Source organism: Lactuca virosa, chromosome 2 (assembly GCF_052849685.1).
Source record: "Lactuca virosa cultivar CGN04683 chromosome 2, Lactuca_virosa_CGN04683_v6, whole genome shotgun sequence".
NCBI lineage: Eukaryota > Viridiplantae > Streptophyta > Magnoliopsida > Asterales > Asteraceae > Lactuca > Lactuca virosa.
The window spans coordinates 130,838,671-130,910,759 of record NC_136427.1 but is presented as its reverse complement, the minus strand read 5'-3'; the positions used below and the strand labels follow the sequence as shown (position 1 = coordinate 130,910,759).

General features: G+C 38.5%; 1 protein-coding gene across 1 annotated transcript; it reads left to right on the top strand.

The window, feature by feature from the left end:
• Nucleotides 1-35,807: 35,807 nt before the first annotated feature.
• LOC145159492 (putative pectate lyase 8) lies at nucleotides 35,808-41,684 on the top strand. Its single transcript, XM_079078493.1, has 7 exons — nucleotides 35,808-36,083; nucleotides 36,287-36,340; nucleotides 37,015-37,086; nucleotides 39,068-39,710; nucleotides 40,319-40,422; nucleotides 40,521-40,659; nucleotides 40,920-41,684. Exons 1-7 carry the CDS (start codon nucleotides 35,974-35,976, stop codon nucleotides 41,139-41,141), a joined length of 1,344 nt encoding a protein of 447 aa, XP_078934619.1. The 5' UTR covers nucleotides 35,808-35,973; the 3' UTR covers nucleotides 41,142-41,684.
• The last annotated feature ends 30,405 nt before the right edge of the window (nucleotides 41,685-72,089 follow it).

The following is a 72,089-nucleotide window of genomic DNA, read 5'->3' as shown; positions in this document are numbered from 1 at the left end:
CATGAGGCTAAGAACACTGAAGCTAAGACCTTTTTCTCACTATCTCAAAAGTTCATGACCAAATGAGCACCAAATCAAACTTTGGAGTTCCTCAAACTCTAAGAGAACTCAAGAATGGGACCAAATCATCCAAAAAATGGGCCCAACCATCAAACAAGAAACACAAAGGTCAAGATATAAACTTTATACCTCCAATAACTCAAAAATGTGAATAAGATCTTGGATCCTAGCTTGCTCCTTGCTTCCTTGCACCAAAATGAACCACCTTCTTCTTCAAGTTTCACCAAATGAAGCAAGCAACCTCAATCTATAGCTACCAAGCTCATTTCCATGGAAGAGAGGTTAGAATTTCGAGATGAAGGAATGGAGGTTGAAGAAGATGACCTAAAATGTGGGTTAAGATGCTTAAATATAGATGAAACCCTAAAATACATGGGCTTGGTCCTGAACAGGCGCCACACCGTAGCCATCCATTGCCACGTTGTGGTGACCCTCAAAAACACGTGTTCAAAAATATCATATCACGTCGTAGGAATCTAAGTCACACGTCGTGATTGGGGGTCTAATCCAAAAATCCTTATTTGATTTCTTAAGTCTTGGCCCAACTTCTTTGGAAAACGAGATGTTACAATTCTCCCCCACTTAAATTAGATTTCGTCCTCGAAATCCGTTCTTGGAATCTCCTCTCAAACACCCTCTAAACCCCTTGTGGGTTCTTCAAACCTGACTCCGTGAATACTAATACCACCACAATCAATAAATAAAATAAATGCCAACTCAACTCTCGGTCTTTGGGACTCCGACCGTCCCATGACGGTCGTTGGATAACTGCCAAGCTAAGGGTGTAGGATCCAACACCTCACCAAAAACGAGAAAAGGACAACAAGCTCTGATGTGGCCTTCCTGACCGCAATGGAAACAAACCCGCACACTTCGCCTGAAATCTCTACCAAAATGGCCCTCCTCCTCACACCTGTGACATAAAAAAGATCTGAACCTCCCCTCAACGGCTCCCGAACTCCAGCCGGTGGACTTGAACCGTTTCGCTGCAGGGTGGGATTGGACCGGAGCCTGACGCTGCTTCCTTGTCTGGGTCTCTATCTCAATCTCTCGCCTCCTCGCGACATCTTGAAGCTCAGCGAGAGAACCATAATGATGGGTGGACACGAACTGCCGAATATCTGTCTTGAGCATGCTCAAGTACCGAGTCATCTAAGTTTTCTCTGAAGCAGCAAACTCAGGACTAAACAAATCCCTCTCAATGAACATCTTGGAGATCTCCGTCACCGACTCGGTCGTCTGTATCAGATCCAGGTACTCCTGGGCCAGCCTCTCCCTTTCTACCAAGGGAACATATCTCGTATAGAACATCTCTGAGAACTGCTCCCAAGTCACCGCAACCCTCTGCTCAGGAGTGTAAGAGCTAGTCACCAGTCTCCAGCAATCCTTTGCCCCCGACCTAAGAAGGTTTAGGGCACACTTGACCTTCTGGTCATCCGAACAAGAACATGTAAAGAAACAACCCTCCACATCAGACAACCATCTCATCGCTACAATCGGGTCCTTGACCCCATCAAACTCTAGAGGCTTCGTATTGTCAAAGTCCTGGTATTGGAAAGCTCTCTCCTCGAACCCCAACGACAGTAATAGGCACGGTAGCTGCAACAACAACAACCTCAGAAAGTGCAACATAACGATCATCGAATAGCTCGACCATGACAGTCTTGACCAGCCCAAAAAACTCCGGAGTAGCCTCCCTGATCGCCTCCTCACTCAGACCTGATCTCCTAGTGCCTCAAGCACCTTATCCTAAACCTCCAAAAGCCGCCATACTTAATATATACCAAGGAAATATCAAACATTACAACACAATGCTCCACACACCAGACCATACTCCTATTAGTTCCTTAGTAAACTCAAAATTCCTCCTAAATCTCATACAGATCCTGTACTTTCAGTAGTACGGGCCCATACTACCTTCCATACCTATCCGTAGTCGATTCATAATTCATCCCAAGGTCCTAAGTTACTACACTAGACCACTCCTAGGTGTTCTAACACCCACTTCTCCTACGAGCTACAACTAACTTCCTAGGCACTCTTCCTAGGATTATCCTTGCTCCCACACCACCGGTTGCTTTTGTGCATGCCTGTTGTACACAATACGAGATCAGATAGACTGTCGAATAATCGACTCTGCCCTAAGTCCACAACCAAACAAGGAACATGAAATAAGGCTAAATTGATCATTCTAAGGCTTTTCCATCCCGACCATATACAACTAATCAACATACACACAACAATCACAAATCAAGTAATATATATCAGGCAAGCAAATCCCTATATCATAAGGCATCACAGAAATCAGGCATTTCTATCCAACAGTTCCGAAAAGGACCTTAGCTTATCCACTAGCATGCTTTCCTAACAGTTCACATATCAACAACATCAAAACTCAGTACATATAACAAGTATATGTATTTTGGGAACCACTCTCATGTTTGGGCTGTAGCTGACTGTACATATCGCATCTTCCTGTAAAACCAAAGTTAAGTCAAGGTCCACGTTCCTGATCCCAAGCCAACAATCAAATAAGAACATGACAAGAGACTGAGTCCATGTCCCTAACCCAACCCTTTTATTATAAATTCTTTTTCAAAATGTTTTGTGAAAATTCTCGGATCCTAGTTTGAGACTGGATTCACACAAGTTTTCCTCCAATTCGCTCAAACCAGGGCTCTGATACCAACTTGTACCATCCCATTTTCACGACCAATTTTTTTCATTTATTTAAAGTAAAACTTCCTAATTATAAAACCATTTTAAGAAAACCATCTATTCCCAATTACAATTATTAAAAATTAGAGTATTATAGTGAACACAAAATCCTCAATGATGTTGATGAGTGTGTACAGTCCCGCCTTTGCCTTCCTATAGGCACCGATGATACCTGAAACAATAAACAACTGGGTAAGCATAAAGATTAGTGATTTTCCCCCAAAATACCCCATATGATAACCATACAAGCATGAATAATGGCCCACAACCTCCCAGTTAGAATGCATAGGCTCAATCAGTCCTTGGATTGGAATGCCAACCTTCAACGGGTCCAATTAGCCATCGGGCTAGAATACCCAGGGTTTATTGGCCTACCGCCTCAACCCAACCTCTCTTCCCGAGCCTCCGTGCCTACGACTTACAGCCGACCCGCACTGGGTATCTTGGCCTACAACACAAAGCACGACCGCCTCAACCCACTACAATCATATATGTCGACATATAAACAATCAGGATCAAGCAGGCACATAATGCAGGCAAACAACAACCATACAACTCGCTACTGCCTACTAGTCCTCTCACAGCACACAGTCCCGCTACCAGCTAACCTCCATGAAATGCGTAACCATAAGTACCCATAGGTGAGATAGCCACCCGAACAAATGATCATACTCTAAAGCCACAACCAAACAAGGAACATGCAAGAAAGCCTAGATCAAGAGTTCTCAGGCTATCCTACATGACTACATACAGTCCCTACAACACTCTATTAGATGATAACCAACAAGTACATGTAGACATACAGATCTACAGATCCCTATCACATAGCATGATACAGATCTAACATATAACTACATCATAGCAGTATACTAAGTACCAATAATCCCAGGAATACATGACCATATATACTCATAGGTGAGATAGACACCCGGACAGATGATCCTACTCTAGAGCCACAACCAAACAAGGAACATGCAAGAGAGCCGAGATCAAGAGTCCTCAGTCTATCCTCCATGACCATATACAATCCCTACGACGTCCCTCTACTAAAATATAACCAAAACTAGTGGGTCGACATTGGTGCCTTCGCCCCATGGTACAATGAGGCAAAACTCACCTGAATCGAAGAACTCTAAACACTGTGATATGATCCCTTTCTCAACACTGCTTGTTCCCGCGAATCCACTAACACCAGAACCATATAGAATCTTAATCAATAGCCTAAAATCCTCAAGTTTGACCCAAATTCAAACTTGGTCAAAAAGTCAATGGTCAATGCCACGTCGTGGTCCTCCTTGGGCACGCCGTAGCAAATTCCAAAACAAGGCAGTCGTGATTTTTGACTTCACCATGCCGTGGCTACCCTCGTGACGTCGTGGCCACTGGAAAATCACCAATTTATTAATAAGATCTTAATCCTTTCAGATCAAAGCTCATACTTCCAAATCTACCTCTCCATACTGACTTAATAGATAAAGTTTCCAAATTTATCCATTAGGACCTCACCATAGGACAATATCTTAAACCCTAAGTCCATTAAGTCCTAAATGTGACTAAAACTCAAACATGAGGCTAAGAACACTCAAGCTAAGAACTTTTTCTCACTAGCTCAGAAGTTCATGACCAAATGAGCACCACATCAAGCTCTGGAGTTCCTCAAACTCAAAGAGCACTCAAGAATTGGACCAAATCATCCAAAAATGGGCCCAAACATCAAACAAGAAACACAAAGGTCAAGATATGAACTTTATACCTCCAATAACTCAAAAATGTGACGAAGATTGTCACACCCCCAAACCGGAACGGCGGAAACGTTCGGGGGTGGAGGACGTCATGTGTAGTATCACAACAGTTGTATCATAGCAATCATAGTAAACACAACCATTACATTGAATACTCATATGAAAAAGGTTTACATTTGTTTAAGTCTTGTTTGAATACATCAAAAGTGTAAGTAAAATATAAGGACATGACTTTAATTGCTCCGACTTCCCAAAACTCCAGGAGGTACTTGACTACTGATTTCCTGAGAATACAAGCAGTTTTAAAAGAGTATCAGCATAAAGCTGGTGAGTTCATAAGCGATGTTGGTGTATTGAAAACCCGTTGATGACTCTGTAAAATGTTTGCATGATTCCAAGAAAATCCAATATTTTCTTTAGTAAATGTGAGATAATATTAGTAAAAATGTTTGTATGATTGGATTACTACTAGATGTATTGTATGATAAGTTTTGTATGAAAAATCTCTGTATGAAATGTTTTGTTTGAAAACCCTGGTTACTACCAGCATGTATAATAGTTTTATTCCTCATAACAAAACCATGTATTTGTCCATACTTATGCTAAATAATCATTGTTCATGTATAGTATATTACTACATAAGTGAATCGTTGTTACCTATTTGCGAGTTTTATGACCATACATTAACTTGATATGGCACGAATCGGGCACCAGTATCCTTTATGACTTTGTCACCCGTAGACATGTCGGTCCTACTATAGCTAGCAGCAAGGTGCGGGATAGTCAGTCCCGTATAGATCTATACAAAAAATCACGCTCTCCTCCGAGGAGACTCTAGATCATAAGGGGTAAACTTCCACTAGTACATGTAATTGTACCAAAAGACATATCTCTCAAGCTAGATTTACGATATTACAAGTAATAATACGAGAAAACCTTTTATTAAATATTATTCATAAAAGATGTGTGTATGTATTTGTATAACCATGTATTGAATTCCCAAACTATATCTACTATAGTTTGTGTGTTTGTATATGTATAACCTTGTATGAATTCCCAAACTATACCTATTATAGTTTGTGTGTTTGTATATGTATTTCCTTGTATGAATTCCCAAACTATACCTATTATAGTTTGTGTGTTTCTTTATGTATAACCTTGTATGAATTCCCAAACTATACCTATTATAGTTTTTGTGTTTGTATATGTATAACTTTGTATTGATCTAAAAACTGTGCGGTTAACTTGTAAGTTGCAAATGTCCCTTATGCTCAGCATAATACAGAAGGGATAAAATATCTAAATATTTTGTAAAACTGTAGAAACCATGTGTTTGTATTGATTGCATCCGTTTTAAGTTTATTGAAATCCTTTTGTATAAATTTCATAAAAATCATTTATGCTTGGCTTGTATTCCACCACTGAAAGCATTAAAAACTCGGAACAATGTAGGGGTATGAACTCACCTCGAGTGAGTGGTTAGTATGAAAGATCGATATGAGATGCCGAATGTCAAGTGAAGCCTCGATCACAATTGGATCCTATTTAACATGTAATAACACATATAGGAGTCAAATTAGGGTATTTCACTACTAGACATGATAGGAAACCACTCTAGGGACTTGGAAACACTTGAACTAAGTGTCAAAACCATATGTGATTGAGTGTGGGAGGTGTACGGCCACCCTAAGGGTGTGTACGGCCATGGGTGTGCGGCCCATGAGTGTACGGCCGTACACTCATGAAAAAGTGTGCATGTTGAGGTGTTTTAAGTCCCTAAGAAGCATCAAGGAAGTGTTCTAGGTCCCATGCTTAGTTGTAGTGCAAGTTTAAGGCCAATAAAGATCATCAAAGTGGGTTTACGGCCCTATGAGGTCTGTGCGGCCGTACAAGGGGTGTGCGGCCGTACACCCTTCATGTTCATGCTAAGTTTGTCGACATTAAGGTGAATCAAGGCTAGAATCAAAGGTTTAGCATGTCCAACTAGCTGATAGGGGCCAAACTCTCACTTTGGAGAGCCTTTAAGGTGTGTACGGCCAACCTTATGAAGGTGTGCGGTCGTACTCCTTCAAAGGATGAAGAACATGATGAAACTTGAAGATTCAAGGCTTAAATCAAGAGTTCTTTCAAGTATAACAAGCTAAAGGATGGAATACTTACGTTTTTGAAGCCTTAGAGGGTTCACGGCTGAAGAGAGATAATGGAGTGGTGTGCAGCCAATGGGAGAAAGGAATGAAGGAAGGGAGGTCTACTCATATATATAGGGGTGGGTGACCCACCACCTTGAGTGTGCGGCCATGAGGGGGTGTACGGCCGTACACCCATGTGTACGGCCGTACACTCCTCCTAAAGGAGCGTATGGCCCGAAATGCTACTTTACGACTTTGATAACTCACTGCTGATCTCAACCTTGGTTGTACTCAAGCTTAGAACACTTAAACGAGCCCTTAAATAGTGCTAAAAGATAACGAAAACAAGTTTAACATTGATTGAATTGAATAGTTGAACAAGATAGAAGTTTCGGGTTGTCACATCATCCCCCCGTTAGAGGGAATTTCGTCCCGAAATTCAAGAATAGAAATACAAATGATGGGATTGGAAAAAGATGAGGGTACTTCTGTTTCATTGAATCCTCATGCTCCCAAGTGAATTCAGGTCCCCGCCTGGCATTCCAGCGAACCTTCATTATCGGGATACAGCTTTGTTTCGTTCGTTTGACTTCCCGGTCCATGATTTCAACTAGTTCCTCTACGAAGTGTAAACTCTCGTCTAGTTCGATCTCATCGAGGGGAATCACAAGTGTCTCATCGGACAGACACTTCTTTAGGTTCGACACGTGGAAGACGGGATGTACGTTGCTAAGTTCTCGGGGTAACCGGAGTTTGTATGCTACAGGACCGATCCTAGCGAGGATCTCGAATGGTCCAATGTATCTTGGATTTAGTTTTCCACGCTTTCCGAAGCGTATCATGCCTTTCCAGGGTGAGACCTTCAAAAGGACACGGTCACCAACCTGGAATTCCAAGGGTTTTCGTCTCTTATCGGCGTAGCTCTTTTGTCTATCTCTTGATGCTTTTAGTCGTTCGCAGATTTGTACGATCTTTTCAGTCGTCTCTCGGATGATTTCAGGACCTGTGAGAGTGCTGTCGGGGACTTGACCCTTGACTAGCTGCGTGTCACCCACCTCAACCCAGCACAGAGGGGATCTGCACTTACGGCCATAGAGGGCTTTAAACGGCGCAGCCTTGATGCTGGTATGGTAGCTGTTGTTGTAAGAAAATTCGACCAAGGGTAGATGAGTGTCCCACGACATGCCGAAATCAATGACATAGGCTCTCAACATATCTTCCAATGTCTGGATTGTTCTCTCACTCTGTCCATCTGTCTGTGGATGATAAGTCGTGCTCATATCCAGCTTAGTTCCAAGAGCCTTCTGTAGTGATTGCCAGAACCTCGAGGTAAACCTGCTATCTCGATCGGAGATAATGGATACAGGTACCCAATGAAGGCGAACTATTTCTCGAAAGTATATTCGTGTGAGTCTCTCCATTTTGAAGTTTTCTTTGATTGGTAGGAAGTGGGCGGATTTAGTCAGTCGATCGACAATTACCCAGATGGCGTCGTGCCCACTCGGAGATCCGGGTAACTTAGTGATAAAATTCATTGTAATCCTTTCCCACTTCCACTAAAGTATTTCTGGCTGCTGAAGTAAACCTGAAGTCTTTTGATATTCTACCTTCACCTTGGCGCAACTCAAGCACTCGCCCACGAAGCTAGCAATTTCTGCTTTCATGTTTGGCCACCAATAGAGTTGTTTGAGATCCAGATACATTTTATCTGAACCTGGGTGAACGGAGTATCTAGTCTTGTGAGCTTCGTTCATGACAACCTCCCTGTACCCGCCGTACTTTGGGGTCCAGATCCGGTTCATGAAATAGTAAACTCTGTCTCCCTTGACCTCTAAGTTCTTTTCCATTCCCCGCAAGGCTTCATCCGTCATGTTCTCGGGTTTTAAGGCTTCCAGCTGAGCCTCTCTGATTTGTGTGGATAATTGGGAATGGATGGTCATTGTAAATGCCTTCACCCTACGATCTGAATACTCTTTTCGGCTGAGGGCATCTACTACCACATTGGCCTTGTCGGGATGGTAGCGTATTTCGCACTCGTAATCACTGAGTAGCTTTACCCATCACCGCTGCCTCATGTTTAATTCTTTCTGATCGAAGATATGTTGTAGGCTTTTATGGTCGGTGAATACAGTGCACTTGGTTCCGTAGAGATAATGTCTCCAGATCTTTAATGCGAAGACCACTGCTCCCAACTCTAGATCGTGAGTTGTGTAATTGACTTCGTGTGTTTTCAGCTGCCTCGAGGCATAGGCGATAACCTTTCCTCGCTGCATGAGCACACATCCTAGGCCCTGATTGGATGCATCAAAGTAGACAACAAAGTCTTCCGTCCCTTCAGGCAGGGACAAGATAGGTGTGCTACATAGGGCCTGCTTCAATGTTTGAAACGCAGTGTCTTGCTTTTCTCCCCAACTAAAGGTTACACCTTTCTGTGTCAGGGTGGTTAAGGGCTTAGCGATTTTGGAGAAGTTTTGGATAAACCTGCGATAATAGCCAGCGAGACCCAAGAATTGGCGGATTTTTGTGGGTGTCTTTGGTGCTGACCAATTCTCAATCGATTTGATTTTGGAAGGGTCCACGTGTATGCCTTCCTCGCTAACCACGTGACCAAGGAAAGTTACTTTCCTGATCCAGAACTCACACTTTGAGAACTTTGCTTATACTTTCTCCGCCCTTAATGTTTCTAGCACTAGTCTCAAGTGTTGTTTATGATCATCTTCGCTCCTCGAATAGACAAGTATATCGTCAATGAACACGATCACGGACTTGTCTAGGAAAGGGCGGCACACCCGATTCATCAGGTCCATGAATACTGTCGGTGCGTTGGTTAGACCGAAGGGCATTACTACAAACTCGTAGTGTCCGTAGCGAGTTCAGAATGCTGTTTTGGGAACATCATTCTCGTGAACTCGTAACTGATGGTACCCTGATCTAAGGTCTATCTTTGAGAAATAACTGGCTCCCTGAAGTTGGTCGAAGAGGTCTTCGATTCTGGGTAAGGGATAACGGCTCTTGATGGTAAGCTTGTTCAGTTCTCGGTAATCAATGCACATCCGAAATGATCCATCTTTCTTTTTCACGAATAAGATCGGGGCTCCCCAGGGTGAGGAACTCGGTCTTATGAATCCTTTGCTGATCAGGTCGTTGAGCTGGCTGGATAGCTCTTGCATTTCCGCCGGCGCTAGATGATAGGGAGATTTAGCTACAGGAGTAGCTCCGGCAATTAAGTCGATACGAAACTCGACTTGGTGCTCGGGAGGAATCCCTGGGAGATCTTCGGGGAAGACATCAGGAAAGTTGCAGACTTCGGGGATGCTCTCAAGGTCTTTAACTTTTTGCGTTCCGTCAATAACATGAGCTAGGAATGCATGGCACTCCTTCCGCAGATACTTATGGGCTTTGATACATGAGATGATACGGAGGTTCAGACTGAGTTTATCTCCGTAAATAGTGAGGGCTTCACCAGAGGGAAGATTGAGACGGATAGCTTTCTCGTAGCAAAGGATATCAGCACGATTGGGGCTCAACCAATGCATGCCGATTATGACATTGAAGCTCTTTATGGATACTGGCATAAGTGTCGATTGGGAATGAATGATTGTCTAGGGTAAGAGTACAGCCTATGAATATGTCGTTAGCGCTCTCTTTCTTTCCGTTAGCCATCTCGACGGTAAATGTTTCAGTTAAAGGTTGGGATTTACATTTGAGTAGATGTTTGAATGCATGACTAACAAAACTCCTCTCCGCACCAGAATCAAAAAGAATGCATGCATAAGAGTTGTCAAGGAGGAACGTACCCATAACAACGGTAGGATCAGCGACTGCTTCCTCCTGGCCCATAGCTAGCACCCTCCCTGTGTTGCCAGCTGTTGTTGCCTTGGGGCAATTTCTTTTGAAGTGCCCAACCTCTCCACAGCCATAACAGGCTTGACCAGTGCCTGCTCCAGGAGCCTGATTGGTTAGTTGGACTGGTGCCTTACAGTATTGAGTCGTGTGTCCCTTCTTTCCACAGCTGTTGCATTGCATATCACGGCAGTGTCCGTGATGATGAAAGTTACACTTGTTGCACTTTGGAAGAGTACCAGCATAACCACCGGTAGGGGCTTGGGTGGTTGGGACATCAGCTGGAGTAGCAGCAGGACTAGTAGCAACATGAACTGCCACTGTTTGCTGTTTCTTGGAGGGCTCCTGCGAAGACTGGCCCTTTTGCTTGTTCCATAATTTCTTCTTCTTCCCTCCACTCTCCTTTTGTGGTTCGGGAGCGGCTGTTACCTCATCAAGATCGACCCCGTGATCTATCAGAGTCTGCGCCAGACATTTGGCGCTATCAAATGTAGAAGGCTTAGCAGCCAAGACATTTCCTTGAGTTGGGGGCGTCAGTCCCCAGATGTACCGCTCAATTTTCTTGCTTTCCGGGGTGACCATTCCCGGATAGAGGAGAGCCAGATCGCAGAATCTAGCCGTGTAGGTAGCAATGTCGGAACCCTTCTGTGACATCCCCTAATTTCTTGGCCAGAAAAGACCGATTTAATTTATGTTTTTTTTTAAATAAAATCAGAGAATCATTTTTAAAAGATGTTGCGGAATTGGTCCCCAAAACAACATATGATAAAAGTTTATCAAAACCTTTCTTTAAGAAATATATAATTTCCTTTTTATATTAAAACCTCGGGATGTCATGTTCTGATACAGATCAAAAGCATAAACAAGACATTATAAGCCTTACAACAGTTATTTATAACTACTGGCCTATAATCCATAAATCACTCATCATCATCATCCGACTATGCTCGGGGTCCACTACCTGTAATCATAAAAAGCTGAGTGGGTCAGGCTTGGAAGCCTAGTGAGCATATAGGGTTTTCAACCCACAATAAATAAATTTATTGTACTTAAACATCAATCAATCAACCAAATTACCCCAACCCCATTATCTTATTTATTTCTTAAGGGTTTACCCTAAGAATCAACTATCACTCCGTCCTAAGGATTCATCCTAAGGAATAGACACAAAGTCACACCATCACCAGGGTTTATACAACAGGGGCTAAACTCATAGCTCTTATTTATTGACAGTATTATTGACATTATTCACCCCTGTCATACATGTCAATGGGTTTTTAGAGTACTCCAAATGAACATATAGTTCATTACACCTACAGGTTGCGGGCCTGCTAGTGTTCCACAGACCATCTAGAATAGTCCATGGTTGTCATCCCTACTCTGCTGAATGACGGGGGCCAACATTTTGGGTAAGTGATTCTCTCAAATTTCACCACTCACCCTCAACTCATGATCAATATTACTGATCATCTCCTTTATCCAACTCACCTTTCATCACACACCCATTATTTCATCTACCCATGTTTTACCCAACATTTTTGTAGATAAAAATACATATACAATTTAAATTATTTAAAAACATGTATAAATCACACCTTCAACATCCAACTCAAATAAACAAACAATAAATATTCACACAGCACGTATTTTATGTAAAATACTTCATATTTATGTGTAAGGTGAAAGTAACTACACACTCACATGATTTGATGATAATCGGGCAGCAATTCGTTTCCTAAAACGTTCGTTTCTAATAAAACCGGAAGTTTTATTGAGAAACCGGGCTCTGCAAAAGTCGGGCTTTGAAACCGAAAAGATAAATTTTCCGGGCTTCACGGGCACTTCGTGGCGTATTCCGGGGCTTATAATTGATACCGGGGCTTCGGGGGATGTTAATATGAAAGAAATATGGGTTTGGGGGCTAAAAGTGACAAGTTTTCAAAATACCCCCGGGAGGTCTGGCACCCTTCTATTTATAGGGGCGAGCCTCCTGATCCAACCGCTGAGAAGAAGCCACACATCGCAGATCCGAAGCTCGCAGGTGATGGCTCGCACGAGGGTTGCACGTGCGAAGTGGCTGCTGGCTTCTTGTGATTGGACTGAAGCCTCGGTCCGAAGTCGGTTCTGGTGGTGGGGTCCACAGGCGAGGGTGCGTAGGTGGCTGCACGTGCGAAGGCCTCGCTGTCCTCTCCTGATTGGACCGAGGTCTAGTCCGAAGTAGGGGGATCTGTGGCATTCTTGCGAGGTTTCGGACACGAGGGAAGAGAGTACGTGTCGCACCGTTATTAGACCACTTCGGATAGATCAGGTGCTCGGATGACTCAGCAGCTCGGACACGTGGCTCGCCTGACTCACCATTTCGGACACGTGGCACCTTCTAAGCGAGGGTGACGTGGCAAATCGTGACTATGCGAATTTTCTCGGTTTTTGTGCAAAAACTTCTAAAATCCATAACTTTCGCATACGAGCTCCGTTTTTGACGTTCTTTATATGCACGCGTAGGTAAAATTACGCTCTACAACTTCCGTTTAGACTTCATCGGCTAATTTTGACTTTAATTTTTATATTATTATTTTTAACAGACCGGGACAGGAAATCCGTTAAAAATTCATAACTTCTTCATCCGACGTCGGTTTTCGTCAGACTTTTTACCGTTGTGCTACTAATGATGAGACCTTCGATTCTCGTTTAGGTTGTGTCGGCTAAAAATCACTCGATCGAAAATTCGAGTTTTTAGTTGTCTACTGCTAAGCTGAAACTTCGAAAAATCATAACTTTCTCATACGAAGTCAGATTCGGGCGTTCTTTTTATCGAACTTCTCGGTTTAACGAACACTACAAGTTTCGTTTAGGTTACTAAGGCTAAAAAGTAGTTTATCGAAAACTCACTTTTTACGACATTCAGCACCGAGCCGGTTTTGTCGTGAAACTTCGACAGGTCATAACTTCTTCGTTATAACTCGGATTTCGGCATTCTTTATATATCCGTAATCCTTGTCACGACCACTACAACTTTCTTGATAGATATCGACTTTATCTAAAATTTAATTTTGACGCTTATTTTTATTCTTAATTAATTAACTCCTAGTAATTAAGCATAAAACACATAAAACACATAGAATTCACATAATTCCTTTTTCATTTCTTCAAAATGAGTCACAAAGATTAACCTAGACCATTATGTCAATATTAATGTCTAGCCTAGAAACACGGGCGTTACAACTCTTTCCCCCTTAGGATGATTCCGTCCCCTGAATCACACAACGACAAACAACTACGGGTAGCGGCTCACCATGTCTCTCTCCGTTTCCCAGGTGGGATTTGGCCCATTTATATGTTTCCATCGCACAAGCACTAAATCGACTATCTTACGTTACAACTTCTTAGTCTTACGGTCAACGATTGCCTCAGGTTCTCCAATTAACCTCTTGGTCTCATCCAACCTTAATTCAGAAATGGAAATTATGTCGGGCACACCTCCCGTGAACTTCCTCAAATAACACACATGAAATGTGTTATGAATACCCTCCAGTTCTTCCGGTAATTCTAGCTTGTAAGCTTGATTCTCGATCCTCCGAAGAACTTTAAATGGTCCAATAAACCTTGGACTCAACTTTCCCCTTCTACCAAACCTTATAAGTCCCTTCCACGACGAGACTTTAAGTAAAACCGAATCTCCAACTTCGAATGATATCGGTTGTCTTTTCTTGTCAGAATAGCTCTTTTGAGCAGCTAACATCCTTTCCCTAATCACTTTCAACTTTCCAGCAGTCTGATGGACTATTTCAAGTCCCATAAGCTGCTTTTCCCCAACTTCCAGTCACCATGACGGCATTCAACACTTTTCCCTATACAAAGCGTGATAAGGTGCCATCTTGAGGCTTGAGTGGAAACTATTACCCTAGAAAAATTCTACTAAAGGTAAATGTTCATCCCAGTTACCTTGGAATTCCAGGGTACATGTTCTCAGCATATCCTCCAATGTTTGAATCGTTTATTCGCTCTGACCATCGGTTTGCGGATGGTAAGTCGTATTCAAACACAACTTGGTACCCAATTCCTCTTACAGACTCCTCCAACACCTTGAGGTAAAACGGCTGTTACGATCGGATACAATCGTTAACGGAACACCGTGAAGCCTCACAATATCTTTCACATAAGAATTCGCAAGTTTATCCATAGACCATTTCTCGTTGGCTGCTATGAAATGCGCACTCTTAGTGAAGCGATCAACGACCACCTAAATCATGTCGTGACCATTCCTTGTTCTGGGCAGTTTAGTCACAAAATCCATAGTGATATCTTCCCATTTACCCATGGGTATAGGTAAAGGTTCTAAACTCCCATACGGTTTCTGATGTTGTGCCTTAACCCTAGCACAAGTTACACACTCGGCCACATACTTAGCAACATCGAGCTTCATCGTCGGCCACTAGTAATAGGGTTTTAGATCCCTATACATTTTCGTACTGCCGGGCTGAATCGAGTACATGGTTTTGTGAGCTTCTTCCATCAGAAGATCTCTTACTCTTCCCGCCTTAGGTACCCAAATCCTATCTTTGAATACCTTCAGTCCTTGACCGTTTGTATCAAACACCAACGTTTTGCCCAAACGTTCCTCCTTTCGGTCATTTCTCTCTAAAGCTTCCTCTTGAGCTTTCTTTATACTTTCCACAACTGTCGAGACAACTTCAATTCTCAACACTCTTGGCCTTTTCTTTTCAAGATTTACCTTCCGACTGAGAGCATTAGCAACAACATTTGCTTTACCAGGGTGGTAAAGTATCTCATAGTCGTAGTCCTTGAGTAACTCTAGCCAGCGTCGTTGCCTCATGTTCAATTCCTTCTTCATATCTTTAAGGCGAACACTACCGCTGCCAACTCCAGACCATGAGTGGGGTAGTTCCTTTCATGCTCCTTCAATTGCCTCGATGCATTCGCTATCACTTTATCCCTTTGGGTCAGAACACAACCTAACCCAACTCCAGAGGCATCATTATAAACTGTGAAGTCATCAACTCCTTCAGGTAACGAAAGAATCGGTGCTTCACACAACGTCTTCTTTAACTTCTTAAAGCTTCCTATGCTTCTCATTCCGAGTATAGACAGCTCCTTTGTGGGTCAAAGCTGTCAATGGAGTCGCGATCGAAGAAAAGCCTTGGATAAATCGGCGATAATATCCAGCTAATCCTAAAAAGCTTCAGGTCTCCATAGGACTTTCGATCGTAACCTTCGAGTTACAAAATAAATCCTTATTGAGGACTCCTTCTTCTTCTTAGAATAAGTATTTTCCTTCGTTTATTGTAACAGACCGATGGGTCATGTTCTAATGATCTCTCATTGTATACTGCACTACTTAGACTCAGATCTCCTAGGGACAAATTTCGGAACAAACTATACCTTCCTTCATGTTCTAATGTGATACAATCACATTTCAACATGTATCATTTCTAACTACCAACTTCTTTAATAATGAGTATGATACTTCTATTGATCGCTTTGATCATTTCTCACTTCAATCTTCTGGCTTAAGTCAAATACTACATCGAACTTGGTTCTCTGAACCACATAATAAACTCATCTTAGTCGGACTCGATTCGATATGACCTCTAAGGTCGGAATAACAATCATCTTCTTAGTCATTACCGAAACGATGGTAACGACACACTAGAATAAGACGGAATCAATTACTAGTTTCTTGGTAACCTTGTGACTTTCCCTGATCCAAGTGTGAGTCCTATGCTTCCAGTAGTATAGATCTCTACTACTATTCACACCTACTCATACTCGTCCCAAGTACGGTCTCGCAGTCCCCAAGTCCTAAAATCACAAAACAATTTAACACATACGAATGTGTCCAATTAATCATAAAATTTTCCTAGACTCTACTAGGACTTCTTCCATACGTATCTTCAATCATCAATTCTGCTTCAACTTAGTTGGTGATGGAAATTCCAGACGATTGGGACAACTTCAAAAATTACACCAACCATTCCATTCATCAGATGACAAAACCAGGGTTTATATTATTTCCTTGAAACGATTACACAAAGGTTCAAGTTTACCATATACTATGCCTCTAATAGGCTAAACCACTTGTTACTATTCACATTACTACTTCGTAACTTGATCTTCGGGTATCAAGTCTTTACTTCTACTTCCTAGCGATATTAATCGCTTCGTCAAGGATATCCTGAAATTCCTTTGGCGTTGATGGTGCACTTGGCCTTGTTACTTCATTGTTCTTCGGACAGTTCTTAGAAATATGGCCTTCTTCTTTACATACATAACACACCTCCTTGGGAATCGTACACTTATTGGCGTAATGCCCTATTTCTCCACACCTAAAGCACTTCACCTTCCTGTCACAATCCCCAGAGTGTTTATTTTTGCACTTCCAGCACCAATTTCCTTTACCTCCTCTTTTGCCAGACTTTGAGGATATGTTGCTCTTGTTGGGCCTTGAAGACCCCTCAAATTTCCTCTTCTTGCCAACTTCAATCTTGTTGGCGGTTCTGTCATTGATCATATCTTCAACAGACTTGGCAACCCTAATAGTTGCCTCAAGAACAGATGCCTGACGTACTGGCATAGTAAGTTCACCCTTACTTTGTTGAAGTAAACGTTTTGTTTCTTCCATCTGTTCATCCAACATCGTACGCACCATTGCCTGCACCCCAGCCATCGTGATTGGCTCAGGCTGTGGATTATCGCTTCCGAACCCACTTTGAGTACTCGTCATTTCGATCTATACACCAATCGTAGGTGAATTTAGATCTTCATTTTCGTTAGACGTTAAGTCTTCATTATTACTCCGAAACGTTTATATGTTAGTTCTAATATCGTAGTCATACGTTTAGAATCCTACACACATAAGGTTTCCAGATCCGGTCGGCAACAGACCATAGATACGAACAAATAATGGCATATATGGCAAACATATAGCATTTAGCACATAAAAGCATTTTAGGCATCTTTCCTAAAATAAACTAGTGCACGTATCAATTTAGGTGTACTACCTAAAATATAATAGACACACTCAACTCACAATCATCGCTTAGCATTCTAAGTTTAAGTCTAGAAATCCTACAAATTTCCTAGTTCGCTTAAACTAATGCTCTGATACCAACTGTGACATCCCCTAATTTCTCGGCCAGAAAAGACCGATTTAATTTATGTTTTTTTTTAAAATAAAATCAGAGAATCTTTTTTAAAAGATGTTGCGGAATTGGTCCCCAAAACAACATATGATAAAAGTTTATCAAAACCTTTCTTTAAGAAATATATAATTTCCATTTTATATTAAAACCTCGGGATGTCATGTTCCGATACAGATCAAAAGCATAAACAAGACATTATAAGCCTTACAACAGTTATTTATAACTACTGGCCTATAATCCATAAATCACTCATCATCATCATCCGACTATGCTCGGGGTCCACTACCCGGAATCATAAAAAGTTGAGTGGGTCAGGCTTGGAAGCCTGGTAAGCATATAGGGTTTTCAGCCCACAATAAATAAATTTATTGTACTTAAACATCAATCAATCAACCAAATTACCCCAACCCCATTATCTTATTTATTTCTTAAGGGTTTACCCTAAGAATCAACTATCACTCCTTCCTAAAGATTCATCCTAAGGAATAGACACAAGGTCACACCATCACCAGGGTTTATACAACATGGGCTAAATTCATAGCTCTTATTTATTGACAGTATTCACCCCTGTCATACATGTCAATGGGTTTTTAGAGTACTCCAAATGAACATATAGTTCATTACACCTACAGGTTGCGGGCCTGCTAGTGTTCCACAGACCATCTAGAATAGTCCATGGTTGTCATCCCTACTCTGCTGAATGACGGGGGCCAACATTTTGGGTAAGTGATTCTCTCAAATTTCACCACTCACCCTCAACTCATGATCAATATTACTGATCATCTCCTTTATCCAACTCACCTTTCATCACACACCCATTATTTCATCTACCCATGTTTTACCCAACATTTTTGTAGATAAAAATACATATACAGTTTAAATTATTTAAAAACATGTATAAATCACACCTTCAACATCCAACTCAAATAAACAAACAATAAATATTCACACAACACGTATTTTATGTAAAATACTTCATATCTATGTGTAAGGTGAAAGTAACTACACACTCACATGATTTGATGATAATCGGGCAGCAATTCGTTTCCTAAAACGTTCGTTTCTAATAAAACCGGAAGTTTTATTGAGAAACCGGGCTCTGCAAAAGTCGGGCTTCGAAACCGAAAAGATAAATTTTCCGGGCTTCACGGGCACTTCGTGGCGTATTCCGGGGATTATAATTGATACCGGGGCTTCGGGGGATGTTAATATGAAAGAAATATGGGTTTGGGGGCTAAAAGTGACAAGTTTTCAAAATACCCCCGGGAGGTCTGGCACCCTTCTATTTATAGGGGCGAGCCTCCTGATCCAACCGCTGAGAAGAAGCCACACATCGCAGATCCGAAGCTCGCAGGTGATGGCTCGCACGAGGGTTGCACGTGCGAAGTGGCTGCTGGCTTCTTGTGATTGGACCGAAGCCTCGGTCCGAAGTCGGTTCTGGTGGTGGGGTCCACAGGCGAGGGTGCGCAGGTGGCTGCACGTGCGAAGGCCTCGCTGTCCTCTCCTGATTGGACCGAGGTCTAGTCCGAAGTAGGGGGATCCGTGGCTATGCGAATTTTCTCAGTTTTTGTGCAAAAACTTCTAAAATCCATAACTTTCGCATACGAGCTCCGTTTTTGACGTTCTTTATATGCACGCGTAGGTAAAATTACGTTCTACAACTTCCGTTTAGACTTCGTCGGCTAATTTTGACTTTAATTTTTATATTATTATTTTTAACAGACCGGGACAGGAAATCCGTTAAAAATTCATAACTTCTTCATCCGACGTCCGTTTTCGTCAGACTTTTTACCGTTGTGCTACTAATGACGAGACCTTCGATTCTCGTTTAGGTTGTGTCGGCTAAAAATCACTCGGTCTAAAATTCGAGTTTTTAGCTGTCTACTGCTAAGCTGAAACTTCGAAAAATCATAACTTCCTCATACGAAGTCAGATTCGGGCGTTCTTTTTATCGAACTTCTCGGTTTAACGAACACTACAAGTTTCGTTTAGATTACTAAGGCTAAAAAGTAGTTTATCGAAAACTCACTTTTTACGACATTCAGCACCGAGCCGGTTTTGTCGTGAAACTTCGACAGGTCATAACTTCTTCGTTATAACTCGGATTTCGGCATTCTTTATATATCCGTAATCCTTGTCACGACCACTACAACTTTCTTAATAGATATCGGCTTTATCTAAAATTTAATTTTGACGCTTATTTTTATTCTTAATTAATTAACTCCTAGTAATTAAGCATAAAACACATAGAATTCACATAATTCCTTTTTCATTTCTTCAAAATGAGTCACAAAGGTTAACCTTGACCATTATGTCAATATTAATGCCTAGCCTAGAAACACGGGCGTTACACCTTCATCTTTAGGTTCCAGAGCTCGTGCTCTAACTTCTGCATCTCGCCCCTTGGGCAGTATTCAGCAAGCATAAGTTCCTTCAGACTTTCCCAACCCATGGCATTAGCCACTGGCAGGGTTAGGGATTTGACTTGACCATTCCACCAGGTCAATGAACTGTCGGTGAAGGTGCAGGCGGAGAACTTCACTTTGTTGGCCTCGGAACAGGCGCAAATCTCGAATATGGATTTGATCTTCTGGAACCATCGGGTTAAGGAAATGACTCCACCATTGCCATCGAAGGACTTGGTTTTGGCATTCATGAAGTCTTTATAGGAACACTCCTTTTGATGTCCCTGATCACCGAGGTTCTGGGGATGAGTACCACTTCCGGATCCACCAGAGTTTACTTGCGTCATTGCTGCAGTCACGGCGGCCGTAACTGCTGCCTAGAACATAAGAGGATCGAACTGATGGGGTGGTGGTGGCGGAGTGTCGTTGTTCCTTCTTATGGGTCTTCTTCGGGGAGGCATCTTGTTCTAGAACAATCAGGAAGAAGAGGATGATAAGTCCCCTAAATCTTAAATCAAGATATATGATACAAGATATATCTCATCCTGATAGTTAAAGTGTTCTACGAAGCGATATATAGAGGAGGGTTACTATTTGTGACAACCCGAAACTTTGTCCGTTTCCGTTTCGCGATTCCCATTAATAAAATGTCGAATTTGTTAGCTTTTCCGTCAAACTTCTTGGTTTTGAAAATAATCTAGTTATATATAATTAAATTATTTACGAGTCGGAACCAAAAATCGCGCGGAAACCTGAATATCTCGAAAAATCAAACATTTCTGGTCTAAGTGAGGTTACGACCGTAAACAAGTTTACGGCCGTAAACTCGTTTACGACCATAAACCTGTTTACGGTCAGTAACGAGTGGATCCCCATCACCGACCACCTCACCCCTATAAATACGATACCTTCACGTTCATTAGAACATTTTTCTGGCCAAAAACACTCTCCTCCTCTCTCTAGGAACCTTAACCGTAAACAGCTGAAAACGCCTTCAAAACTTCGGAAATCATCGAGAAATCACGTTTGGAGTCACTTTGGAACGTCTCAGAGCGTTTACCTCTTCGAAATCAGCAATCAGCAACATTGTTTTTGAGTTTACGGTCCACCTTCAAAGACCGTAAACATTGTTCTTGAGTTTACGGTCCGAGCCTTCAAGAACCGTAAACTCTGTTCTTGAGTTTACGGTCCGAGCCTTCAAGAACCGTAAACTCTGTTCTTGAGTTTACGGCCGTAAAATCACCGAGCCTTCAGGAACCGTAAACTCCTCTTCGACCGTAAACACCTTTTAAGTGGTGCTTTTGACTGAAAACTCACTTTCATCGATTCGACCAAGTCCCGGTAACATTCCTCAACCAAATTCAAGTGTTCCTCTAACACGTTATCTAACGAAATCACTAATTTAGATACATATATGGATTTATTTGAAAATAGGATTTCGTTAAGTGTCACGTGCAACAATTCGAGGATCATCATTTCAGTCAACGCTTTCACACAACAACTGTGAGTTCATACCCCTACATTTTTCCGTGTTTTTAATGTTTTCAGAGGGGGGGGGAGAATACAAGCTAAATATAAATGTTTTCAAAACTTATGCAAATCGCATACTTTAACCCTTTTGTACTGTGTTGAGCATAAGGGACGTTTTCACTCAAATTTGCATAGCTTTCCGGACACGCTATTCACTATACATGCAAACTATAATCGGTATAGTTTGGGATTTTCTAAACATAACGAGTACAGAAACTTTCACTACTAAACATATGCACTAAGACAGAAATGGTTTACAGTTACATCACTACTTTATCATGGTTTTCATAATTGTAATTATCACTATATACGGGATACATACGGATTTTCACTACGATAGAACGCTACTACACTACATGTAAACTAGATTGTACGATACTGTGAGGCGCTACTTCACTACTGTACCCTTAGGTGTACAGGGATAAATCCTACCATAGTATAACCAGAGTCTCCTGGAGGGAGAGCGTGAGATTTGTGAATAGATCTATTCGGGACTGACAATCCCACACCCGAACTGCTAGCTACAGTTGGGCAGGCATGCCTAGGGTGACAAATGTCATTTAACTCGACGCCTGAAGAACGTTGGAAAGGTCTCTAGTCATATCAAGTATGGTTATACGACTCACATTATGTATAATTCACCTTTAATTTACAACCTGACACTCTTCAACAGTTTTATTTTTACTAAATAGGACTGATACACACTACGTATACTGGCTAAAGCCAGGGTTTTCAAACAGAGCCGATTAGGCAATGGTTTCACATACAAAATATTTACACTTCATGATTAGTTTTAGCTAGTCACATGAGGTAGTATTTTCGCATATCACTACAGTTTTCAGTAACGAACATTCATGGTTTTATACGAAATCGATAACGCTACCTTTTCACTAAAGAAAATATCGGATTTTCTTGGAAACATACAGATATTCATGGTTTATTACAGAACTGATAACACTACATTTTCACTAAGGAAAATATCGGATTTTCTTGAAACTATGCAAATATTTTCTGAACTCATCAACGATTTTCACTACAAACCACCGCTTATGAACTCACCAGCTTTATGCTGATACTCTTTTAAACTGCTTGTATTCTCAGGAAATCAGTAGACAAGTACTTGCTGGGTTTTTGAGGAACGGGAGCAATAAGAGTTTTAAGTTTATACTATACAAAGCTATTGAATGTAATTCAAACAACATTTCAAACTGATGTAAACATTTTTATTTTAGTATGCACTGTATTGGTTGTGTTGCTATGATTGCTATTATTCATTGGTTGTGATGCTACACATGACGTCCTCCGTCCTGGAACGTTTCCGCCATCGGTTTCAGGGTGTGACACTATTGCAAGTAACTATCGCTAAGATGAAATATGTAGCAACACTTGGAATGAATCTCTATACTGCATTCGGCTCTATCTAAAATACTCCTATAGTATTTTAAGTTGTATGTTTTCGTTCTACCGATATCTGATGTATATATACTTGGTAAGTTTTAGGCTTGCTGCAACACCACAGTCACTCCCAAGCACATGTTGGTCATGTCTCGAATAAATATAGTTGATCAGGCTATATTGACCGTAGACATGATTACATAACTGCCCAGGTTTAACCACAGTGTCCAACATCCAAATACTTTTGTTTTGTTCTACCTATGACCCTGGTTCTGTTATGTATGTATATTTGTATACTTCTTATAAAATACTTATATTTTTAAAAGTATACTTTTAGTTTAGAGTACTTCAGCCCCTTAGTGTTTATAGTTGTATACCATGTAAGGTTCGGTATACTTAGTTCACTATAAACAAGAGCTCTGATACCAATCTGTCACACCCCCAAACCGGAACGGCGGAAACGTTCGGGGGTCGAGGACGTCATGCGTAGTATTACAACAGTTGTATCATAGCAATCATAGTAAACAAAACCAATACATTGAATACTCATATGAAAAAGGTTTACATATGTTTAAGTCTTGTTTGAATACATCAAAAGTGTAAGTAAAATATAAGGACATGACTTTAATTGCTCCGACTTCCCAAAACTCCAGGAGGTACCTGACTACTGATTTCCTGAGAATACAAGCAGTTTTAAAAGAGTATCAGCATAAAGTTGGTGAGTTCATAAGCGATGTTTGTGTATTGAAAACCTATTGATGACTCTGTAAAATGTTTGCATGATTCCAAAAAAATCTAATATTTTCTTTAGTAAATGTGAGATAATATTAGTAAAAATGTTTGTATGATTGGATTACTACTAGATGTATTGTATGATAAGTTTTGTATGAAAATTCTCTGTATGAAATGTTCTGTTTGAAAACCCTGGTTACTACCAGCATGTATAGTAGTTTTATTTCTCATAACGAAACCATGTATTTGTCCATACTTTTGCTAAATAATCATTGTTCATGTATAGTATATTACTACATAAGTAAATCGTTGTTACCTATTTGCGAGTTTTATGACCATACATTAACTTGATATGGCGCGAATCGGGCACCAGTATCCTTTATGACTTTGTCACCCGTAGACCTGCCGGTCCTACTGTAGCTAGCAGCAAGGTGCGGGATAGTCAGTCCCGTATAGATCTATACAAAAAAATCACGCTCTCCTCCGAGGAGACTCTGGATCATAAGGGGTAGTCTTCCACTAGTACATGTAATTGTACCCAAAGACGTGTCTCTCAAGCTAGATTTACGATATTACAAGTAATAATACGAGAAAACCTTTTATTAAATATTATTCATAAAAGATGTGTGTATGTATTTGTATAACCATGTATTGAATTCCCAAACTATATCTACTATAGTTTGTGTGTTTGTATATGTATAACCTTGTATGAATTCCCAAACTATACCTATTATAGTTTGTGTGTTTGTATATGTATAACCTTGTATGAATTCCCAAACTATACCTATTATAGTTTGTGTGTTTGTATATGTATAACCTTGTATGAATTCCCAAACTATACCTATTATAGTTTGTGTGTTTGTATATGTATAACTTTGTATTGATCTAAAAACTGTGCGGTTAACTTGTAAGTTGCAAATGTCCCTTATGCTCAGCATAATACAGAAGGGATAAAATATCTAAATATTTTGTAAAACTGTAGAAACCATGTGTTTGTATTGATTGCATCCGTTTTAAGTTTATTGAAATCCTTTTGTATAAATTTCATAAAAATCATTTATGCTTGGCTTGTATTCCACCACTGAAAACATTAAAAACTCGGAACAATGTAGGGGTATGAACTCACCTCGAGTGAGTGGTTAGTATGAAAGATCGATATGAGATGCCGAATGTCAAGTGAAGCCTCGATCACAATTGGATCCTATTTAACATGTAATAACACATATAGGAGTCAAATTAGGGTATTTCACTACTAGACATGATAGGAAACCACTCTAGGGACTTGGAAACACTTGAACTAAGTGTCAAAACCATATGTGATTGAGTGTGGGAGGTGTACGGCCACCCTAAGGGTGTGTACGGCCATGGGTGTGCGGCCCATGAGTGTACGGCCGTACACTCATGAAAAAGTGTGCATGTTGAGGTGTTTTAAGTCCCTAAGAAGCATCAAGGAAGTGTTCTAGGTCCCATGCTTAGTTGTAGTGCAAGTTTAAGGCCAATAAAGATCATCAAAGTGGGTTTACGGCCCTATGAGGTCTGTGCGGCCGTACAAGGGGTGTGCGGCCGTACACCCTTCATGTTCATGCTAAAGTTGTAGACTTTAAGGTGAATCAAGGCTAGGATCAAAGGTTTAGCATGTCCAACTAGCTGATAGGGGCCAAACTCTCACTTTGGAGGGCCTTTAAGGTGTATACGGCCAACCTTATGAAGGTGTGCGGTCGTACTCCTTCAAAGGATGAAGAACATGATGAAACTTGAAGAGTCAAGGCTTAAATCAAGAGGTCTTTCAAGTATAACAATCTAAAGAATGGAATACTTACGTTTTTGATGCCTTGGAGGGTTCACGGTTAAAGAAACTTGAGAGAGAATGGAGTGGTGTGCAGCCAAGGGGAGAAATGAATGAAGGAAGGGAGGTCTACTCATATATATAGGGGTGGGTGACCCACCACCTTGAGTGTGCGGCCATGAGGGGGTGTACGGCCGTACACCCATGTGTACGGCCGTACACTCCTCCTAAAGGAGCGTATGGCCCGAAATGCTACTTTACGAGCCCTTAAACAGTGCTAAAAGATAACCGAAACGAGTTTAACAATGATTGAATTGAATAGTTGAACAAGATAGAAGTTCCAGGTTGTCACAAAGATCTTGGATCCTAGCTTGCTCCTTGCTTCCTTGCACCAAAATGAACCACATTCTTCTTCAAGTTTCACCAAATGAAGCAAACAACCACAAGATATAGCCACCAAGCTCATTTCCATGGAAGAGAGGTTAGGATTTCGAGATGAAGGAATGGAGGCTAAAGAAGATGACCTAAAATGGGTGTTAAGAAGCTTAAATATAGATGAAACCCTAAAATGTGTGGGCTTGCGCCTGAACAGGCGTTATGTCGTGGCCATCCATTGCCACGCCGTGGAGACCCTCAAAAACACGCATTAAAAAATATCATGCCACGTCATTGGCATCCAAGTTCCACGTTGTGGCTGGGGGTCTACTCCATAATTCCTTATTTGATTCCTTAAGTCTTGGCCCACCTTCTTTGGAAAACGTGATGTTACAAATGTTGTTTCATGTGGGGTGATTATATTAACACTTTCGCCAACAATTGTGTTGGTACTAGGTGTAGCCGATGTTGAAATGGTGTTTCAAAATTGGCTTTTTATGGGCGTGGGTTAAGTGGTTAGTGTTGTTTCCATGTTTGGAAAAATTAGGAATGAGGATGTTAATCCTTGAAGTTTGGTTGTTGGTGTAGCCTTGAGCGTGCCCATTGGGTGGATGGAACTTGGATTGGTATCAGCCTTCTACTTGCCACCCATGTTTCTGATGGGTTTTAAGCATAAGAACAATCCTATGTGCTCATACAACCCCTAATGTTTGGATCTAGGTTTCTCTATTGTACATGCAATGAATCCAAGACTTACAAACCCTAGATCTATCAAATAAGAACTGAAATAAGGGTTTAGTAATTACCTTTGATTGTTATATAGCAATAACAATCAATCCTTGCTTTGATTGGCTTCAGAAAGCTTAGTGCCTCAAGTGTTGCACCTCTAATGGAGTCACAAACACCACTAAGCAACTTGGATGAAGAGGGAGGAGAGTGGAGGCACCAAAAACGGCTGGAAACCCTAGAGGAACACTTGTACACGTTTTTGGGGCATAGGGGTCCTATATATACATGTAGGCTATTAGGGTTTACAACTAGGAAACCCTAATCTGACTGCTTAAGCCCTAAGCAGTCCAATGGACCATTCCAAAAGGCCCTTGGACGATTTCTTTATGGTCCTCTATATAGAATTCGTCCATTGCCATCTAATGGATCCTAAGCCCAACTTTGTAACTATTTTATAATTACAATATCAGTCCCCTTAATTTAATTAATCTCTTTTAGTCACAAAATTAATTCTTAATTAATTCTTGACTAATATTAATTAAACTATATGATTTCTCCTTTAATATATTATTCTTATAATATATTAATAAATCATAATTAAACCTTTCTCTCTCCTTAATTCATCCTACATATTGCTATGGTGAAGGCAACCCAAAAGGACCATGCTCATTATCGGGTCAAGTACATACCAAAATAGTTATGGACTTAGACACTAATCCAACAGTCTCCCACTTGGATAAGTCTAATAACTATTCTGCGTATGACTTCAGAACCTGATCAGCAATCGTAGCTTCCAAAAGCCGCTGTCAACTCTGATCTTATCAAATACGCGTGTCCTTTAGATAAGGGATTATATATTCCTCCATTCTACAAGATATCGTATAGACATGAGACATGGATTGAAATCATTCTCTCAGTCTATGTGTCGTTTCTAGATTTCCGATTTATGACGACTGACTAATTGAACAAATCAAATCAGTCCTGGCCCGGCCGAGCACTTTCCTTTGTCATCACTAAATCATCGAGGGGCCCACAGATATCGCTTTTATCCTACCTTGGGTAAAAGGAATGGATAAACTTTGACTCAAATGTTTGCTTGCACCTACTAATCGAATCACACACAACAATAAGTTTTATAACACCAAGTTACTGGTGCGTTTACTTATCATCAATGTGCAACTGATCAGCAAGTAACAACTCACACGTCTTGGTTTCAAGAATATACAATATTATCGTCTCACCAATCACTCGTGATAAAACCATGAAGTGATTCAAGTGAGCGTGGGTTTAATCCAATACTTTAATCTTATCAAAGCACTCATGAACTCTGCGGCAAACTTGTGCTATGTCTAAACACTTTAGACAATCTACAGACAGATTCATGACAGTCTTCCTTCATACCTACTTCCAACGTATGACCGACTGTGGAGGTTCGAATAACCTAGTTATTCTGGAAGTCAAAACATGCAAAGTGAAACGCAATAATAATAGTAATCCTATATGGTCCCAAAACTTTTTGAGCGTAAATAAAACACTTTTATTTAAACACCATATTGATTACTCATTATTCATTGCTTACTGTTTCAGAAACTCAACTTATTACTCGAATTATAACCACAATTGTCCCATGCTCCAAGCATGCACACTTTGGTTTCCTATGGTCCATACTTTGTAAAATTAGATCAATTGAAAACCTTTTCCAATGAAACTCATTTCACAATCCCTAATCCTTATCATTAGTGTAATAATACAAGGTTCTTGCCACTATTAGAATATGTTAGATTCTAACATTTTATGCAACGACCCTTTCGTAAAGTCATAGCACAAAAGTCACTAGGACTTGGCTAATGAAATTACTAAGTTCTCTATCAGAAATTGTTACAAAACAATTTTATAGATGTGATGTCTCTCACTCAAAGTACATTCCTTTGAACATCCTTTTGCATAAAAGTTTCTAATCTACATAGATTCTTAATATCCAACTCCCATTAATGGAAACATTTCCATATTTGCCATATGACAACTCATTCTTAATAGAATCCTATCTATTAATAATAATGTCAATATAGTCCATCCAATACTATACTTCCAACTACTCACAAGTGACAAATCCTCAGTGAACCTCAGATCGTCCTTTGATAGTTGTTTAATTATTTTAGTCAAAACCGATTCTAGTTCCTTTTTCCCTCTTAATGCCCTAGGCATTTGGAAAATTATAGAATGGTCTAATATTATAGCATATGCAATCGATCCTATACCCGAAGCGTATTGGACACGATGCATAATGTCTCACATAAAGACATGATACTTCATCATCCTTCTGCCATAATATTTTATGTGCCCTGTTCCCACAATTCAAACTATGAAGAGGGATGCCGTAATCATAATCGAATTTTGAGAATGCACTATGTATCCTTGACTAAATTTATTAACATTTCTCGATCTAAGCTTTAGAATTTGAAACGAAGTATAATATTCTCTCCCTTAATTATAGCAAAACAACTTTTCAACCCTTGCAACTTTGCAAAGTGAATCTTTGTTTTCTATAATTAATATTGGTAACTTGCAATACTTACCATAATAATCATGCTCCCACTAACATGATGATTATTTTCTTACCAGCATAACACTTATGCTCCCACTAGCTTTGACATGTATTCAGAAAACAATTGAACTTCCAGAAAACAATGCTTATTGAATTCCTTAAGTTCACATTTCTAATACCTAATGCTTTGATAAGCCTTTATCTAAGTTTTTTAAGCTCATACACCTTTGCCTTAGATAGCTCACATGTGTGTCTAAACAATTCAGAATTTATGTTACTAAGTCCCAAATGTTCAAATCAATTGCCAAATCTCACAATTCGAACTATGAAAAGGGATGCCGTAATCATAATCGAATTTGAGAATACAATTTTCACAATTGCTATCTTCTTAAAATCTCTCTTAGTGAAAGCATTTCCTCACAATCATTTTCATGAAGGAGGAAAACCTTATGACACTTAGATTTTATGATGTATGTGTTCCTATCCATGTGAATTTTTCAAAACGAAAGTTTGCGACAAATCCAAAACCATATGGACTGAACTTGTTCAATCTTGATTTCTTGCCTCATGGTAACATGAATGCCCACCATGTCTTCCAAGCAACTCACCCTTTCATATCAATGTACTTTCCATTGATCAAGGTGCTTTGTCTTTATGCATTCAAATGAGAACTCATAGAACTCACACGCATAATTAACTCAATTGGAATGGCACAGAAAAAGAGTATGTCATCGACGATAGGCTTTAAACCTCAAGTCGTGTGCTAGTGATGATCAACTAGGTTTACTCTTGATTTGTTCTTGAAACTTTTCAAGACCATTAAGACTCCCACTGACTCCTTGACATATAAAATTCTCTTGTCAAGAAACATTTCTTGACAAACAAATATTCAAGAGTTAGTGTAGCCTTTTGTCAAGTTTAACACTTCACACAGTTGGTCCTGGTTGGTCTTTGTCTTATCCAAGACATCACAACTTACCAATTTCAAATGTGCAAGAATAAGAAAACTTTTCCAAATTCCACATGTATCGAGTGTTATAAACCTACTTAAGACTTGTCACTCATGTCAGAATCTTGACTCTAAGACTTGATATTGGAACGAAGTATGATTGACTTCTTGATTTAACTATTTCTACAATTCTCGGTTCCTCTTCTTAGACATGCAACTGCACTAAGACTCACTTAGAGGATCAATTGAGATATGGTTCTTAATCATTAAGACTTATCATAAAACACAATAAAAGGTACTCTCCCTTCTTCTTAGAATAGAGAAACTTTTATCTTTCTGCCTACCTGATTCTTCTTATTCGTTCTGCTATTGATTGAAACTCTTTCAATCAACTCAGAATTATACTTAATCTTATAAGTATAATCATATTTACTAAACTTTAGTAAATCATGACGAATATCTTTATCACTCTTGTGGTGGACTTGATCAACGCACAACCTAGTGTACTCGATCTCCTGGTCCTTCTCTTGACACTTTGCCAAAGAATTAGTCTAATTTCCAAAATATGAAGTTTCTCATTCATCACGCAACCAAGTTGTATGATTCCAAGTTTCTGTCCAATTGAAACTTGGGTGATGAGAATCTTCCTTTATTTGGCAAATCCTCGACATTTCACAAATTACATAATCAAGAACCACATCCAATTCAACATTGCTAAAATTAGAAATACATAAACATCCATTTTCACATATGCCATTGCAAGGATAAATAAATAGGACGAAATCAAAATTCATTTTATTGCGGAAAAACTTGTCCTTACAATGCAATTCAAATGAAAACTATGCTATTTCAATTTCTAAGCAATCTATTCTAACTCTAAAGTAGTAGCTCAAAAATCCAATCTTCAAGCAATGCGATCGAAATCCATTTCTTCACGATCAGATTCAGCTTACTTCTTCCCTTAAGCTTCCTCTCTTTTCTTCGATCCTACAAAACATCAAAATGTAATCTTATCACATCATGTATTGAAAATCAAAGAATAGAAACTTATAGAGTTAGTTATTGGATTTTACCTGAAGTAGAGCCATACGTCTTGACTCTCCCATCTCTTAGATCTCTCAGGTAAACAGGACAGCTTCGTCTCCAATGCCCATTCTCTTGGCAGTAGAAGCAGATGGACTCTTTTGGAATGGCACAAGGAACTATCTCAGAATTTACCTTTTCTGGATTTCCAATGTCACCGTTTTCAATGTCCATTGAAGTTTGGGAGTTTGATTTGCCAGACAAATTTGCTCGATCAGCACGCCAAATCATTTCTGATTCAACAGCTATAAGCAAATAGGTCAAATCAATGAGGGTCACGTCATTGTCCATCATATAGTACTCTCTAACGAACTCACTATATGATTCAGGAAGTAACTGAAGAACCCAGTCAACAGCCAACATTTCTGAGATATCGACACCCATCATCCTTAACCTATCAATGTGTGACTTCATCTCTAAGATGTGTGCACACACAGGTTTCCCATCTTCGTGTTTACTTGCCAATAGGGCTTGAGTGAGCTTGAACTTTTCAAGCCTTTAGGGAGAATAATTGGAGGAGGTGGAGGAAGTGAAGCATGACTCTCATTTCCTTGATCGTATCGTGGAACGTCATCTTCATTTGGAAAGCTTGTTCTAAGGGACTTGGGAAGACCGTTGTAAGATTTAGACATCTTCAAAATGGGAGAAAATTCAAGTTAGTTGATAAGAATCCTTGATGTAACATCCAAATGAAACATCAAGGCTAGGATCCAACACAATACTCTACAACCTAGAAGAGGGATGCCGTAATCTAGTTGCAGAATATTTGAAGGTAGGTAAATGACGATTTACCAATTCCACCATGAAAAACAAAAAGACTTTTAAGTTTTAAATGAATTGAAACTCCTAGATCTTTTGAGATTCATTGAACTTTTCAATGGCATGTTTAATCTCGATTATGCCCTTCTATTTGTGACTGGGATGCCGAGGATCACAAACAAGGTGTGAATAACCATACGAATCACATGGTGCATCCAATTGCTACTATCACCTAATCAATGTGCCGGTTAGCCACACACGCTCCATTGATCTATGATAAACATCGAGCCACCCTTCGCCACCAATGTCAATCCCAAATTAGTGTGCCAGTTAGCCACACACGCTCCACTAACGTTTGACAAGGGTACAAAGTGTAATTCCATGGATTAGCATACAAATTCACATTTTGCACTAAAGTAACTAAGATTGGGAATTTGTAAAAGCATTTAGTTACTTTGTACTTCATTATACTTATAATGGAAGGTTTCGTCCTATCCTACCCGTTCGGCTAACGCCCCTCCACTAGTCAAGAGTGCGGTGGGTAAGAGTGGATACCCATTCAATCGCCATTTTATAGGCAATTTCCTTAAACACCCCTTATAGATCAGCTTCGTGAATGAGGCCTACTAACGGTAAGACTGACTCTTTACTCATATATATATATATATATATATATATATATATATATATATATATATATATAATATTAGACTTTTAATGTTACATATATATAGTATAGGGTGTATTTTACACTTTTAAAATACTAGGTGGTTTTATTAACTTTCTATTTTAATTAAACTTTAATTAACTTAACAAAATCATGAGGGTGTAATTTGAACTTTTCAAAATACTAGAGTTTTAGAATTTAAATATTACATAATTAAACTATTAATCAAAATTTTAAATTCCAAAACTTGAGGGCAAGTTTTGAAACATTTCAAAACATTAGATTTTAGAATTTAAATATTTCAACATTAAACTTTTAATCAAAATTTTAAATTCCAAAACTTGAGGGCAAGTTCTGAAACTTTTCAAAACATTAGGGTTTAACCATTTAAATTTCAAAAACAAAACTTTTAAGTTCAAATTTAAACTATAAAACCTAAAGGGAGTAATTTGAAACTATTCAAACTTACTAGGGATCAAATAACAAATAATATAAATCAAACAATTAATTTAGTGATTATCTATATTTGACCTAATCCAATTTTAGTCACAAGATAATTACCAAATAATTTGAATAATCTATATTTATCATATAAAGAAACTATTATTTAAAAGATTTGAAATTATCTTTTGTTTTGGTAAGGATAATCATTTACATACAATAAAATTCGGATTTTATTATCAAAAAACGATTTTGGCATCAATCCTACAACAAAACAGCAAGTAAATCCTGAAATATACTCTGTCAGACTCCCGGACTCGCCGAGTCAGTCCTAAACTCGCCGAGTAGGGCCAACTCGCCGAGTCCAGATACTGACTCGCCGAGTTGAGTCGGACAAAGGCAAAAAAAATTGATTTTCAGCAGAAAAACGACAATTGCATCACATACAACAGAAACCAATCAAGGCTCTGATACCACTGATGGGTTTTAAACATAAGAACAATCCTATGTGCTCATACAAACCCTAATGCTTGGATCTAGGTTTCTCTATTGTACATGCAATGAATCCAAGACTTACAAACCCTAGATCTATCAAATAAGAACTGAAATAAGGGTTTAGTAATTACCTTTGATTGTTATATAGCAATAACAATCAATCCTTGCTTTGATTGGCTTCAGAAAGCTTAGTGCCTCAAGTGTTGCACCTCTAATGGAGTCACAAACACCACTAAGCAACTTGGATGAAGAGGGAGGAGAGTGGAGGCACCAAAAATGGCTGGAAACCCTAGAGGAACACTTGTACACGTTTTTGGGGCATAGGGGTCCTATATATACATGTAGGCTATTAGGGTTTACAACTAGGAAACCCTAATCTGACTGCTTAAGCCCTAAGCAGTCCAATGGACCATTCCAGAAGGCCCTTGGACGATTTCTTTATGGCCTCCATATAGAATTCGTCCATTGCCATCTAATGGATCCTAAGCCCAACTTTGTAACTATCTTATAATTACAATATCAGTCCCCTTAATTTAATTAATCTCTTTTAGTCACAAAATTAATTCTTAATTAATTCTTGACTAATATTAATTAAACTATATGATTTCTCCTTTAATATATTATTCTTATAATATATTAATAAATCATAATTAAACCTTTCTCTCTCCTTAATTCATCCTACATATTGCTATGGTGAAGGCAACCCAAAAGGACCATGCTCATAATCGGGTCAAGTACATACCAAAATAGTTATGGACTTAGACACTAATCCAACAGTTTCATGATCATAGTAGTACCTATGTTTCATGATCATAGTAGTTTTCATAACGGATTATGCTAATGATGCAACCAAATCCCGGAGGGAGAGGGTTTAGATAGATGGGTATAGAGTATAGAGCCTTCTTGCTTGAGTTGATTGTTCAAAGACACATTGATCATAAAGAAAAGACTAGGGTTGGCTGTAATCCGGGGGTGTTTTTCGAGATTAAGTTTCTACGCCAAAGTTAAGGGTGTATACTCAAGAGACTGTCTGAGAACGATAAAGAGAATTAGGAAGTAAATTGTTATTTGTTGATACCTCCTATAAAGGAGGTATTTATAGTTTTGGTGAGCGGACAATGTTTGTTTCATTATATGATTTATGAGGCACTGTCATGTATGATTTTGCAGGTGATTGTGGGTGACGCACAATTCTTTGCAAGAATTTGGTGAGATGATTTTGATTCTCACGCCTTCTTTTAGGTTCGGTTGTATCGCAATCGGACTCGACCTATATCCTAGTTCCTAGGGTGTCATTGCTTGGTCCACTATAATTCAACCGGGTCGTTGTCCGTCTTACAGACATGTTGGGTGGTACTCTACTAGTTTTTTTGTTTATATTTGATATATCATGATTTCGAACAAACATAAATGTGTTTGTATGGCTTTGTTTAGAAGTTTTAGTAATGTGTGTTCCACCACTGTCTAGATATTAAAATTCTATACATATACATCTATTTTACTCTCTAGACACATTCCTACAACAAAATGAATGCTTGTTTCTTGTAGAAGGATTCATCCTGCTTCTGTATCCTCTTCATAGTTCGAACACAAAAGCAAGTTGTAGGTTCATCATTTGCTCACTAATCAAATGAACCACAAATGAATTTTGGTGAGTTTTTTACTTTTTAAGCAAAATATATTCGGCATTATTTTCAGGAACCTTAAATTGGCAGATCTAGAACGCAAATGCATGTTGTAAACTCAATTCAGACTTGTTTAGTCTTAAAAATATAAAATACTTTTTATTTAATAAAAAAATAATTAAAAGAAAATTCCAAACTAAGCAATTCTCGATTCAATGACCTCCGCCGAGAATTTCGGACTGCAATTGAAATCATTCTGTACGCAACTAATTAAAAAATAATAAATAAAATAAAAACTTATCCAGATAATATCCACCAATAAAAGAAAATTTAAAAAAGGAAAATACGATTCTATTTTGGAATGTTTGTACGGATAATCAGGATACTGAATCCGACCCGAACCCAAACCCAAAACCTCCTACAAGATAATGCTGACATGGCACAATAACTGAACCGTTATCTTTGGTTGAATAGCGTTAAGGTTAGTTATTCCGGATCTAACTAATTAGTTAAGCGTCGGTGATTGAATTAACTTAACCATAGTTAATTTGTCTTTTTAACATGTCGAAATCAAACGCCGTTAACTTTTAGCCATTTTCATGTATTCTTCTCTATAAATGAGGCCGTTAGTTGGGACTGCTGATTTGACTCCTCACTTCGTCTCTTTCCCTCTCCCTGCACACATATATACCATCCCTCACCTTATTGGGAATTCAGATCGAAACATACTAAAATTACACACACTCACTGTGTGTGAGAGTGTCAGAAAGCTTGAAGGAGAGAGGAAGAAGCTAGAGTTTTTGAAATGGCAATGGCGGTGGTTAAGGAATCGGTGTTTCGTTGTTCAATTCTGTTGCTTATTGCGTCGCTTATGGTCGTCTCCGCCGCCGCCGCCGGTGATAAATCGGATGTTAGGTGCGTTTCTCTTTCCCTCATTCCAATCGGTGTTTGTTTTGGTTACGACGAAGTTGAAGCTTGATTCTGATTCATAACAATGTGTATTTCCGTTTGTCGTAATCTGCATTAATCGTTTTCAAATGAGTTTTTAGAATGTTGAAATGAGTTTATTAGAAATATTGAAATTGGAATGTGATATGTGAAATATGTGTATGACGCAGGGCTGTTGAAACAGAGCAGTTTCAGAGCTTGAACGTCTCATCAATGGCAGAAAGGTATACAATGAAAATCACCTCTCTCGACTTTTAATTTCTTTTAAAAATGCTTAATCGATTGAATGGAAGTTACAATGACAAAATCGAAATCGTTGAAAAACAGTAACAAAATTTGAGATCTGAAACTGTTACTACTGTTATTTAACATTCGAGTCGTCGTCTTCGTTCAACCGATCCTCTGAAACAAAATCCGAAACAGCATCTTCTGGGCAGATTGGTCATTTCAAACAGATTCGAGGCCGTTTTCAGTTACAATGTTATTTTCTCTTTCACGCACTAAAAACACACTGCAGACACAAATCAAAATACAGTAACGACTGGTTGCAGAGTGTACTTTTTCCTTCGTCTACTTTTTTTCGCACCGCTTCCTACGTGCAATTATATGATGCATGTCGGTACTTTTACAGAATTGCCCTTGGCTCAAGATCACTTTAATGGCATTCCATTTTATGTTTGTGTATATGTTGTGCATCACTTTCCATTCTCTCTCACTCACATTCCGAAATTGTGTGTGTGTTTTTTTCTGAATGATAATGAAATTCCGATACATCAGACATTTTTTTTTCTTTTTAATATAGCTTGCATTGATGACTGACAACAACTGTTTTTGTTTTTTACTTTTTATATTCTTTGCTTTCTGATTTCCTAATTTTAGCTTGATATTTTAAATACAGAGCAAAGGCGTCTGAAGCTTTGAACGAAAATGCTGTTCAAGATCCTGAGGAAGTGGTCTCCATGGTTGAAATGTAAAACTCTCTCTCTGTAAATTCTCTGAATCTATACTAAATTTGGAAGAGTAAAAATAAAATTGAGAAACTGTTTATAATAGCATTAATTGGGTTTAAAAATGGTAGTTGAGAGACCTTGAGGGGGTATTGTTCATGTGGGTATAGGCGTACCTAAAACTCAACTCACTTTTTTTGACTCTTAATTCTACGTATCCGCTTAATAATTAATATAACTTCACATTTATAATCTCCTTTCACATAGGTGAGTTATGTAAGAAACTTTTTTTTTTTTTTTTTTGTCTAGTTACACTTAACATCATTCTCAACTCACATGGGATGTTTATTCATAATCATTAAACTCATTGATTTTAATTTCAAATGGTGCACATTGTTTTGCCGGGAAGTTAGATACCTTTAAATTATTATACATAATTTTGGATTTTGATGAAATTGGAATTCGAGATTTTCTTTTACATGTTTTGGTTATAAAATGACAGGAATTTAATCCAGTGCTAAAAAATGTAAAAGGATTTCACTTTATATATATATATATATATATATATATATATATATATATATATATATATATATATATATATTGAAATAAATGAAAACCCAAATTTAGTAGCAAACATCCTTCAATTTTGGTAAAAGCCCAACAAGAGCACATGAGCACAATTATTAATAATAGTTAAAACACTGCTGCTAACTTCCTTTTTTCACACTCAAGTAAACGTACCAAACAAATCTTCTTTTTCTCTTTCTTTTTAGAAAATTACATCTTTAGTCCCTTAATATTGTTGATTTTTGTAATTTTGGTCTTCAAAGCTTTTCTTTTACAAATTTAGTCCTCGTTTGAGGTTTACAAATATAGTCATTTTCATTAAAACGTCTAGTAAAAACATTAAAAAACATCAAATTATGTCCAAAGATACAAAAGAACACTTTAAGACAAACATTGTAAAAATTAGGGGTGGAATTGGTACGGTACCAAGTTTTTTTCCTCCAAACCGTGTATCGTACCAATTATAATTGACATAAAGTTTTACCTACCAATACCGTACCAATGATACTTGGTACCAATTTAGTTGGTTACTAACAAATTTGGTTGGTACATATTGGTATTGGTATATACCAAAATATTTAAATAATATTTATACTTGAAGAGTTTGAGACTATAATCTATATAAGACTTCACATTATAATCATCACTGAATGGTTAGAAAGTTTTCCAAATATGAACGTGAGTTGAAGTTGTTGTCGTCGCTTGTTTTAGTAAATATTTTTAGTGTCATGTATCTTCCTTAACCTTGTGTTAGTAATTTCTTTTACTATAAAGTTTCGTTCAAAAAAGAATCAATATCAATAGAATTATATTAGTAACTACGACTATTACTTCTTAGTTGTTACTCCTAATTAAAACTTGAAAATGTAAGAATTGATATATATATATATATATATATATATATATATATATATATATATATATATATATATATATATATATATATATATATATTGGTTGGTATGGTACAACCGTGGTATTCAAAATTTTGTATCATTACCGTACCAAGACTACTTAATTGATATAATATTACCAGCCAAACATATTGGCTACCAAACATGTTGGCTACCGATTTTATTGGTTCGGTTGGTAAGATGTTGGTTGGTTATCCGTAGTAAAAATCAGTTTATACTAAGATGAAAAACATATACTTTACTTTTGTTGTTCTCATTTTTTCAGTTTTGGTCCTAAAAGAATTTTTTTGGCAATTTTAGTCCTCAAATGATAATTTATGATTATTGATTATATTTAAATTTTGTCGCAAAACTCATTTTTTTATAACATAAAGCCTCAATCAAAAACAAAAACAAAAACTACATAAGAAAAATATTTTTAAACTAAAATTACATAAATCGAACAAAAAATGTAACTTAGTAATTTACTCTTTTTTATCTTTTAACAAAGTAGTAATTTATATTTAATGATATGAAACAGGGTAATTAAAAACAACACCGAAAGAAGAAAACTCGGATACTTCTCATGTGGAACCGGAAACCCAATCGACGATTGCTGGCGTTGCGACCCAAACTGGCAAAAAAACCGGAAACGTCTCGCCGACTGCGGCATCGGATTTGGCCGGAATGCAATCGGAGGTCGCGACGGCCGTTATTACATGGTCACAGATTCCGGCGACGACGATCCGGTAAACCCACGACCGGGCACCCTCCGCCACGCCGTCATTCAAGATACCCCTCTTTGGATCGTGTTCAAACGCGACATGGTGATTCAATTGAAACAAGAACTTATTATGAACAGTTTTAAAACCATCGATGCTCGTGGAGTCAATGTTCATATCGCGAATGGAGCTTGTATTACTGTTCAATTTGTTACTAATGTTATTATTCATGGGTTACATATTCATGATTGTAAACCTACCGGAAATGCTTTGGTGAGAAGCTCGCCGGAGCATTTTGGGTGGCGGACGATGGCGGATGGTGATGCGATTTCGATATTCGGGTCGAGTCATATTTGGGTGGATCATAATTCGTTGTCGAATTGTGCTGATGGGCTTGTGGATGCTGTTATGGGCTCGACTGCTATCACTATTTCTAATAATTACTTCACTCATCACAATGAGGTAAAAAAACAATTACTTCACTATTTCTATTTTTCATCTTTTGATATTACTAATTTACCTGATTGTTATTCAAATAATTGAGTTGATTTTTAAAAGTAATAATGTCATAAAAAGGAAAAAATAAAATTATGACGTCATAAATGGCTAGATTTTTGTAGGTACAAAAGAAAAAAAAAATAACTATATTGTCGTAGAAAGAAATAGAAATAGAATGCTGTAATAAAGTAATAAATAGAAGTACATTGTTATTTCTTGTAATTAGACCATTTTTTCTATTGTTAAATGCAAAAGAAAAATGTCAACAATAAAGAGATCTATATTGTTGTATTTTACTATTAAACCATTATACTTTGAAAATATCTATGCATTTTAGCAATGTTATCAAAATACAAAGTAATTTTTCAATTCTATAATTGGGTAGATTTTGTAATGTATTAGATATATATTAGTAAAAAAGAATTCAAAACCAATGCTATAATTGAATATATTTTTAAAGTCCAATTTTTAGTAAGAAAAAGAAAATAAAAATGTGTTTAAATTTTGATAAACATAGTCATTTTCTCTATAACTTAAATGTGAAATGTTATTTGATGAAAATAACAAAACAGGTGATGTTGTTGGGGCATAGCGACTCATACACAAGGGACAAACTTATGCAAGTCACAATTGCCTATAACCATTTCGGAGAAGGTCTTATTCAAAGAATGCCAAGGTATTAATTTATTAATAACTTAAAAAAAATACATAATACTAAAATTAGACAAAAATGCAAAACTAAAATTTGGTAAATTTTTTTAAAAAAATTGACAGATGCAGACATGGATATTTCCATGTGGTAAACAACGACTACACCCACTGGGAAATGTACGCAATTGGTGGAAGTGCAAACCCCACAATCAATAGTCAAGGCAACCGATACCTTGCTCCTGTTAATCCCTTTGCCAAAGAGGTACTACTACTTTTAACTTCCTGTACTTCTCATAATTACTTTTTTTTTGTTTTTTTTTTCCTTTTTTGTTATTGTTCACTTTAAACTCATACCAAAAATTAAAAGAATATTTAATTTTTTAACTTATTGTTATTATTATTATCATTATTTTGCATTCAAAGCTAGTGATTATTACATTTTTGACCTTTCGGTTCTCGTTGACTCAAAGTCAAACTAACCATTAATAAATTTTAATTAAAAAAAAAAAAAACAATTTACAGGTCACAAAAAGAGTGGATACAGCTGCAAGCCAATGGCACGGATGGAACTGGAGATCAGAAGGCGATTTACTCCTTAACGGCGCTTATTTCACTCCATCCGGCGCCGGCGCCTCCGGCAGTTACGCTAGGGCTTCAAGTTTAGGTGCCAAGTCATCTTCCATGGTCGCCACCATCACCTCCGGCGCCGGCGTCCTAAACTGCCGTAGAGGCCGCCAGTGCTAACCGCCGTTATCCTTCCGTCAATTCTCTTTTTCTTTTTTTTCTTTTTTCTTTTTTCTTTTACAGCTTCCACTATCATCACCTTATATACACTACTTTTTATTTTTATTTTTCTTTTTCATTCATCATTTTCGAAGTTCAACCAACTGCCAAAGAGCAGATCCGTAGCGTTGTTTATGATTATCTTTCCTTCTTCATTCTACCAAAACCCATTATCCATTTATCCCCTTCTACCTACCTACCCGACCCGGGTTTATTGGATTACAGGATCCGAATGTGTTAATTTTATTTATTTTGGTAATGGTAGTTTTTCTCATATGTGAATGTCAAAAACTATGAGTATTGAAAAAGGAAAAAATAGAAAGGGGAAATTATTTGTTGTTATGGTGTATGGGTCATTGGATTGGATATATTGTTGGATCTCTTTACTTTTTCTTGCGAATGGAAGCAAGAATCTTTTTTCTTTTTTGGATTGGTGACACGTGGTGCAATCCTTTTACTCTTTTGATATTGAAAAGGTTTGAGGACATTATGTTTTTGTGTCAACCCTTTGTAATGATCGTGTGTCGAAAGTATGATCAATCGTATATGATTCTTTATCGAAGTTGGGCAATTTTTATAACCCCTTTTTCCTTCTCGCATAAAGTAACTAAATGCTGGAATTTGAAGCTTAAATTCGAAGCAAATCGGGTATTCTTTTTAGAGCATGTAAAGTGTATTTAGTAAAAAGAGTTGGTATATGAGAATTAAAAGTCAGATTTTATTATGTATAAATATTTTGTAAAAATATATGTAAGCTTTTATAAGATTTAAAATTACAGAAATATATAAACTATAAAACAAAAACTAATAAAAGCTTTTAAAAGTTATTTGAAATAATTTTTGGATTATTAGCTTTTTATTCTAATGTAAATTTTTTTAATTCGGTTAACTCAAATGGTGTTTTTTTTTTCTTTATTCAAGTTTTTTATAGGTTAAAAGTTTTCAAAAACACATGACACCAAAATAAAACATAAAATTGAAAAATATAAGTTATAGAAAATTAAAAATGTACTTACCTTCTGTATCAAATTAACCCCGTAGGCTTAAAGTCAAGTGGTTTAGTTGGCTAAAAAAACCCTTTCATGGTCATTGCCTTGTAATTTTGTTAGTTCTCTAGTGTTTTTGATATTTGTCAAAGTAATAAATAAACCTAAAGCATAAAATTGAAAAATGTAAGTTAATAGACATGCACTTCACGTTCTTTATCAAAATAGATAATGTATAATCTTTGCCTACATTGTGGTTGTATATTTCTCTCGATTAAGGAGATATATAATATTTTTAACTGATTACCGGTTAAAAATATTGTTGGCTAATGACAATGGTGACGTGACATTTTTTTCTTTTGACTTGGTTGCCACATGTGGACCAAGATCTTGATTCTTAAAAACCGGCTCATGTGATATCTCTGAATGACAATGACTCGTTTCGTCATACATGAGACGGTTGAGGTGGTGTCGAAGAAGAAAGGGAATTTGATTGCATCGGTGGGTCAGATGGATAGGGAGGTGTAACCTAAAAAACTGTATAATTAAAGTAAACGATATTTTTCAAAAAAAAAAAAAAACAATTTCAAATAAAATTTTCAAAAATAGTCCATGTAATCGTGTTTGTTTTTAATGTTTAAAAACTTGTGTCACACTCATGGTCATGTCTACATTGGCCGAAAAATATGTATTGGGTTCTATTTTGAGCCACAAACAATATGTCTATATTAATAAATTAATAAAATTAGTTATTATTTGTCACAATTTAAAGTTTAAAAAATGATTGACACTTAGAGAATAAGGAAGCAAAAGGTGGATTTATAAATTATTATATCATATTTGGGTATTTCTAATTTAGAATTAGGAAGCAAAAGGTTGATTTATAAAGTATATTATCATATTTGGGTATTTCTAATTTAGAATAAGGAAGCAAAAGGTGGATTTATAAATTATAATATCATATTTGGGTATTTCTAACTTAGAATAAGGAAGCAAAAGGTGGATTTATAAATTATAATATCATATTTGGGTATTTTTCTAATTTTCTATTTCCATTGGATATTTAGATGTCATTATACAAAATCCAAAAGAGATCCTTGAATGAAAGAAGGAGAGGATTTAGGTTTAAGGGTCATGTGAGGTCTGGGCCATGATCAGCATGTGCATGTGACTCTAATCGTGGGTAGGTCCTGTTTTCAATACATTAATATATAGATGTGGTAATGGTAATGGTAATGGTAATGGTAGGGGCATTTCCTTTTGGCTTCAATTGCATTGCCATGTTTACATGGATTTAGTGAAGCAAACACATTCCAACATTTTCAAGCTTTTATCCTATCATGGGAAGGGTTAACGTTATTTTGTCCAATTAGGCAAGGTAATTTTATATATATATATATATATATATATATATATATATATATATATATATATATATATATATATATATATATATATATATATATATATATATATATATATATACTAATCCATAATAAATTTATAAGCTATTGTACTAGAATCATTGGATAATATGGATAATAGGTGGATTAAGTTGAATATAAATATATCATGCGTAACATGCATGAGGGTGTTGGTTTGTTCATGTTGATTTTTTGTTAAATATAAATATATGTCTAAATATTTGTATTGTTTAGTTTATTTTGTTTTAGGGTTTAAAATCACAAACTAACTAATCAAAGTTTGTTTTTTCGTCATGTATTCGAGTCGTTATGCTTTTGAATATTATCATACTTAGTTTGTGTTTGGTTACAAGCTTTTAAGAGTTTTGTGTGATTTTTGATTTTAATTTTAAAAAAAATTAACGAAAAAATGTATGTTAGAGAGTAAGGACAGCTTTTACACGTTTTAAAAGTTCATAATTATTTTTGTCAAACATTTCGATATAAATAAAAACTATAACTTTCAACTTTTAGTTGTCAACTATTTTAACAATTATACTTTAGAATATTGTTTTTTCTTGACACGTGAATATCTACTTCTCATTTAAAATCAAATACACACTTTCTATCAAAAAAATAAGTCATCCATAAATCAGCCAGTTTTTGACAAATTTATCAAAATCGTTCAAATATCATTTTTTTTTCGAGTTCATATTGATTTGTGTAATGCATCGAATTAAAACAGTATCATTCAAGTCCTTTAACATAGGGTAGAGACCATTATTAATGGTGGTCTACAACAATTGACTTTTAGTTTTAAACTTGATCACCGCAATCAACTCCAAACTCTATGCCAATTAACAACTCAAGATTAATTTACAACTTGAAGTTCTAACTTATCTCCAAAATCTAGAACTTCATGTCTTCAACTTGAAGTTCTACTGTAAATTTCACATAAACAAAATGATGTCACGTAAATTGGTTTCAGTTGGATACATAAGATGATTTATTTGACATCCATTCAAGGTTTTTCAAAGGCATTCATCATGTTCCATTGAGTTGTTAGAAGTCCAGTGTAATGTCTACATCAAGCATCATAATTAACGCCACCAAATGTTCGAGCATTGTGCAGTTAGGCTATAAAGCATTAAGTGTATTTCAACGGAAATTCTATACATACCCCTTAAACAATGGCGGCCCCCTAGGGTGTGCGAGTGATGCGGTCATACGGAGGTTCCAATTTTAAGGGACCTCCAAATTCATGGACAAATATATAGTTATGGTGTTGGTATTTTCATTAAATACGTTTTAATATGTTATTATTAAAGAAAACTAGTAATGTCATTTAACTATAAAAATAATGTGATATTTGGTTGTAACCTTGAAGTAATTTTAATTGCGAAAAAAATCATCAAAAATCAAAATCTTATCATAAATTCTATAATTTATCAAAAGTTTAAGGAAATATCTATTTAAAAAATTATAAAACTTACAAAAAAGATCAAACCCTAAGAATGCTAATAACGGTGTCGGTAGATCATCAGCAACGGTGTTGCTCGTCTCTCTCGTCGGAAATTGTTGTCATGAATGATTTATATGTGCATTCATAATGAAGTTAAACGGTCACAGTAGGGCATTTATTTGTGATGTATTTGTGATTTATCACTATGTTTTATTGTTTTAGTTTTTTAATGTTTGGTATAAACAATCACAGTAGGACATTTAGGGCATCGGAGGATTTAGGGTGGGATGGGGGAAGGGGACAATGGCCTTTCCATTTTTTGGTTTCTAGTATTAATATAGTTTAATACTAAGAAAGATTAGAAAACAAATCAAATTATGTTTGATGTCTTAATTGTTATAAACATTAACTTTTTAACAAATATTACAAATATATATTGTTAATTTATTAACATTGATTTCTTTTAGTTACAAAAAGATGTCTGCAACTATAAAATTTAAATAGGGTTGTTCTAAACATAAAAGAAAAAAAAAACAATTTATTCATGGTCAAATAGGATATATCAATTGATTTATCGTCAAACAAATGCCGAAATATAATCTTAATGAAGAATCGATTGTGGAAGAACATAGAAGCTGAATTGCATGTGCTAGTAAATATGGATGAAGTTCATGAAGTTGTTGAAGAACCTAGAGAAGAATTTTATGATGTTATGAAAGAATATAGAAAAGAAGAAATTGAACTACAAGTGCAAGAAGATAAGCCTTGTGTAGATGAAGACATAACCACCTTGAATGGTAATGGTGATGATAGAGAAAATATTTTAGCGAACATTTATTATCCTATAAACCGGAACATCTAATGAACAAAGACATGATGTTGTGGTAGTGAATTTAAAAGATGTTTGTCAGCAACTTTAAGTTTTGAATTTTGTGGCAACAAATTTACTTAATAATATTTTACAAGAAAATTTTTCTGGGGCCCCACTTTGATTTTCGCACAAGGCCTCTAAAATGCCAGGGTTGGGCCTCCCCTTAAATTGCTTTGTGTACCCCTTGTGAGTGGTATAATGTGTGTTTACCCCCTTTATTTGACAATTTATATGAGTGAGGAAATTACATATAGTAACATCCATTTCAACATTTCAACATTTCAGGCTATATCACCACTATATCAGTTGCTTCATCAACCTTTCATACTATTATTTTTTTAAAAATAATCACTCTTCTACCTTTTACCACAACCCTATATATAAAAGACACGTAAATGTAAAAGTAAAATCAACTTGAGTATTAAAAGACAAACTACATGCTAAATAATAAAAAGGTAAAATTAGAACGAAATTAAGGGTGCTCGGTATGCCTTCAGTAGGTCCTGCTTATATCGCATAAATGATATGCATGCTCTTGAAAGAGAAGGAGTGCCTTCTTCTCCTTCCCCCCATCATGTAGTTCCTCCGGAGGATACATTTTTCTTCTTTCTCTCCTTCTGACGTTGGGACTATCTCAAACATTCTTGTTGCAACTCTCTTTCTAGCTAGCACAACCCTGCCTTTAGTTAATCCTCATTCAGCCACCCTGAGGGCGCTTTGAGTACACTAATCATGTATATCGTTTCTCTCAAAATTAGAGTATTGCTTAAATTCATTAAATGATCTTTATGCCTTGATGTTTTCTTACTGTACTCTTTTTGTCTAAATTGTACTTTTTGAAAAACATTATTTAAAACTATTCGGAGGCGATTCTGACCTTCCTTTTCTGGTGGGCTCAAATGTTGTGAGAGGTTCGATCAGTTAGCAATGGGTGATTAGAGAAAAGTCTCTAGTAGATCTAAGGAGAAATCTTGTGCACCATGTATCCCACTCTGTCTTTGTTACAAACTTTCCGAAGCGATTTTTTCTCAGGAACTTTGTAAAACTTGTGAATAATATGGTCGATTATTGATGTGTATATTTCGTCAAGGAGATTGAAAGAGCGTAAGGTATTTACGTTTCTTAGATTCATTAAGGTGAATAAATGTGAAATGCTAACTGGAAATCTTTATACCATATTGATTAGAAGTTTATGTCTTCATGCAAATATGCCTAAATTCCAACATTGTCCTAGGTTGGGCACTAAGCCGATGGCAAAACCTCTTGGCTCCATTCCTCATGTTGGTGTTTCTTGTCTCCATGTTGGCTCGTATGTTAAGGAGGTGATAGGTAATCCTTCGAATTCTAAGGGTCACACAATTGCTAGTGATTAGCTAGAGATCTGTCTTGATAACAATTGTTTGATCAATAAGGATTACTCTTTAACTCTAGTAGGAAAGGGTAAAGAATTTGGTTTTCTACCAAATTTTAGGGTTATTTGTTCTAATGAAGGCTTCCAAGATACAATATTGCGTTACAAGGGGGATTTTTGGGTGTCTCTGAAATTCTTATATGTGTAATCTAAGGAGAAGTTCTTGAATCATATTGGAGTAGTAGCATCTTGGTTCTCTACTCGTATGCCATGGTATGCGTCTTTTCTGGTTGATGAACGAATTATTTGGGTTGATGTGGAAAGTCTTCCTTCGATTGCTTGGACCCCAAATTCTTTTAAAAACATTGATAATCGATTGGGTGTACTTTTGCACTCTGAAGATCTGAATGATAACAATCTAATGGTTATGTATAAAGACCACTATTTCAGTTCTTATTTTTTTAGTATTTTAAGGTGATTATTCAAGGAAATGTCTCTATTGTAAGAGCATGACAAATCATAGGATGGAATCCATATTTCATTGATGATGATGATGATGATGATGTTATTGAAGCAGAAGAAGTTTACGATCATCAAGAGGTTCCTACTGCTCCTGTCATGCCTTTGATGGATCGGGCTAAGGTTGAAACGCATGAAGATGAAAGTGAATGAGTATATGAATCTGTTTTTTATGAGAATCCTGCTGATTCGAAGGTGAATGAAGTTTCTAAACAACACTCGGAGGATACTTTTGGTATATATGAAGTGTTGGAAAAACAAGTGAATGGCAAAACAAATGTTTGTGAATCAGATCCTCCCCCCCCCCCCCCCCGAGTTTTACTCCGCCAATGGGATCTCATCGTTCATGTAAGATGTCTTTTTATAGTGTTGTTGTTCCTTGCTATTCTGTTAAGGAAACTCGTGCCTATATGTTGTTGGAAATAGGTGTCCAATGTCATAACTAATTGGTGTAACTTTGGAAATAATAACAAAGTCCTTTTAGAGTTGTCCTCAAGACCTAAATTGTTAGAAAAGGATTTAAGAAAGTGAGATAAATAGTTTATTAATATATTACATGTTAATAAATTACTTAGAAACTAGTTAGATATAATTTGGAATTAATTAGAATTAATCAGGATTTATTTAAAGGTACACAAACTGATTGTTGATTGTTTAATAGTTGAGCAATAAGAACATTCTGGAAACCCTAAAGAGGGTGGACGGTTTTGAGGAGCTCTAGGAGCTTCTGGAATCGATCCAGATAACAGATAAGGAAAGGATTTGAATAAGTATTAAATATGATATTTAATTGCTTTAAATCACATTTATCTGCAAGTTACCTTACCTATATAAAGACCCATCTGGCCTTTATAAAATATGATTCTACCTCTTGTAAGGTTGAAGAATTTGGTTCTCATAGCCTCTCCCCTCTCTCCTTAATTTCTAGTGTTTTTGACTTTTGGGCATGAGCCTTTAGAGGCATTCCTACTTTGAGTGCTAGATCCTTCTACAAGAAACTAAGGGTTCAAGATCTTCAAGGAATCATAAGTATATACAATTATACTTGAAAGGTTAGTAATCCTATCCCTTTTGGTAGTTTATATTCATAGTTTTCAAAGTAGGTTGCTATAATAGTAAAACTTAGATGTAGGGGTGTAACACCCGATTCAAGGTACTTTTCATTTTGACCCTTGGTATGTAAATATTTTTTTGTAAATTTGGTCCCTAAGGGGAAGTTTTGCCATTTTTAGAAATCCAGGAACACGCGGGGCGTACTTCTCTTACGCAGGGCATACGCATCCAGGGGACAAACCCTAAATTTTAGAGTTTAGAGCCTATTTAAACAACATGATGACCCATGATCCTCTCATTTCTCATCCTTCATTGCCCTTTAAGTCCCATTTCGAAACCCTAGCCCCTCTTGAGGAGATTTGACCCTCTTGTGTGTGTGTTTTTAGTGTGTATTGGTGAGATTTGAGGAAGAAAAGCTTGGAAGAAAGAGCCTTGATCAAAGGAGAACTTGTAGATCCAGACTTCACACACCATTTGCAACTTCATTGAGGTATAAAGCTTGGAACTTGCTCCATGTATGCTTAGATCTAGTCTTGATGAAGTATTTGTCCCTTTTTGGTCCTATGATGAGATCTAGTGGTTTTCTTCCACTCTAGAAGTTAGAAGTTGCTTCTCTTGATGTTTCTGAGGTCCTTAGTCCAGAAAGTTAGCATCTTTATAGTTGTGGATCAACCATGCATGTGTTTAGGTCCATTTTGTGAAATTAGAATGCCAAAAGTAAGGTTTAGGTTCTTTTGAGCCATGCAAAGGCTTAAAGTCTTCGTCTTTATGGGTTAAGGCCTTGATATGATGTCGATTTGAGGATTGGTCGTTAAGTTCTTAAGTACTTAAGACTTTTAGGCAAGAACTTGAATTCAGGCCAGTACGTTGGGCGTATTCCTGAGTAGGCAAGGCGTACTGGGTGCAAGCCTCGATTCCAGATCAGTCACGTACGTAGGGCGTACGAGCCAGGTACGCCGAACGTATGCTAAATCAGTGGGTTGTTGGAGTTGTGGGCTTGGTCTTAGTTGGGCTTAGTTTTGTTGGGGCTTGGACCTTAAACTTCTAGGGTATCAGATCATTTCTGGACTTTGGGCCCATGATGGGCTTTGGGTATCATTTAGGGATTTGGGTCGTATTAGGCTTGTAGGTGCTATGGAGTTGGGCCTTGGATATTGGGCCAAGTGAGGAAAGGGTAAAATGGCCTTTTACCCTGTGTTTTGGTCAAATGAACTAGATTCATATTTATGGTTCATGGCCGAAATATTAATTGGGGTTTATGTGATTGATTAGCGCGGGGATTTTTTGGATTAACAGTCCGAGCATTTATCCGATTTTCAGCAGTTTGAGGTGAATCTCCTCATTGTACTTGAAGGGTCGAAGGAACCAATGTCAGCCCATGATTTATTATGATTAGGATGCTAGTTGTCAGTGTGACTTTTGCATGTGGAGTATGTGATCTGTATACCGGGCGGGGTCCGATACCAGGCGAGGCCTGATGGGTGTATTGTATGCTATTTATCTTAGTGATTCTTGCATGTGTTTATGTGTCTGTATAAATGTCAGTTGGGGCCCAATGCCAGGCGGAGCCTAAAGAATGTGACAGGCAGGGCCCATTTCATGTTCTGACAGATCTGTTCTGAGTGGGGCTCGATGTCGGGTGGGGCCCGATGGTTGTTGGGCATGGCCCATTGTATGCTTGATATGTATGATATGAGGTATTTTGGGGAACTAACTAAGCTTCGTTCTTATGGTTTTCAGTTTATGTCAAGTATTTCCGGTCGAAGGGGAAGGGATCGGGATGATCGCATTGCACACACCATGTTGTTTTGCGTTTTGTTGACTTGATGTATTTGGATGATTATCGGAATACTCTAATTTTCTTTTTTGATTTATGAACACGTTTTGGATGATGGTTTTATTATTATAAAAATGAAATTTTTGGCCTTAAATTTTGGGACGTTACAAGTTGGTAGATTTTTCATAAAAAAGGAAATGTTTTATGAAAAGAGTTTTTCTAATAAAAGAAAGGGGTGTGGTGCATGCAATCGACCGAGCTCAAGTAAGTTTTCCCAAAATACCCATACATGTTTTATTATTATGCTTTGAATTGTGAATCTGTGAATCGTATGCTGCATTAGGGCTTAGGATATAGGAGAGATGCCTTTGTATGCCTGTTATATGAGCTTTTAGACTTGCATGCTAGTACTGATCAATTAGTGATAGGATGGCATGTTTAGGTTATCCTTGATTCCAATTACTCGATGCTCGAATGCTGCTTGCTTAGTGCTTTTAGGAGTCCCCATTAACTTCAGCTAACTAGTAACCAAATATGATAAGTTAAATATTATTGAGACTAGATAATTTTAGAAGGTTAGGGTTTAACTCTATTACCCAGCTCTTGTATGAGTCCAACTGTTCTAGTGTGAGACCTTTCATTCGAAGAACTATCTGGTGTCGGTGATATGTAATTGTATTCGTCAGCTAGTTAGAGTGTGTTAAGGGGAGTTCCTTCTGCAGCTGATGACAGAGATTAGTGTAGGGGTTGCCATAGGAATAGATTCGGTGCTGGCAACATTGCCTTGTTGAGGGTTGTATGTATAGATAAGGGAGTAACTTGGAGGATTCGGAGCGATCCTTGAGGACAGTATGGATAGATGTGGAAGGTAGTATGAGCTCGTACTACTGGAAGCAAAGGATCCGTACTCGAGTCAAGTAAAGCTATGATGACACCAGGAAGCTTGTAGAGTATGGGATACCTCGATGTGTGTATATATATATATATATATATATATATATATATATATATATTTGTGTTATGATGGTTTGAATGGTCTATTTTCAGTATGGTGGTCACTCGAGGAGGATTTGGTAGTGGTTCTGGTGTCGGTGAGGGTTCGGGCTCTGGGGCCGGACATTTGGATGATTAGATGTGGGAGTTCATTTCAATAGAGATTACCTACAGTATTCTTGAGCAGACTCATGTGATATTCGACACGGTCAAGGAGGGTATCCTGGAGATTTTGGATGAGCGCTTGGGTGCTTTTCGTTATGAGATAGCAGCGATGATGGGAGCTCGCAATTTGACATACCGTGAGTTCCAGGCATGTGGAGACCCATAGTTCTTTAGGAAGAAGGACCTGATTGCAAGCAGATGTTGGTTGGCAAACGTCGAGAATGCCTTCTGATCTAGCCTTTGTCCTGAGGAGGCAAAGTTCTGACTTGCATCCTGTCTTCTAAAGGACAGAGCTCGAGACTGGTGGGAGGAGGTTGGGTACGCCTTGGGAGGCGAGGCGATTGAGTCGATGACTTGTGAGGATTTTGTGACAAGATTTCTGGCTGAGTTCGCACCTATGATTGAGGTCTGGCAGGTTGCGAGGGAGTTTCAAGACCTTCAACAACTAGTGCCAGGCGATATCTTCAGCAGGGTTGTTCCGGATTTGTCGACTATGTTATGGATACCCGGGAGAAGGGTAAGGTGACTGTGGATGATGTGCCGATTGTTCGGGAATATCCAGATGTGTTCCATGATGACTTTCCTGGAGTGCCTGCGGAGAGGCAAGTGGAGTTTCGGATTGACTTGGTTCCCGGTGCGGCTCCGATAGCAAAAGCACCCTATCGGTTAGCACCTCTAGAGATACAGGAGTTGTCTACACAGTTATAGGAGCTGTTAGACAAAGGGTTCATTCGGTCGAGTAGTTCACCATGGGGAGCGCCGATCTAATTTGTGAAGAAGAATGATGGGTTACATCGGATGTGTATCGACTAATTTGTATCGACTAATTTGAGAGCCGATCTAATTTGTATCGACTACCGGGAGCTAAATAAGCTAACGGTGAAGAACCATTATCCACAACTGAGGATTGGCGATTTATTTGACCAGCTTCAGGGTGCATCTTAGTTTTTCAATATTGATCTGCATTCGTGTTATCATCAGATGAGGGTCAGAGAGGAGGATAAGCATAAACAGCCTTCTGGACTCGTTATGGTCCTTACGAGTTTGAGGTGATGCCCTTCAGGCTCACCAATGCTCCAGCTACATTCATGGACCTCTTGAATCGCATATGCAGACCCATGTTGGATCGACATGTGATTGTGTTTATCTATGACATCCTGGTCTATTCTAAGACCCAGGATCTGCATGAGGAACATCTGAGGGAGGTATTGGAGACCTTGAGGAGGGAGAGATTGTATGTAGAGTTCTCCAAGTGTGAGTTTTGGTTGCGCGAGGTGCAGTTTCTGGGGCACCTTGTCAAATAGAACGGTATTCTAGTTGATCTGGCAAAGGTCGAGGCAGTGATGAGATGGGAGGTTCCAAAGTCTCCATCTGAGATTCGGAATTTCCTTGGTTTGGCAGGTTACTATCAGGGATTTATTCAGGAGTTTCCAAGATAACGGTTCCTTTGACTCGGTTGACGAAGAAGACTATCACGTTTCGTTGGGGGTCTGAGCAACAGACAACTTTTGAGACCTTGAGGCAGCAATTGTGTGAGGCGCCGATTCTGACCCTGCCAGAGGGTGTTGAGGATTTTGTGGTTTATTGTGATGCGTCGATCACAAGTTTGGGTCCAGTTATGATGCAGAGGGGTCACGTTATTGCTTACGCTTCGAGGCAGATGAAGCCTCATGAAGCGAACTATCCTACGCATGAATTGGAGTTGGGGGTTGTGGTGTTCGCCCTCAAGATTTGTCACACCCCCAAACCAAGGATGGCGGAAACGTCCGGGGGTGGAGGACTTCATGTATAGTATCATAACAACAATTGCAATAGTGATCAAAGTAAACACAACCAACATACATATAATTGAAAAAGTTACACCATAGTAAGTTTACATGTTTCCAAATCAATTACATTATGTTGACAAAAATGAAATGTTTGACGCCTTAACGTCCCATCCTCAAAAACGCTTGCTTACCTGTTTATGTGACAACCCGAAACTTTGTTCGTTTCCGTTACGCGATTTCCGTTAATAAAATTTCAAATTCATTAACTTTTCCGTCAAACTTCTTGGTTTAGAAAATAATCTAGTTATATATAATTAAATTATTTACAAGTCGGAACCAAAAATCGCGCGGGAACCCAAATATCTCGAAAAACCAAACAATTCCGTCCTAAGTGAGGTTACGACCGTAAACTAGTTTACGACCGTAAACTCGTTTACGGCCGTAAACCCGTTTACGGCCAGTAAAGAGTGGACCCCCACCGACCACAAGACCCCTATAAATACGAGACCTCCACCTTCATTTGAACATTTCTGGCCAAAAACTCTCTCCTTCTCTCTCTAAGAACCTTGACCGTAAACACCTAAAAACACCTTCAAACTTCGGGAAACATCGAGAAACATCGGTTGGAGTCACTTCGGAACGCCTGGAAACGCTTATCTCTTCGAAGTCAACACCAGTGTTCTTGAGTTTACGGTCCATCTTTAAAGACCGTAAACCCTGTTCTTGAGTTTACGGTCCAAGCCTTCAAAGACCGTAAACTCTATTCTTGAGTTTACGGCCGTAAACTCATCAAGCCTTCAGAAACCGTAAACTCATCAAGCCTTCAGAAACCGTAAACTCACCGAGCCTTCAGAAACCGTAAACCCCAGTTCACGGCCGTAAACCCTGTTCACGGCCGTAAACTGTCTGTCGACCGTAAACCCTTGTTCACGGCCGTAAACACCTTTTAAGTGGTGCTTTTGGCTGAAAACCCACTCTCATCGATTCGATCAAGTCCCGGTAACATTCCTCAACCGAATACAAGTGTTCCTCTAACCCTTTATCTAACGAAATCACTAATTTAGCTACATATATGTATTTATTTGATAATAGGATTTCGTTAAGTGTCACGTGCAACAACTCGAGGATCTTCATTTCAGTCAACGCTTTCACACAACAACTGTGAGTTCATACCCCTATATTTTCTGTATTTTTAATGTTTTCAGGGGGGGAATACAAGCTAAACATAAATGTTTTCAAGAATATACATAAAACTTATGCAAATCTCATACTTTAAATCCCTTTTGTACTATGCTGAGCATAAGGGACGTTTTCACTAAAATTGCATAGTTTTTTCCGGACACGCTATTCGCTACGTTTTACATACAAACTATACTTGGTATAGTTTGGGATTTTCTAAACATAACAAGCACAGAAACTTTCACTACTGAACATGTGCACTAAGAGAGAAACAGTTTACAAATTTCATCGCTACTTATTCATGGTATTCATAACTAAAATTATCACTACAAACGGTATACATACAGATTTTCACTATGGTAGAACGCTACTACACTACATGTAAACTAGATTGTACGATACTGTGAGGCACTACTTCACTACTGTACCCTTAGGTGTACAGGGATAAATCCTACCATAGTATAACCAGAGTCTCCTGGAGGGAGAGCGTGAGATTTGTGAATAGATCTATTCGGGACTGACAATCCCACATCTGGACTGCTAGCTACAGTTAGGCGGGCACGCCTGAGATGTACAAATGTCATTTAACTCGACGCCTGAAGAACGTTGGAAAGGTCTCTAGTCATATCAAACATGGTTATACGACTCACAATATGTATAAATCACCTTTAGTTTACAACTAACACTCTTCAACACTTTTATTTACATTAAATAGAACTAATACACACTACAACTGGAGAACTTTTAGGGTTTTCAAACAGAAATGAGCATATAATGGTTTCACGCACGAAATACTATTACATCATGATTAGCATTAGCTAGTCACATGAAGTAATAATTTTGCACATCACTACAGTTTTCAGTGACAAGCATTCATGGTTTTATACAGAATTGAAAACACTACATCCTCACTAAAGAAAATATCGGATTTTCTTGGAACTATACAAACACTTTAAGAACTCATCAACGATTTTCACTACAAACCACCGCTTATGAACTCACCAGCTTTATGCTGATACTCTTTCAAACTGCTTGTATTCTCAGGAAATTAGTAGACAGGTACTTGCTGGATTTTCGAGGAACTGGAGAAATAAGAGTTTTAAGTTTATACTATACAAATCTATTGAATGTAATTCAAACAAAGTTTCAGACAAAGTTTCAAACTAATGTAAACATTTTTATTTTAGTATTCACTGTACTGGTTGTGTTGCTATGATTGCTATTATTCATTGGTTGTGATGCTACACATGACGTCCTCCGCCCCGGAACGTTTCCGCCATCGGTTTCGGGGTGTGACAGATTGGTATCAGAGCCCTTGTTTATAGCGAACTAGTATAACGAACCTTACATGGTATACAACTATTAACACTAAGGGGCCTAAGTGCTCTACGTTAAAAGTATACTTTCAAAATATAAAGTATTTTTTATAAAAAGTATACGAGCATTCATACATAACAAAATTCGTGTCACAAGTAGAACAGAACAAAAGTATTTGGATGCTGGAACGATGCGGTTAAACCTGGGCAGTTATGTAATCTTGTCTAGGGTGAATATAGCCTGATCAACTATATTCAGTCGAGACATGACCAACATGTGCTTGGGAGTGACTGTGGTGTTACAGCAGGCCTAAAACTTACCAAAATCATCTCACATAAAATACTATAGGAGTATTTTCGCTAGAGCCAAACTCAGTTCGAACCTCCGTATCATTTCTCGCATCAAAGCTCAGAAGTATCTGCGGAAGGAGTGCCATGCATTCCTAGCTCATGTTGTCGATGGGACGCAAAAAGTTAGAGACCTCGAGAGCATCCCCGAAGTCTGTAACTTTCCTGAGGTTTTCCCCGAAGATCTCCCAGGAATCCCTCCCGAGCGCCAAGTCGAGTTTCGTATCGACTTAATCCCCGGAGCTACTCCTGTAGCTAAATCTCCTTACCGCCTAGCGCCAGCGGAAATGCAGGAGTTATCCAGCCAGCTTAATGAGCTGATCAGCAAAGGATTCATAAGGCCGAGTTCCTCACCCTGGGGAGCTCCGATCTTATTCGTGAAAAAGAAAGATGGATCCTTTCGGATGTGCATTGACTACCGAGAGCTGAATAAGCTGACCATCAAGAACCGATATCCCTTACCCAGAATCGACGATCTCTTCGACCAACTTCAGGGAGCCAGTTATTTCTCAAAGATCGATCTAAGATCAGGGTACCATCAGTTGCGAGTTGATGAGAATGATGTACCCAAAACAGCATTCCGAACTCGCTATGGACACTACGAGTTTGTAGTAATGCCCTTTGGTCTAACCAACGCACCGACAATATTCATGGACCTGATGAATCGGGTGTGCCGCTCTTTCTTAGACAAGTTTGTGATTGTGTTCATCGACGATATACTTGTCTATTCGCGGAGTGAGAACAATCATAAACAGCACTTAAGGCAGGTGTTGGAAACTTTAAGGGCAGAAAAACTATACGCGAAATTCTCGAAATGCGAATTCTGGATCAGGAAGGTAAATTTCCTAGGACACATGATTAGCAAGGAAGGAATACACGTGGACCCTTCCAAGATCAAAGCGATTGAGAATTGGTCTGCACCAAAGACACCCACAGAAATCCGACAATTCTTGGGTCTCGCGGGCTATTATCGCAGGTTCATCCAGAACTTCTCCAGAATCGCAAAGCCTTTAACTACCCTAACACAAAAGGGTGTAACCTTTAGTTGGGGAGTTAAGCAAGACACTGCGTTTCAAACCTTGAAACAGGCTCTATGCAGCGCACCTATCTTGTCCCTGCCCGAAGGGACGGAAGACTTCGTGGTCTATTGTGATGCATCCAATCAGGGCCTAGGGTGTGTGCTCATGCAGAGAGGAAAGGTCATTGCCTATGCCTCGAGACAGTTGAAAACACACGAGATAAATTACACAACTCACGATTTAGAATTGGGAGCAGTGGTCTTTGCGTTAAAGATCTGGAGACACTATCTCTATGGAACCAAGTGCACTATCTTCACCGACCATAAGAGCTTGCAGCATATTCTTGATCAAAAGGAGTTAAACATGAGACAACGGCGATGGGTAGAGCTACTCAGTGAATACGAGTGCGAAATTCGCTATCATCCCGGCAAGGCCAATGTGGTAGCGGATGCCCTCAGTCGAAAGGAGTATTCAGGGCGTAAGGTGAAGGCACTGACCATGACTATCCATTCCCATTTATCCGTGCAAATCAAGGAGGCTCAGCTGGAAGCCTTAAAACCAGAGAACATGCCGGGTGAAACATTGATAGGAATGGAAAAGAACCTAGAGATCAAGGGAGATGGAGTCTATTATTTCATGGACCGGATCTGGACCCCAAAGTTCGGTGGTTACAGAGAGGTTGTAATGAACGAAGCTCACAGGACGAAATACTCCGTTCACCCAGGGTCGGAAAAGATGTATTTGGATCTCAAACAGCTCTATTGGTGGCCAAACATGAAAGCAGAGATTGCTACCTTCGTGGGCAAGTGTCTGACTTGCGCCAAGGTGAAGGTCGAATATCAGAAGCCCTCAGGTCTACTTCAGCAGCCGGAAATACCTGAGTGGAAGTGGGAAAGGATAACCATGGATTTTATCACCAAGTTACCCAGATCTCCGAGTGGGCACGATGCCATCTGGGTAATTGTCGATCGGTTGACGAAGTCCGCCCACTTCCTGCCAATCAAAGAAAGCTTCAAGATGGAGAGACTCACACGGATCTACCTTCAAGAGATAGTTCGCCTTCATGGTGTACCTGCATCCATTATCTCCGATCGAGATAGCAGGTTTACATCGAGGTTCTGGCAGTCAATACAGAAAGCTCTTGGAACTAAATTGGATATGAGCACGACTTATCATCCGCAGACTGATGGACAGAGTGAGAGAACAATTCAGACATTGGAAGACATGTTGAGAGCCTGCGTCATCAACTTCGGCGCGTCATGGGACACTCATCTTCCATTGGTTGAATTTTCCTACAACAACAGCTACCATACCAGCATCAAGGTTGCGCCGTTTGAAGCCCTCTATGGCCGTAAGTGCAGATCCCCTCTGTGCTGGGTTGAGGTGGGTGACATGCAGCTAGCCAGGGGTCAAGTTCCCGACAGTACTCTCACTGGTCCTGAGATCATCCGAGAGACAACTAAAAAGATTATGCAAATCCGAGAACGACTGAAAGCCTCACAAGATAGACAAAAGAGCTACGCCGATAAGAGACGAAAACCCTTGGAGTTCCAGGTTGGTGACCGCGTCCTTCTGAAGGTCTCACCCTGGAAAGGCATGATACGCTTTGGGAAGCGTGGAAAGCTAAACCCAAGGTACATTGGACCGTTTGAGATCCTTGCTAGGATCGGTCCCGTAGCATACAAACTCCAATTACCGCGATAGCTCAGCAACACCCACCCTGTTTTCCACGTATCGAACCTAAAGAAGTGTCTGTCCGATGAGACACTTTAGATTCCTCTCGATGAGATTGAAATCAACGAGAACCTCAACTTCGTGGAAGAACCGGTCGAAATCATGGACAGAGAGATCAAACGAACGAAACAAAGTCGCATCCCGATAGTGAAGGTTCACTGGAATGCCAAGCAGGGACCTGAATTCACTTGGGAGCGCGAAGATCAGATGAAACAGAAATATCCGCATCTCTTTCCTAATCCATGATTTGTATTCTATGTTCGAATTTCGTGACGAAATTCCCTCTAACGGGGGGATGATGTGACAACCCGAAGCTTTGTTCGTTTCCGTTACGCGATTTCCGTTAATAAAATTTCAAATTCATTAACTTTTCCGTCAAACTTCTTGGTTTAGAAAATAATCTAGTTATATATAATTAAATTATTTACAAGTCGGAACCAAAAATCACGCGGGAACCCGATTATATCGAAAAACCAAACAATTCCGTCCTAAGTGAGGTTACGGCCGTAAACCCGTTTACGGCCAGTAAAGAGTGGACCCCCCACCGACCACAAGACCCCTATAAATACGAGACCTCCACCTTCATTTGAACATTTCTGGCCAAAAACTCTCTCCTTCTCTCTCTAAGAACCTTGACCGTAAACACCTAAAAACACCTTCAAACTTCGGGAAACATCGAGAAACACCGGTTGGAGTCACTTCGGAACGCCTGGAAATGCTTATCTCTTCTAAGTCAGCACCAGTGTTCTTGAGTTTACGGTCCATCTTCAAAGACCGTAAACCCTGTTCTTGAGTTTACGGTCTAAGCCTTCAAAGACCGTAAACTCTGTTCTTGAGTTTACGGCCGTAAACTCATCATGCCTTCAGAAACCGTAAACTCATCAAGCCTTCAGAAACCGTAAACTCACCGAGCCTTCAGAAACCGTAAACCCCAGTTCACGGCCGTAAACCCTGTTCACGGCCGTAAGCTGTCTGTCGACCGTAAACCCTTGTTCACGGCCGTAAACACCTTTTAAGTGGTGCTTTTGGCTGAAAACCCACTCTCATCGATTCGATCAAGTCCTGGTAACATTCCTCAACCGAATACAAGTGTTCCTCTAACCCTTTAACTAACGAAATCACTAATTTAGATACATATATGTATTTATTTGATAATAGGATTTCGTTATGTGTCACGTGCAACAACTCGAGGATCTTCATTTCAGTCAACGCTTTCACACAACAACTGTGAGTTCATACCCCTACATTTTCTGTATTTTTAATGTTTTCAGGGGGGAATACAAGCTAAACATAAATGTTTTCAAGAATATACATAAAACTTATGCAAATCTCATACTTTAAATCTCTTTTGTACTATGCTGAGCATAAGGGACGTTTTCACTAAAATTGCATAGTTTTTCCGGACACGCTATTCGCTACGTTTTACATACAAACTATAATTGGTATAGTTTGGGATTTTCTAAACATAACAAGCATAGAAACTTTCACTACTGAACATGTGCACTAAGACAGAAACAGTTTACAAATTTCATCGCTACTTATTCATGGTATTCATAACTAAAATTATCACTACAAAGTGTATACATACGGATTTTCACTACGGTAGAACGCTACTACACTACATGTAAACTAGATTGTACGATACTGTGAGGCGCTACTTCACTACTGTACCCTTAGGTGTACAGGGATAAATTCTACCATAGTATAACCATAGTCTCCTGGGGGGAGAGCGTGAGATTTGTGAATAGATCTATTCGGGACTGACAATCCCACATCTGGACTGCTAGCTACAGTTAGGCGGGCACGCCTGAGATGTACAAATGTCATTTAACTCGACGCCTGAAGAACATTGGAAAGGTCTCTAGTCATATCAAGCATGGTTATACGACTCACAATATGTATAAATCACCTTTAGTTTACAACTTAACACTCTTCAACAGTTTTATTTACATTAAATAGAACTAATACACACTACAACTGGAGAACTTTCAGGGTTTTCAAACAGAAACGAGCATACAATGGTTTCAAGCACGAAATACTATTACATCATGATTAGCATTAGCTAGTCACATGAAGTAATAATTTCGCATATCACTACAGTTTTCAGTGACAAGCATTCATGGTTTTATACAGAATTGAAAACACTACATCCTCACTAAAGAAAATATCGGATTTTCTTGGAACTATACAAACACTTTAAGAACTCATCAACGATTTTCACTACAAACCACCGCTTATGAACTCACCAGCTTTATGCTGATACTCTTTCAAACTGCTTGTATTCTCAGGAAATCAGTAGACAGGTACTTGCTGGATTTTCGAGGAACTGGAGAAATAAGAGTTTTAAGTTTATACTATACAAAGCTATTGAATGTAATTCAAACAAAGTTTCAGACAAAGTTTCAAACTGATGTAAACATTTTTATTTTAGTATTCACTGTACTGGTTGTGTTGCTATGATTGCTATTATTCATTGGTTGTGATGCTACACATGACGTCCTCCGCCCCGGAACGTTTCCGCCATCGGTTTCGGGGTGTGACAGTTTATTTATTCCCTGAGAATACAAGTAGTTTGAAAGAGTGTCAACAATTAAGTTGGTGAGTTCATACCCCTGTCTTTTCATGTTTTTCTTAAGTTTTAAGGGGGGGAATACAAGTTAAAACACCAAGAACACAACTAAACTCACCCAACAGCTTTCATTAGAAAAGTTTAACTCCATTCACAGACTGTTTTGGTCAACTTAATTATTTTAGATTTCAAAACTGTATTAGGTGCAAATAGTTCAGCTTCATACCTTTAAAATGACTACTTGTACATCACCATATGATGTTTCTACAATTTATGGTGATTTTTACAAAACTGCCTATCATTTCAAGGACAAATCCGGACCAGTCTGTGAATATGGACTTTTTCACACAAGTGAGAAGCCACTAAAAATCATAATAAAATTTATGAACAAACTAGACACATTTTCCAAACTCTCAGAATTTACAGATTCTGATTTGGACTTTTGATGATTTTTCTATAAATCTTCTAAGAACAGGAATAGAAATGTTAACACTAGAAAAATGTTATCTATTTCACTTACGCCTTGTAACTTGTTGAGCAAGGTGTGTATCATTATGTGCATATATGTGTTATATTATATGTCATTTTGTCTTGGTAGATAGACATACAACAGAAAACAAATGGATTTTTACCTCCATAAATATCGTAATTTATTTAAAATAAACAAAGTTTATATGCATTGCATTCAAACATTTTGATAAACTATTGTAAGTATAGTTTATGTTCACTACTACTACTATCATTTGATAAACTATAATAGGTATAGTTTATGATGCACTACACAACAAGTTCAATTACTAGAGGTTTCATTTACACAAAAAGGGTTTTCATTCACCACACGTAAATCCATTAATGACTAAATTGTGAGACATTCGCTTCATGTTACTTTTCAAGTAATGCACCATAAGTCCTGTATTGTAACCAGAGTCTCTTCGAGGGAGAGCGTGATAGTTGTGTGTAGATCTATATTGGGATTGACACCCCACACCTTGATGTTAGCTACAGTAGGACCTCGAGGTCTACAGGTGACAAATGTCATAACAGTTCCAACGCCTGAAGAACGTCGTTTCAGGCCATCTAGGTCATAGTATGGTTATATTAACTCACATAAAGTATTAACAACTCATAGGAATTACGAGAGTTTCATTAAATCAAACGAGTTTATGTCAATTTAAACTTGCATTGTTTTACTATAAGTATGGAAATTACTTGTACATTTTGGTCTTTGGATTTAAGGCTGCAATTCACACTCTAAGGAAAATATTGGATTTTTCTGGAACAAACATTACTTTTACAAAGGAAAAGGTTTTCATCACTACATTCAAAAGCTTATGAACTCACCAACTTAATTGTCGACACTCTTTCAAACTACTTGTATTCTCAGGGAATAAATAAACAGGTAAGCAAGCGCTTTTGAGGATGGGACGTTAAGGCGTCAAACATTTCATTTTTGTCAACATAATGTAATTGATTTGGAAACATGTAAACTTACTATGGTGTAACTTTTTCAATTATATGTATGTTGGTTGTGTTTACTTCGATCACTATTGCAATTGTTGTTATGATACTATACATGAAGTCCTACACCCCAGACGTTTCCGCCATCCTTGGTTTGGGGGTGTGACAAGATTTGGCGGCATTACCTCTATGGTGTCCGTTGTACTATCTACACGGATCACAAGAGCCCGAGGTATTTGATGGATCAGCTGAATCCGAACATGAGGCAGCGTAGGTGGTTGGATGTGGTGAAGAATTATGATTGTGAGATCCTATACCGTCCGGGGAAGGCCAACGTGGTGGCTGATGCTCTCAGCCGCAAGGCGATCGCGGCTCCGATCAGGGATATGTATTTGAGGATGACGGTGATTACTCCACTCTTGGAGCATATCCGAGATGCCCAAGTTGAGGCTATGAAGGAAGAGCACTGAAAGAGTGAGCACATTATGGGTCAGGTGGCTTCCTTCGATTATGATAGTCGGGGGTTAATGACCCTTCATCAGAGGGTGTGGGTTCCATACTTGGGTGTGCGGCAAGTTTTGATGGAAGAGGCACACAAGTCGAGATTCTCTATTCATCACAGAGCGACAAAGATGTATAGAGATCTCTGTCCCGATTATTGGTGGCCATGTATGAAGCGGGATGTGGCATGGTATGTGGAGAGGTGCTTGACTTGCAGGAAAGTCAAGGCTAAACATCAGCGTCCTCACGGAAATATGTAGCCGTTAGACATTCCCGTTTGGAAATGGGAAGAGATTACCATGGATTTCATCACGAAGTTGCCTCGGACAGCGCGTAGAGTTGACTCGATATGGGTAATCATGGATCGATTGACCAAGAGCACGCATTTCATTCTGATTCGGGAGAGTATCTCTACGGAGAAGTTGGTCGACATCTACATCAGGGAGGTTGTGGCACGGAATGGGGTGTCGGTTTCAGTGGTTTCATACATGGATGTCCGGTTTACTTCCAGGTTTTGGAAGAGGTTTCACGTGGAGCTGGGTACTCGACTGCATTTCAACACGGCTATCCACCCGCAGACTGGTGGCCATAGTGAGTGGACTATCCTGACCCTGGAAGATATGCTTTGTGCATGTGTATTGGACTTTGGTGGGAGTTGGGATACATATCTCCCTTTGCCGGCGTTTTCGTATAAAAACAGTTATCACGCCAGCATTGATCGACCACTTTTTGAGATGCTCTATGGGAGGAAATGTAGGACCCTGATATGTAGGTCGGTCAGCGAGTCATGGGGAGTACTGAAGTGGTACTCAATACTACCGAGTTGATTCAGCAGGTTCGGGGTAGGCTTCAGACAACATAGAGTCGGAAAAAGAGCTATGTCGACAAGCGCCGATCAGATCTAGAGTTCCAGGTTAAGGATATGGTTCCCCTGAGGCATCACCTTGGAAAGGTGTCTTTCGATTCAGGAAGAAGGGCAAGTTGGGCCCCAGGTACATCGGTCCCTTTAGGGTTTTGGCCGGGGTGGGCCGGGTTGCTTATCGGTTTGATCTTTCCGAGGAGCTTAGTCATATCCATAGCACGTTTCACGTCTCTCAGCTACAAAAATGTTTGGTTAATGATTCCACTGTGGTTCCATTGGAGGATATTCAAGTGGATGATTGTCTGAATTATATTGAGAGACCGATTTCCATCCTTGACAAGAAGACGAAAACCTTGAGGAAGAAGGTTGTGGAGTTGGTGAAGGTGCAGTGGCGGTACTGAATACGAGATGAGGGAGCATTACCGAGAGTTATTTGCGGCAACGGACTTTGAGGACAAAGTCTGATTCAAGCGGGGGAGAATTTTAACACCCGATTCAAGGTACTTTATATTTTGACCCTTGGTATGTATATATTTTTGTAGATTTGGTACCTAGGGAGCTGTTTTGCCATTTTTAGAAATCCAAGAGTACGCGGGTCGAACTTCTCGTACGCAAGGCATACGCACCCAGGGTACAAACCCTAAATTTATAGGGTTTGGACCCTATTTAAAAAACATGATGACCCCTGATCCTCTCATTTCTCAGCCTCCATTGCCCTTTGAGTCCCATTTCGAAACCCTAGCCCCTCTTGAGGAGATTTGACCCTCTTATGTGTGTTGGTGAGCTTTGAGGATGAAGATCTTGGAAGAAGGAGCCTTGATCAAAGGAGAACTTGTAGATCCAGACTTCACACACCATTTCCAACTTCATTGAGGTATAAAGCTTGGAACTTGCTCCTTGTATGCTTAGATCTAGTCTTTATGAAGTTTTGGTCCATTTTTGGTCCTATGATGAGATATAGTGGTTTTCTTCCACTCCAGAAGTCAGGAGTTGCTTCTCTTGACGTTTCTGAGGTCCATAGTCTAGAAAGTTAGCATCTTGATGGTTGTGGATCAACCTTGCATGTGTTTAGGTCCATTTGGTGAAAGTAGAATGCTAAAAGTAAAATTTGGGTTCTTTTGAGCCATTCAAAGGCTTAAAGTCTTTGACTTTATGGGTTAAGGCCTTGATATGATGTCGAGTTGAGGATTGGTCGTTAAGTTCTTAAGTGGTTAAGACTTTTGGGCAAGAACTTGAATTCAGGACAGTACGCTGCGCGTACTCCTCAGTACGCAAGGCGTACTGGGTGCGAGCCTCGATTCCGGATCAGTCATGTACACATGGCATACAAGCCAGGTACATCGAGCGTACGCTAATCAGTAGGCCATTGGAATTTTGGGCTTGGTCTTAGTTGGGCTTAGTTTTGTTGGGGCTTCGACTTTAAACCTCTATGGTATTGGATCATTTCTGGACTTTGGGCCCATGATGGGCTTTGGGTATCATTTAGGGATTTGGTCCGTATTGGGATTGTAGGTGTCATTGAGTTGGGCCTCGGATATTGGGCCAAGTGAGGAAAGCATAAAATGGTCTTTTGCCCTGAGTGTTGGCCTCAGATTTATTCCGAGCGGGGCGCGATGGTTGTTGGGCATGGCCCATTGTATGTTTGATATGTATGGTGTGAGGTATTTTGGAGAGCTCACTAAGCTTTGTGCTTACGTTTTTCCACTTATGTTTCAGGTACTTCCGGATCGAAGGGGAAGGGCTTGGGATGATCGCATCGCACACACGATGTTGTTCCATATTTTGTTGGCTTGATGTATTTGGATGATTATTAGCATACTCTGATTTTCTTTTATGGTTTATGAACACGTTTTGGATGATGGTTTTATTATTATAAAAATGAAACTTTTGGCATTAAATTTTGGGACGTTACAAGGGGTGCATGTACACTTAGGGTTATTATTTAATGCTTCTGTTGCCTAAAATTTGTGTATAGATGCATAGAAAATCCTTCAGTTGTATCAGAGACATTAGGTTTTAGTTATGAACACTACTTAAAAAACTGAGAAAAACAGAAGAAACCTATTTATTGCAGGACGCGACGGGCAACGTGTCCTGACTGATTTTTAAGGTTTCAAATTAGTTGTTATAGTTTAGAATTTTAGGGTTTTTATTTTGGATTTAAATATTGTTTTAATTTGTTAAAATTGGATAATTAAACTAAGAGGATAAATATACCTAAGTAATTTAAAATTATAGATTATTGATTTAAAATTAATTAATTAAAAGTTAATTAAAGATAATATGTTTAAATCACGTATTCTTAAATTTTTTAAAATACATCTTACATATAGTTATAATAGTTTATATGTATTACATGTAAAACTAAAAGATTAAAATGTTCGTTAGTCGAATCAAGAGTAGGCCTCATACATGAGACCAGTTATAAGAAATGCATAAGAAAACGACCTATAAAATAAAGTTGAAAAACAAGTGAATGATAAAAAAAAATGTTAGTGAATCGGATTCCCACTCCTTCTCCCTCTCGATTTTTACTCCACGAATGGGATCTCGTCGATCCCGTGATATGTATTTCTATGGTGTTGTTGTTCCTTGTGATTCTGGTAAGGGAACTTGTGCCTATATGTTGGGTGATAAGGAGGTTGGTGACATTGCTCCACCTAAGTTGAAGTCTCTTGTGATTCATAAGGAAGTAGATTTAATGCATGAGGTGGTTCGATCTTCCAATTCGATGAGTGTTGTTTATGATGGGGATGCTCACAGTACGGGACCCCCCATTAAAGCGTCACTCATATATTTCTTTGCTTGATACTTTGGAAGAATTTATATGTGTTGGTCAAGCTATGGGTTATAACATGGAAGGTTGCTTGAAAAATATGGAAGAGATTATGGTGGTTGTCGAGGCCAACAAAATAAATACCCTTAGTATTGCACACAAATCTTGTTATACAAATACTTGTGAAACTAAATTAAAAAATAATAATGGGGGGTTTTTGATCTTTTGAAATACTTGAAAGAAAACTAGAGTTAAACTAAGATTTACATAGACAATTCAACAAAAGCAAGAGTTGGATGTAAAACCAATGAGGGAAAGATGGTTGAATTTGGTTTTCATTACATGGACAATTAGTTAATTTTCATTAGACAACATGGTGGAAGACTTGTGATTTCATTTTAACTTGGCTATAGAAACCCAAGAAGCTTGAGGTCACCTAGACTTTTCTTAGTTAGTAAAATAGCTAGAGAAGCTTATAACCTATTTCCTTAGTTAAAGTCACAATTTCTACTATGCATGTAATTAGTGAAAATTAATGAGCATTAAGAACTAAAAAGTCACCAAATCAAAGAGGAGTCAAATTCTTTCACTACCATGTTGGAGAAAGTGTTTTTATGATTGTGTGAAGTGAAAACTAATACAAGAATCATTAGATGCTTGCTAATTTGAGGATCTATTACTTAATTAAGAAATTAGCCAACTAATTACCAAACATACATCTAAACACATGAATAAAGACATGTAGGTGGTAAGATGTTCAAATGCAAAACACTTTCATAAAAATCACCACAAATTCATAATAGTCTTCAAATAACTAAGCATCCATGGATTTCACTACAATTAACCAATATTAGTTTAGCCTAGCATGGCTAAACTAGTGATAACAAAAGAAAAGTTAAAAGTACCCAACATGTAGTAAGATTCAAGATCAAGAGATGATGTTTTTGATGTTCTTCAAGTGATCCAAAAGCTCCCAAAACTCCAGAGAATTTATCAACTTTCGAATGTGAAGAAGTGTGCAAAAGATGCACACAAACCTTCCTCAAATAGCACTCAAAATAAAATCCTGAAACTGCCCCTGCGGGAAGTCATGCGGGTCGCATGACTTTTGGCTTAATTCATGTGCAGGCCGTGTGAACTGGTTGAGAAAGGGGCATTTTTGATTTATTGGGTCTGCACTGCCTTATCCCATTGGTCCACTTCTTCTACCTTAGATGATAGCCCATGATTCTTCATTATTTCTTCAATTTAAGCTCAATTGTCTTCTCCAAATCCTCCAAAGCTCGTATACTCAATCAATCAATCAATTCCGCAAGCTCAAATATTTCTTCCATCTTCATTTAAACTAAATCACACTTTAGCATCATCTCCATAAAAGTCATCAAGCCCATAATTCTTCATCACTTAAATCCAATTAAATCCCGCAATCCCGAACATCCGCTCGAACTTCGTTAGTCTTCCGAATCTCCCTTTACGCTCCACTCCATTTCTCCAAATATCTGCAATAAAGCTAAAAGAAACTTAAAAGTACCTAGTATAGATATAAAAAACGAAAAGGAAAAATATGCATGAAGATTAACTAAAAATAAAATAAAATAAGCTAAAATAAACTATAAAAAGAAGTAAATAAAATGAAACTATCAGATTATTTGTAGCACCCGAGTCGCCAGGTATGAAGTTAATAATTTAATCTACTTAAATTCAATAGAAATGGTGGTGGAAGGTTTGTGAGTACTTTGGGTGTACACTATGTACGCACGGCGCACTCGCTGCATGCGCGCCATCAGGGGATCCTCAGTGTATGTTGGGTGTACCCATGCGTACGCTGGGCGTAATCAAGCCAGGGGCAAACCCTAATTTTTAGGGTTTGCACCCTATTTACAGTCCTTAAGTCCCTCAAGATCTTTTCCCTTTCAACCTCCATTTCTCTTTTAGTGCAAATCTCGAACCCTAGCTTTCTTGAGTGCATCTTTGAGCTTACCTTGGATATTTTGGTGATCTTTGTTGGTTTTGAAGAAGAAGAAGGTTTGGGAAGAAACAAAGGAGAAGAAGGAGCTTGAAGATTCAGAAGTTTTGCACCATTTCTACCCCACTGAAGGTATAATGTTTGAACCTTGATCATTACAAACTTAGATCTAGGTTCAAGATAGAAAATGCTATCTTTTGGTCCCATAGTCTTGGTTCTTGGAGTATGAGCAACTCTAGGCCATATGAGATGTCCTTTTGGACTCTTGGAAGTGTTTTGAGTCATAAAAATCGTATCTTGATGGTTAAGCATCAACCATGCAAGTGTTAGTAACCATCCAAGTGTGCTTATGAACTTAATTCATGGTTTGAGCCCCATCCATGCATGCAAAAGCATAAAGCTTGCAACTTTATGGGATAAGACGTTAATATGAACTTGGATCTAAGTTTTGGACGTTATGCCTTAATGGATTAAGTCATGGAAGTGTTTTTGGGTTGGCAGACTAGTACGCCATGCGTACTCCAGTGAATGCTGCACGTATTGGGCCAGCATCCCGACTCCGGATCAACACCAGTGTACGTTGGGCGTACAAGCCAAGTACGTTGCGCATACATGGTTTGTGGTCTTAATTGATTTTTGGGCTCGTTTGGTGTTGGGCTTTGGTTTTTTTTAAGTTGTGCCTCGGGCCCAACTGCTTGTAGCAGGTCACATTTGGGCCTTAGGCCATGTTGGGGGTTCTTGGGCCATATTGGGCCTTAGAGGCCTTATAGTTGGGCTTGGATATCTTTTTGGACTTTGTATAGATTTGGGCCTTGGAAGGAGGGAGGCCCAATGGGGAAAGGGTAAAGGAGCCCTTTTACCTTATGTCAAGAATTAGGGTTTTGGGCTTTCGTGTTAGAGTGTGGCCTAATTCCTAATTAGGATTTTATGTTTGTGTGTTAGGAAGAGGATTTCACGAGTCATCCGCCGAGTGAGATTTGATATCTTCAGTTTGAGATGAGTCTTCCTTCGCTGTATCCGTGGGTTGAAGGCACCAATGCCGGCCCACTAGTTTATGATGTAGTGTGATGATTGTCTTTGTGACAATTGTCAGTTATGCCTGTATTTGCTTGATGACTATGTGATTCTTGTTATGATATTATGTGGTAGTAGTAGGGGTGAAATAGAACCAGTATCCGGTTGAGAGAGACCGAAGGGGATTGCAGAACCCAGATATGCTTAGTAGTATCCGATTGAAAAAGACCAAAAGGGTTGGCAAGCACCCAAATATGCTTGATAGTATCCGGTTGAAATAGACCAAAGGGGTAGGCAAGCACCCAGATATGTTGGGCAGTATGTTTATTTAGTATGTGGTATTTTAGGGGAACTCACTAAGATTTGTGCTTACAATTTTCAGTTTATGTTTCAGGTACTTCCAGTTCGAAGGGGAAGGGCCCGACCTGATCGCACCGCATCACCCTATGATTTCTGCTTTTAGAGATTTTGAGAATTTGTACTCTGATAACATTTGATTATGACACTTTGTTGACTATTTTGATATTAATACCGTATGAATTGAATGAATTTAAAAACAAAATTTTATCTGTATTTTTGGGCCGTTAGAAGTTGGTATCAGAGCCTTGGTTTGAGAGATTCGAGCATACTATCGGGTGTGCCTGGACTCAAATCGAGGGTTTGGTAGGTTTCTCATAAAAAGAAACATTTTAATCTATGGATTTTTAATCAAAGACAATGGGTGTGATGCGTGCAATCAACCGAGCTCAAGTAATTCTTCCCAAAATACCCATACAAGTTATATGCTTTATGCTATGATGTGACAATTACGTGCTAGATTAGGGGCTAAGGGTTTGTTCAGAATTGCATGACAAAATGCTAGGAAAGATGCCTTTATGTGCCTATGTGTATGAGATTTTAGATTTACATGCTAGTATCAGATCAGCTACTTGGTAGAGTGGCATGTATAGGGTATGTTTTAAGTTGAATTGCCTGATGATTGAATGATGCATGCTTTGTGCTTAGGTAATTTTGTTGGTACTAGCTAACTAGTGGATGAATGCGTTGGGTTACATATTATTATGACTGGATAATTTTAGAAGGATAGGTTTAACTCTATTGCGTAACTCTTGTTTGAGTCCAACCGTGGTAGTGTGGGACCTGTCATTCGATGAATTATCTACTAATAGTAGTATGTAATTGTGTTCATGCAGTAGTTAGGTAGTATTTGTAGAAGTTCCTTCTGTAGCTTATAGCAGATAGGGGTGAGGAAGGGAGTCTTAGGGAGTCCCTTTGAGATGATTTGGTGCATAGGACGCCTTATAGTTTGAGGAATGTATCAGTTGGGAAGAGTAACTTGGAGAAGTCGGGGTAGTCCTTGAGGAGGGTATAAATAGGTATGAAAGGTAGTATTGGGCCCGTACTACTGAAATCATAGGATTTATACCCAAGACCGGGAAGACCACTGTAACATCCCAAAAATCATGACCAAAAATTTAATTTTTGATATAACAAATCATAAAACAATTTTAAGAAAACATCATCAAGTTTTTTCTTTTTATCAAAGCCAAAGATCATATGTGTCAAAAGCATGTCATAGTATAGTAAAAATGTCAGAGTACAATCCCAAGAACATCATAGTGCGGAAAATAGTGGTGTGATGCGCTACTACCGTGCCGGTTCCTTTCCCTTCGAAGAAGAAGGACCTGAAACAAAAACTGTAAACCGTAAGCACAAAGCTTAGTGAGTTCCCCCATTATACCACATACCATAGTATAAACATATTGTCAGGCCTATCTGGGTGCCCGACCTACCCTGCTGATCATACTGGGGTGCTTA

Coding starts and splice junctions, on each gene's coding strand:
- LOC145159492 (XM_079078493.1), top strand. CDS start 35,974: ATGGCAATGGCGGTGGTTAAGGAATCGGTGTTTCGTTGTTCAATTCTG. Junction 37,087..39,067: donor GTGGTCTCCATGGTTGAAAT/GTAAAACTCTCT, acceptor GATATGAAACAG/GGTAATTAAAAACAACACCG. Junction 40,423..40,520: donor CTTATTCAAAGAATGCCAAG/GTATTAATTTAT, acceptor AAAAATTGACAG/ATGCAGACATGGATATTTCC.